Source organism: Mizuhopecten yessoensis, unplaced genomic scaffold, assembly GCF_002113885.1.
Source record: "Mizuhopecten yessoensis strain PY_sf001 unplaced genomic scaffold, ASM211388v2 scaffold11127, whole genome shotgun sequence".
Classification (NCBI taxonomy): Eukaryota; Metazoa; Mollusca; class Bivalvia; order Pectinida; family Pectinidae; genus Mizuhopecten; species Mizuhopecten yessoensis.
This window is the reverse complement of record NW_018408893.1, coordinates 21871-83818: the sequence shown is the minus strand read 5'-3', so window position 1 is coordinate 83818 and position 61948 is coordinate 21871. Positions and strand designations below refer to the sequence as shown.

The 61948-nt window shown below is 35.2% G+C and overlaps 4 protein-coding genes across 6 annotated transcripts; 2 read left to right on the top strand and 2 right to left on the bottom strand.

Moving 5' to 3' along the window:
* Positions 1 to 1727: 1727 nt before the first annotated feature.
* Positions 1728 to 24633, bottom strand: LOC110466270 (N-fatty-acyl-amino acid synthase/hydrolase PM20D1.1-like). 3 transcript variants are annotated; one of them, XM_021522670.1, is made up of 12 exons: positions 24351 to 24633; positions 17141 to 17373; positions 14520 to 14606; positions 14134 to 14270; positions 12975 to 13094; positions 11715 to 11790; positions 9724 to 9785; positions 9487 to 9565; positions 8534 to 8605; positions 8178 to 8343; positions 7048 to 7282; positions 2048 to 2133 (listed from the first exon to the last, which is right to left on the bottom strand). In XM_021522670.1, the coding sequence occupies exons 1-11, from the start codon at positions 24613 to 24615 to the stop codon at positions 7053 to 7055; spliced, it is 1527 nt and encodes a 508-aa protein (XP_021378345.1). In that variant the 5' UTR covers positions 24616 to 24633; the 3' UTR covers positions 2048 to 2133; positions 7048 to 7052. The 3 variants fall into 3 exon arrangements, with proteins under 3 accessions (XP_021378344.1, XP_021378346.1, XP_021378345.1); XM_021522669.1 differs by lacking the exon at positions 7048 to 7282 and having other exon boundaries at positions 1728 to 2133; XM_021522671.1 differs by lacking the exons at positions 7048 to 7282; positions 9487 to 9565; positions 9724 to 9785 and having other exon boundaries at positions 1728 to 2133.
* A 5345-nt stretch (positions 24634 to 29978) lies between these two features.
* Positions 29979 to 34043, bottom strand: LOC110466273 (mesencephalic astrocyte-derived neurotrophic factor homolog). The gene is made up of 4 exons (XM_021522673.1): positions 33744 to 34043; positions 32998 to 33125; positions 30965 to 31106; positions 29979 to 30337 (listed from the first exon to the last, which is right to left on the bottom strand). Exons 1-4 carry the CDS (start codon positions 33835 to 33837, stop codon positions 30138 to 30140), a joined length of 564 nt encoding a protein of 187 aa, XP_021378348.1. The 5' UTR covers positions 33838 to 34043; the 3' UTR covers positions 29979 to 30137.
* A 59-nt stretch (positions 34044 to 34102) lies between these two features.
* On the top strand, positions 34103 to 50207 carry LOC110466275 (heat shock 70 kDa protein 14-like). Its single transcript, XM_021522676.1, has 14 exons — positions 34103 to 34191; positions 34553 to 34633; positions 36333 to 36464; positions 37394 to 37499; positions 38068 to 38158; positions 38531 to 38635; positions 40482 to 40643; positions 40922 to 41077; positions 45647 to 45749; positions 46016 to 46144; positions 47204 to 47296; positions 47518 to 47688; positions 48282 to 48340; positions 48900 to 50207. Exons 1-14 carry the CDS (start codon positions 34135 to 34137, stop codon positions 48976 to 48978), a joined length of 1524 nt encoding a protein of 507 aa, XP_021378351.1. The 5' UTR covers positions 34103 to 34134; the 3' UTR covers positions 48979 to 50207.
* Positions 50208 to 56564: 6357 nt separating this feature from the next.
* LOC110466277 lies at positions 56565 to 59747 on the top strand. Its single transcript, XM_021522678.1, has 2 exons — positions 56565 to 56949; positions 58363 to 59747. Exon 2 carries the CDS (start codon positions 58389 to 58391, stop codon positions 59607 to 59609), a length of 1221 nt encoding a protein of 406 aa, XP_021378353.1. The 5' UTR covers positions 56565 to 56949; positions 58363 to 58388; the 3' UTR covers positions 59610 to 59747.
* Positions 59748 to 61948: the final 2201 nt, after the last annotated feature.

Genomic DNA, 61948 nt, shown 5'->3' with positions numbered 1-61948 from the left:
ATTTTTGTTGACCTTTGTCCATGGAAGGTCCCTGCAAAATTTCATTGAAATTGGTTCAGGGGTTTTGGAGAAGAAGTCGAAAATGTAAATTGTTTACGGACGCACGACGGACGACGGACAAAAGGCGATCGCAATAGGTCACTTGAGACTTTGTCTCAGGTGACCTAAAAATCTTTATGTAATGATGGTAGTATAGACAATTTAGGGACTAAGGTTATAATAAAAGGACTCGGAGACTAATTAGTTGGCATTATACAGTCCATTTAGGGCCTTTATATTAGTACGTACCCCACAAACTTATCTAACATTTTTTGGATGAAACTGACAGAAAAGCTCACTTTATGGACTAGCCTAATGATTGAGAAATGGGGACAGATCGACTCCTGGTGGTCTGATAAAGTTTTCCAGGGAACTTGATCAAGGCATGTCTGTCCTGTGGTTTTGTAATTCTGCTTCAATTTTCTTCTGGAATTTTGTGTTTACAGGAAATTTCACCATTACAACCACGTAAAATAAACTGCCCCAATAGTTCTATCCATTTAGAGACTGAGCATGAATAGCGCCATTCTTAATGTTTTGATAGAGTTCAGGACTTTATATTGGAGGATTCCATTGCGGAGGATACCATTGCGGAGGATTCAATCGTTAAATGTCCTTTAAGGAAAATGAAACGGACTACAACCATTTTGAGGATGTAATAGATACATTATTAGAATTAAATTACATTAGATATTTATAGTCATAAAGTTGGGAATTGATGGGACCTAGTTTATTGAATGAAAATGACTGGCATTTCACTTTCCTCTCACACAAATTATGTTGTTGTGACCTCGTTATTTCAAATGGCATGTATGAATTAATATACACATTAAATTACTTTTCGCTTCCAACCAATGCACTGATCATCACCTGCTTTGTCTTGTCGCTGAATTCCTTTACATGGTTGATAATTATACGATTCACATGTCTGTCGCTGAATTACTTTACATGGTTGATAATTATATGATTCTCATATCTGTCGCTGAATTCCTTTACATGGTTGATAATTATATGATTCACATGTCTGTCGCTGAATTCCTTTACATGATTGATAATTATATGATTCACATGTCTGTTGCTGAATTCCTTTACATTATTGATAATTATACGATTCACATGTCTGTCACTGAATTACTTTACATGGTTGATAATTATACGATTCTCATGTCTGTCGCTGAATTCCTTTACATGGTTGATAATTATATGATTCACATGTCTGTCGCTGAATTCCTTTACATGATTGATAATCATATGATTCACATGTCTGTCGCTGAATTTCTTTACATGGTTGATAATTATACGATTCACATGTCTGTCGCTGAATTCCTTTACATGATTGATAATCATATGATTCACAAGTCTGTCGCTGAATTACTTTACAATGGTTGATAATTATATGATTCACATGTCTGTCGCTGAGTTACTTTACATGGTTGGTAAATATACGATTCACATGTCTGTCGCTGAATTACTTTACATGGTTGATAATTACACGATTCACATGTCTGTCACTGAATTACTTTACAATGGTTGATAATTATACGATTCTCATGTCTTGTCGCTGAATTACTTTACATTATATGACATAACATGGTGTAACAAAATATTGCTGAAGTCAACCATGCATTAACTCATTTACCCCTGAAGACACATTTGAACTCTTCTAATTCAAATGTTGGAATAGTTCATTATGAAAATTCAGGGGTGAATGAGTAAACAAACAAATACCTAACAGAACTTTACAAACACATAAAGTACAGAATAGATCAAACTTAAAAAAATTATTCAACATGCTGTTTGTTAAATCATTTCATACTAAGTAAATTGTGCAGCATTATCAAACTGATTATAATAATCCTACTGTTCACAGTTCATCTCCATGTTTGTGGTGGGTCGGCAATACTTTAACATCAGCATTTTGTATCAAATGTTTGTAGAAGTTGATGGCTTGTTCGTAGTTACGGACAGAGAGGCGTTCGTTATTTCCGTGGAAGCGTGGAATGTCGTCGGGGAACATGAACGTAGGGCTGAACCTGTAGATGTTGTGGGTGAACGGTGTGTAGTGAATTGTGTCCGTGTTGCCAACCATTACTCCTGTTTATAAATAGAATGTTGGTTACAAATCGTTACTGCTGTTTATAAATAGAATGTTGGTTACAAATCGTTACTCCTGTTTATAAATAGAATGGTGGTTACCAATCGTTACTCCTGTTTATCAATAGAATGGTGGTTACCAATCGTTACTCCTGTTTATAAATAGAATGGTGGTTACCAATCGTTACTCCTGTTTATAAATAGAATGGTGGTTACCAATCGTTACTCCTGTTTATAAATAGAATGGTGGTTACCAATCGTTACTCCTGTTTATAAATAGAATGGTGGTTACCAATCGTTACTCCTGTTTATAAATAGAATGGTGGTTACCAATCGTTACTCCTGTTTATAAATAGAATGGTGGTTACCAATCGTTACTCCTGTTTATAAATAGAATGGTGGTTACCAATCGTTACTCCTGTTTATAAATAGAATGGTGGTTACCAATCGTTACTCCTGTTTATAAATAGAATGGTGGTTACCAATCGTTACTCCTGTTTATAAATAGAATGGTGGTTACCAATCGTTACTCCTGTTTATAAATAGAATGGTGGTTACCAATCATTACTCCTGTTTATAAATAGAATGGTGGTTACCAATCGTTACTCCTGTTTATAAATAGAATGGTGGTTACCAATCGTTACTCCTGTTTATAAATAGAATGGTGGTTACCAATCGTTACTCCTGTTTATAAATAGAATGGTGGTTACCAATCGTTACTCCTGTTTATAAATAGAATGGTGGTTACCAATCGTTACTCCTGTTTATAAATAGAATGGTGGTTACCAATCGTTACTCCTGTTTATAAATAGAATGGTGGTTACCAATCGTTACTCCTGTTTATAAATAGAATGGTGGTTACCAATCATTACTCCTGTTTATAAATAGAATGGTGGTTACCAATCGTTACTCCTGTTTATAAATAGAATGGTGGTTACCAATCGTTACTCCTGTTTATAAATAGAATGGTGGTTACCAATCGTTACTCCTGTTTATAAATAGAATGGTGGTTACCAATCGTTACTCCTGTTTATAAATAGAATGGTGGTTACCAATCGTTACTCCTGTTTATAAATAGAATGGTGGTTACCAATCGTTACTCCTGTTTATAAATAGAATGGTGGTTACCAATCATTACTCCTGTTTATAAATAGAATGGTGGTTACCAATCATTACTCCTGTTTATAAATAGAATGGTGGTTACCAATCATTACTCCTGTTTATAAATAGAATGGTGGTTACCAATCATTACTCCTGTTTATAAATAGAATGGTGGTTACCAATCGTTACTCCTGTTTATATATAGAATGTTCATTTACTGTAAAATAACAGGTAAAGCTCTCTACAGCGATACTTCACGAACGTTGTGATAAAAAACACTAATTTCTAAGAATTCCTCAAAACATCACTGTTAAAACGTTGTGATAACACTAATGACAGTGTAAGAATTCCTCAAAACATCACTGTTAAAACGTTGTAATAACACTAATTACAGTGTAAGAATTCCTTAAAACATCACTGTTAAAACGTTTCAAGTACAACTTCAACAAGGACTATACTAGCTTCTACCCCTTATATAAAAAAACATTTTTGCTGTATTTTCCAAAGTTTTCGATTGCTTATCTGGATTTCTGACCAGAGAAATTTCATTTGATAGCTTTTCAAAAAGTAATGGTCTACAAACTTATTAAATTGAAATATTTATACAACAACAAACTTTTTTTGCTAGGCGATGCTTCATACCAAGTTGGGTTGAAATCCTTTTAACTGAACAAATGGACTAAGTAAATGTTTCAAAGATTTATCCCTATGACCCCTATTGGGATGAAATTCACCAACCAGGCCCCACCCATGTGCCTCCATGAGGACTATACACCATTCATTTCCATCCTCTTGCTCCCTCCTGGATGCTCTTTACAGTATATTTTATCAAACCCCCTTCAACTGTTCTAGACTTGCAGTCTTATAAACTAACAACTGTAGCAGTTTTGGCAAAATCATTTATTTCATTTATTTGTTGTATAGCAAAAGATTTGTTTGAAATAACTCTAGCCTATCTACCTTGTGAAGTTGACCTTTAGTTTTCAATCTCTAAAGCCTTTATGGGTGTTTTTTTTACATTTTGAATATTAGTAGCAGATTTTGTGATGATAAGATCATTTATTACATACTTACTGATAAATACAGGTTTTTTGTATATGTGATACGATACAATTTCTCTAACCCATATCAGCCCTCACCGTATCACACCCCAAAACCCGTATCAGCCCCCGCCGTATCACACCCCAAAACCTGTATCAGCCCGCAAAACCATATCACACCACTTTTGGATTTTTTTTCGTTTTTCAATATTTCAAAAAGAAAATTAAATAATAAGATAGTAGTTTTTATTAGTAAATATGTAATAAACAGAATAAAACACACCTTTTTCCATATCACACCCAGTATCAACACTCGACCAAGATCAGCCCTCGTGCCTTCGGCCCTTGGGCTGATATTGCAGTCTCGGGGTGATACTGGGTGTGATATGGAAAAAGGCATGTATTATTCTCTATGTAAAGCAAACTTCGACTACTCTTTATCATATTTTGTTTCTGAAATACAAATATATAACAATTGATTTGAGACAGACAATCAATGTTTTTCTGCCCTGATATAACAAAATATCTCTTGGTATATTTTACTTGTTTAGAAGTCTTTTACTAGTTACCCCTTCCCCGTTCTTGACACTGAGAGTCAAACCTGTTACCTTCCACCACACTTGATTCAATACATCCTCGATATCCAGGGGTTACGTTCACTTTCGCTCTTTGCACCCTTGGAATATGTCATAGCAAAATTGAAGGCCCGAAGATAGCTGTTTGATTGGTCTAAGGGTAAAAAGACTGACCAATCGTTAAGCTGATACCTGTCCTTTGAAGATTACAGAGGAGCGACGCCGGACTTCAAAGCCACTATGACATATTCCAGGAGTGCAGAGAGCGAAAGTGAGCGTAACCCCTTAATATCGAGGATGGATTCAATAAAGCACTAACGAATGCTCTGAAGATCTCATAGCTGACCAGGGCTGATGTTTCCAAAATACTTAACCTTTCCCTTTTGTCCATTTTGAACTTTAGCAGGTATGGTGATATATTCCATTAATTATTTAGTGAGAATTTATATTTTATCATTGTTTTATGGTTTGACTTTGCTTTTGACGTTTGACTTTTACAGTGAGCTATATTTTACTTTTTCTTTGTCTAGACGCCGTTTTATGAATTATTATTTGAAAAGCCATTTAATTTCTGTACTGTTTGTTAATTAAACAAATCTACAACAAGTTTGATGAGCACTCATTTCCATGAGACACCCTGTATTAGTCATAGATGTTTTAACGGCTCAGTTTTTCTATATATTGTAAATCTTTAGGTTGAGAAAACAATGGGTAGGTTGTGTGTTAAGCAATAAGCGATATTTGTACCTAAGATTGATAATTCTAAAGAATATGTACATGTATCAATAAAGAAAAAATCAATTGTTCTAAATCAGTATATGATATTTATACATACTGAACCCGAAAATGCATCACTTTATAATATATAAATCAATACGTTCTCATGAAATTTGAAATTAAGTAACTGGTTAATTCAGTTATAATTTGATTCAAATTAATGGTGAACAAGCTATCAAAAATAAGATAATTTAAAATTTTAGCTCATTATATAAAAACTGTCAAGAGGCCAGCATATTCAGCACCAAAGAAATGCATGGTTAGTTCACTTGTATGATGGAGTCAAGTATAAGTCAATTTGTTAGTAAAGTAGCTATAAATTTCATATGTGCAGAAAGTGTAATGGTCAGTGCATTAGTAGCTCACAGATATACAAAGCACACAATACATTGATGCAATCAATGAATTCAACTACAGTCTTTGAAGTTACTGAGGACCCACAATATGCACTATACATAGACAATTGCTAGATGATTACGTGAATGTTTGGATTTGTAATAATGTTCATGAAACCTACAACTTGCAATTGATAAAACTGGCATTTATACAAGCTGTGTAGTTAAAAAATAGAAATACCTCCCTTCCCTAATTTTTTTATCATGAAACTTGAAACACAATTTTTTGGCCTTTAGCAAGTTATATTACTACATTGATAGAGTATATACATTGTATAAATTGTATTGCCATTCATCACTAGGTAAAACAAGAGTACCTCATGATCAAGGGCTAACGTCCAATGAAATATATGAAGATTCTGTTCAACTTGGAAATTATCCTGTCTTAGTATGATATCAATATTGACTAAGTTTTATCAGATTCCAATCATACTTGATAAAGTTATAGTGCAAATACCCGGCATGCCAATTATATAATCAAGCACTGATTTTGTTCAACTTCAAACTTAATGTCTTTGTGTAAATATTGAACGAGTTTCATCAGAATCAATTCATATCAGATAGACTGGCATGTTATACTGCAACAAGACAAGTGGACACTCAGTTGGTGAGGTGTGGAATGTGGATATAATAAGATGGTGAGCAAGGCTATCTTTTGTGACAAAAAATTAATATCTGTAAATGAAATTTATCTGCATGTGGGTATGGCCTATAATCAGTAAATACTGCACAGTAGTTATGGCACTTAGGATCGATATAAGTTTCCAGGTACAGTGCCATATCTTACAGGTAACTTCTAACCCAAGATATTTTTCTGGCACACGAAATGAGAGAATAAATTTGTTCAACAGGGTTGGCTGATGAGTTTGTTGAAACAGGGAAAGAGGTGAATGGTTTGATCAAGCAGGAAAATAAGGTGATGATGTGTTGTGGTAGGAGAGTAGCTGAAGAGTTTGGTCAATCAGGAAACATATTTTTGTGACAGAGTGGGTTTGTGTGAGAGATAATGTAATAACCAAGGCTGACCTAGGTTACAGCTCCTCAGTGTGTGTGTGGAGCTGACCGATGGCATCCTTCTCACTGTTTTGTATTAAGTGAACATAAAAGTTGATGGCTTGTTCAAAGTTTTTGATGGAGATGCGTTCGTTGTTGCCGTGGAATCGTTTCAGGTCGTCTGGATACATTACACTAGGGCTGAATCTGTATATGTTAGGTGTCTGTCGAGTGTAGTATTTTGTATCCGTGTTTCCTATCATTACTCCTGTAATATATCCCAACATACTAATTGTCATCCTGACAATCAAAACCAACATATTAACATATTCATAGAATAGCAAGTTGTTGTACTGAACTAGCATATCTGGTACAAAATATTTCGCCATTTAAATGTTGAATACATCCCTTCGTATTTCTCAAAGCTGGACCACAATGTTTAAACAGGTAGTTCTGTTACTGACGAGAAGTGTCTGGGGCTGATCATTATTGTTTATATTTAATTCATAAACCTGCAACTTTTGATAGCATATGTATTAAACAAAAAAATGCAAACTTATTATATACTTGCTAGCTAATATTCTATTCTCCTTTACAATTTTTTTCATGTCGGAACATGATGCAAGTATACAGGCTTTAGATTAAGTGTTATCCATCTAAGCTACAAATCCACGACACTTGAAAATTTCAAAATCTATACAATATTATGTAAAGTGTTTGTTCATTATGTCCATTTTTATTAAAAAGCTGGATCAGAATCCACAACTATAAGTTAAGAATGTCTATTGGTTAGTAGAAGTAGCAAAAGTTAGTTGGGTAAGAAATACAGACATAAACAACATGCACATGCTAATATTGTTAATTTGTTAAATAAAAGATTTAATAATAACCTCATTAAACCTTTGTTTTTACCTTAATGCTTGTATTCAACACAAGGTAACTAAAACGTATATTCTGTACAAGGCTATTACTTTGAAATTTTATCTTAATGTTTGAACACTTTTTTGACATGCAAAATATTTATAGCAAACTCATTTCACTTATCTGTAAAACTGCACCGAGTCATATTAAATGAAATTTAAATTTATTACAGGCAAAAAGCCTTAACATTTACAAACAGTAAGGTAATATTTTTTCCAAAGTTTACAATAAATTAGACCGACCTGGAGCTACAGCAGCCTCTGTCCAGACCTGCCTGATGCTGGATTTTACAGTTTGATAGCCGAAGTCATCGTCCCCATAGGGCGACATGGGGAGGGGCTCCATAGCCGACTCAATACTTATCTGGACGCGGTCATCTCCAATTAACTGACGATCAAATTCTACAACCTGTATAATTTTAAAATTTCCAGTCAAATTTAACATGAAAAGTTTTTCATCAAAAAAGAGTAGAAATTAAAAAATGTATTTAGAATTTATTTGTAAATACACAGCTGAAATCTTTCACAGTAAAAAGAAAAAGTTCAAGTTCATTCGTTAACAAAACGAAAGTGTTAAATGAAACTTTGTACAATCTTACCTCCTGTACAGACTGAGCAGGATGGAGCCGATGATTGACATAAGCTGTCACCTCCGGAGGTAATACATTCACCTGGAATAACATCAACAACCATCCTCTTAGGAAGCACAAGTATACATCTTAGAAAATCTAACATGTCCAGCTTCATATTCTGCAGGTCATAAGCATCTTAGATCATCAACCACAACCAGTTTCATATTTTACAAGTCCCTTTTGTATCAGGATTGCATGGTTTCACAATACATTATAATAATAATAAATAATATTAATATATAACATTTGATATACCACCCTATATAGCTACCTAGCTATAATAAGCCACTTTAAAGCGCTTTACAGTACACAGATATACATAACAATTTATACAATCAATACAATTAACATATAAACATGTATGTTAATCAATACGATTTTTGAGTAATTCGCAGGAGCTGCTTTTTCAGGCGCTAACTACTAGTCCTATGCCACCTGGCTAATATCTCCCTATGTGTGTATGCCTACGTGTGTTCTGGAGATGTATTGTTTACAAAGTTTACAACATAAATCAGTCTATTAACCAGGATTTTTACTATGTAAAGTAAAATGCCAATATATCTATTATTTGTTTGTTTGTTTGTTTGATTTTGTTTAACGTCTTATTAACAGCTAAGGTCATTTAAGGACGGCCTTCCCTGTGTGCAAGATGCATGCGTGTAGTGTAGGTGTGTGTATTTTGGGAGGCTGCTATAATATATCTATTAATGATACAATTTCTGTTTTGAAATACCATAGTATTATGTATAAATTCTTGTAAGTATTGTTTGCAAACCTTCCAAAACTTTGTTCCTATCAGGTAATAGAATGAACATCTTGTCTCAGCTAGATTAATTAACTACTACTGCTTGACAGCACACGTTTTGCTGTAGGACTACCTCAGGTAACACACTATGTCAGTCGTTGTTGTATGATATTACCTTCACACCCCCATTTATCATGGTGACGGATGTTACAGTACGGACAATGGCATTAGTAGACGGCTTCTTTGACAAAACCCTGAAATGGAAATGGTCACAGGAGTTCGAAAAAAGCAACACGGCAGCTAGAACAGGATAAGAATTGAGAATCCTCTCAAATCTCAAACGAAATGGAACCTCTTTTAGCATCATCTAGATGTGTATTAAATTTAATGCAATAAAGATTTTGCAACATACCAGGATATGATGGGTTTAAACAGCCACAGGTTAGACATCACAACTCTATATGGCCACTTCATCTGTAAATAATTAACTGGAATTAAATACAGAGATTTGAAATGACAAATGATAACTTGTTGATAATCATTATATTTGTATTTATATACATGTATATAACTTTATATATATTGAAAGACCAAGTGACAAAAACACTTTGTTATTACATCATTTCAAAGTAGATTTTAGTCCATAGAAAATTTATTGGAATGTATTATAACTAAGATACATGATATTATACTATATTGTTTGTTTTATACTGTATTTCACCCAATAGGTGTGTTAGTTCCCGAACTATTTTCAAAACTTTAAACAAGAAACCAACCTGACCTGTACTGCTCACCTAATACTGAATAGTGTTAGCACATTTGTGACTTTCAAAGTGAATCGAATTTCAGCCAACTTACACTACCAACATACCAAACATTCTTCTAGACTTTCTGGATCTTTTTTGAAAGATTTTAACTTATTTCTCTCATATGTGAACTTGAAAGGAGGTTATACTCATTTCCTTAAACAAATTTAGTAACATATTTTCCTAGCAAAATATATGTCAAAAACCAGGTAAGGAAAGTATCACTACTCTATACCTTAAGGACAATTTAGAAGATATTGCTTGAGTATTTTATTAAAACTCATCCCTGTGACCTTGAACTGGGTGCAGGTGAAGTATTTGAACCATAATAACTCTTCATTCAAGCAAGACATAGCACATACATAGAACTTAACCTAAACTTCATATGGTTCTATAAACAAGCCATTTGAAGGCATTATTCTTCAAAACGTACCTGACACCTGTGACCTTAACAATGGGTCAAGGTCATTTCATTCAACAAATCTAATAGCCTAGCTGTCTTCCTAGAAAACTATAGGTCAGATAACACCACACAAGACATTAGAGGGACCTTTAGAAAAAAGACCATGTTTGCAGATTGTTCAACATTTTTACTGTTATGACCTCAGTGGTTTCGGACCATTTCAATCTCAATTTTAACAAGTTTTATTCTAATATGTCAAAGAGATTGGACATCCGGCTTTGCCTATTTAAGTCCTCTCCAAACCTTTATTACTTAAAATGTGTTATAGTCAAAACATATACTGAAGCACCAATTCATTGTGTAATATGGGATAGGGGAGACAACCCCAATTCAAAATCTGGAATTCTGTTCAGGTTACGTTTTCTAGTCATAACCTGCAGATGTTTTGGATATTATTGTACTCACTTCAATCATGCATATTTATTGAAAATTTCTCTTTCATAAAATCTATGGGATCTGGTTACTAAGAACCAGAAATTTGTTTTAGCCCTTATAACCACACTTCAATCTGCCCACTACCTCTACATTGTACGTTTCAAATATTCTTTAATGTCCCAGCTAGTTTACAAATTAAAATTTTGACTAAGAGAAAGTAACGCATCAAACATATAAAATAAATTTTACATTCTGTTAGGTTATATGAAGTGTAACTATACTTCCAACTACATCTCATTTCCACATAAATTGAATCTATTTTATCTAATATCTGTCAATTCCTCAAAGAAACCTTTGGAACCTGTGATGTTTAGTGTTTTAGGTGTTACTGCATTTGCATGTAAACAGTGGTTGTAACTATTTATTGTATAAATTTGGTGATTTTAGTGTGTTTTATTCCATGACGATAAATAAGATTGTGTAGAAGGCAGTAAATTGATCCCTCTCCCTTTAAGTGTGTTGGAAACCGTTACATAGAAGTAATATCACATATGTAATAGGACGAGGAATAGTGATAAAGATAGGGCCGTCACTGGGGCTCGAACCCGCAACCCTTGGCTCTCCAGCCCCATGCTCTACCGCTGAGCTAAAGGGAAATTCCCTACAGCTGACGCTTGTAAGGCAACCTAATTAATCCACATCTTTTACACATATATTCAGTAAAAGGTTACCATTTCTTGTCAACATTAGGAGACTTACATGATTGGCGAGGTGTTGGAAGGTGTCAATCTCTGGTCCTAATCCAAACATGCTGGGGTGGCAGTCTCTTGTCAGTCTGTCAATATAATATTAAATAGACTTGCTTTAAATCGAGGAATTTTTACCAAGTCAAACTTTCAACCTGCCATATTCACCCAGTGTTACTTTTATCCTTCACACCTGGTTAATATATATTATGTTGTTTACTGATATAATTAGGTGTAAAAGTAAATTTGATGTACATAATAATTTTTTTATTTTCGCATAGATTTGCATTGCAGATTGTAAAAAAAGGCAGAAGTTTCTGAAATTTCCAAAATATCAACTATTCCATTGCTTTTTATCAATTTTTCAGAATTATAATGCCTTTTATCTTGTTTCTGTTTTTAGTTTTTCATAGGTTCTTTTTTTTAGAATCTACCAAAAAAGAGTAATCATTAGGTGATGTTCAGAACTGTTAAAACTGGAGGAGCATTAATGGTACATGTCCAATCTCATGTGTTAAAACTGGAGGAGCATTAATGGTACATGTCCAATCACATGTGTTAAAAATGGAGGAGCATTAATGGTACATGTCCAATCACATGTGTTAAAACTGGAGGAGCGTTAATGGTACATGTCCAATCACATGTGTTAAAACTGGAGGAGCGTTAATGGTACATGTCCAATCACATGTGTTAGAACTGGAGGAGCGTTAATGGCACATGTCCAATCACATGTGTTGCACCTTGTTACCCATATTCAGTTTCACTAGATCAACAAGAATGGGCTAGTCCTGGTCAAGTGGCCAGCAAAACCTTCTTAACTGACATACAACAAATCAAGCAAAACCTGTGTCTTATCTTCAATAATAATCATCAGTTTGGAAATATATGATATCAAAGTTTTTCTTTTTACACAAACAATGTACGTGTTAAATGTGTTGCAACGTTTCAAGATCAACTGGTCCCTTTGTCAAGCTATGACTGAGTGACTGATTTTTATTATTTACCTTTTATCTAGCAGGAGAGGGGGCTAGATCTACACTCTACCTGTTACCTATCTGATGCAGTGTTTATATGCTCCCTATATCGATAGGGGAAATGTCTCTGGTTGATTGACATGAAGAATATACGATTTTGTCACATCGTTGTACAGGTAAGTAATACAGATATCTCATTCAGTCATAGCTTGACAAAAGGACCAGTCGGTCTTGAAACGTGACACGTTTAACACGTACATTGTGTAAAAAGCAAAACTTTGACAAAGCCTATGTCTTACTTAGAAACAGCATTAGCCATAATTCCAATACTAGTCTCCTTTGTGGGCATGGAGGAATGGCCGGTGTCCCATTTCACATTCAACTTCAGGGTCAGGTACCCTTTCTCTGCGGTACCTATCCTAAGAGAGAGACACAAGTTATGAATAAATATGTCATATGATATAGTCTAGGACAGTGACTGGTGGATAGCTTTTGATTTCACCAATGGCTGCAAGCTGGACTTTGCCACACAAAATGACTTGAATAGTACTTTTTGAAACAATGTACACTACAGTAAAAGAGTCATTGATTTTAATATATTTACATTTCTGAACTTGGACTCAATATACCTACTTAACATTTTAAGGGTTATTTTTCAATGAACTTTTCAGTTGCCAGTGTATGAATACATCAGCATATTATCAACCTGATTACTCTGTTATTCAGCGGAGTGCGGAAAGTAGTTCCATTCATAGATTGTTTTCATTTTTTTTTTTTTTGTCAGAAGTATTCAATTGAATTCCAAAAATAATTTACATCTTAATTTGCTCATTCATCTTACCAGGATGACGTCTCACAGTGAGTGATGACATCATATAAGTGTTGTTACCTTTCGTGGTGTTAGACTTGCACAAGACCGATATTTTAGAAATTATCCGAACAAATATCAATATCGCTCTGAATGGAAATATAAGGATAGAATCCCATTTTGTTGAGGTTTGTATAAACCTCAATGGGTCTTGAGACAAATTCAAAATGAACTGCTTTGCAGTTCATAAATTTGGCTCAAGACATTAAATGCATTAAATCCTTAAATGACTGGGAAAGGTGATAATATTATATCGTATAACGTGTATTGTGACAACAAATGAACTCTGATGTACTGATAAGCCAGTTCAGTGTCGGACAGTTACAAAGGTCGTGAAAAGATCTTACATAATTACATTTGCTCATCTTTCAGTAGCACAGATAACAAATCTCAAACATATTTTAAATTCCTCATCTTGATATACTCCTTGATAGTAAAATGTACATTTGGAACACAAGAAACACCAAAATGAAACAAAATGTATGTAATCTATAACCATGGTGTCAACAACTGTCCCATCCATTTAAATCAAATGATTTATTACCACTGGCAAAAAGAAAGTTGGCAAAAAGTGTCACAGAATTACTTACAGTGCTACAGGTTTGTCTATCCCTGGTACAACATTGTTTACAATGGTCAATCCCTCGTCCACCAGGAACTCCAATTTACGAATCCCTCGGGACCACAATAGGTCACTGATAGATTTAGCTCCATCTAAACCAGTCACCTATCATAAACAAAAACGTTGTTCAGACTAAAACGCAAATTATAATTCTGTGACTGCTTTCTCCTTTCTGTAGTACATTCAGAGTCCAGGTAGAACATCCTTCACTTTTATCCTTTTTATTTACCTATTTTTCCATGCTCCAAGTCAAGGTGGAACATAGTCCTCCATTATTTGTTCCTTTAACTAAACCTCTTTTCCATGCCCAGAGTTAAGATATTATGTCCTTTCGTACTTCTACCACTTACTTACCTCTTCATCATGTCCAAAGCCGATGTAGAACGATCTCTGTGGTTTGAACCCTTGGGACAGTAGGTGTTCAAGAGCCTCCAAAACACCCTATAAATGAAAACAAATGGTTGATAATATATAAACTAGACACCATTTCAAACTATGTACTATTGTAACAGATATAGGAAAATGCAACACACGTACAGCTAGGCAGACTTTGAACCTGGGACCTGTAAGCTCTAGCTGGACGCTGTAAACAATGGAGCTAGCTACTTGGTCACTGGCAGTCTCCCTGCCAATTCCATATACAAACTGCCCACATTTTTCAAAGTATTTGCCGCCATAAGGCAACACTATAAACAACCCAGGTTCATGTATCCACATGCCCAGTGAATACACACAACTTGAAAGAAGTTCTTCACTGTAAAAGGATAAGACTCTAAATTTAGAATTTCCAGTTAACCGTGTTTTAAAAATGAAATTACTCCAATAAGCACCTGCAACTGTCATCTGCAGCATGCCCCGACCTTCCTCGGGTAACTTAAACAAGAGATCCCAGAGGGATCTTGGCGCCCACCTTTGTACCATCTTCATTAGTTCTTTGTCAGTTCGATCTTTTCTCTTCTTTCCTCTAATTTGTTTGATCGAGTCATGTTAACAGTAAATGCACCTTGAGGTAACTTTTGATCTAAACTTAATACTGATGTGTATGAAAGTCAACCTTCAAAGTGAGTTTGTCATTTCACATATTTACTAGTACAGTACTTAATGTGAAAGAAATAGAATCGATCATTGCAATATGAGAAAGATCTGTTTGTTTAGTTCTTTAATCCATTTTGTTTTTATGATCAGTCTCAAAATATAACATACACAACGAGGGATCAAGGGGAACCTACATTTAAAATTTGAGAAAGATCCCTCCCGTACTTCCCGAGAAATAGCGATAACAAACTTTCACTATCAAAATCCAAGATGGCTGCCTGTCGGCCATGTTGTTTATCCGATCAGTCTCTAAAATTGCCCTGCACAGCTAGGACCAAGGGGAACCTACATATAAAATTTAAGAAAGATCCCTCTAGTTCTTCCGGAGAAATAGCGGTAACAAACCCACACTATCAAAATCCAAGATGGCTACCTGTCGGCCATGTTGTTTATCCGATCAATCTCAAAAGTTGCCCTGCACAGCTAAGGACCAAGGGGAACCTACATATAAAATTTGAGAAAGATCCCTCTGGTACTTCTTGAGAAATAGCGATAACAAACTTTCAATATCAAAATCCAAGATGGCTGCCTGTCGGCCATGTTGTCTATCCCATCAGTCTCAAAAGTTGCACTGCACAGCTTAGGACCAAGGGGAACCTACATATAAAATTTGAGAAAGATCCCTCCCGTACTTCTTGAAAAATAGCGATAACAAACTTTCAATATCAAAATCCAAGATGGCTGCCTGTCGGCCATGTTGTTTATCCGATCAGTCTCAAAAGCTGCCCTGCACAGCTCAGGACCAAGGTGAACCTACATATAAAATTTGAGAAAGATCCCTCTGATACTTCCCGAGAAATAGCGATAACAAACTTTCAATATTAAAATCAAAGATGGCTGCCTGTCGGCCATGTTGTTTATCAGATCAGTCTCAAAAGTTGCCCTGCACAGCTAAGGACCAAGGGGAACCTACATATAAAATTTGAGAAAGATCCCTCCAGCACTTCCCGAGAAATATCGATAACAAACTTTTACTATCAAAATCCAAGATGGCTGCCTGTCGGCCATGTTGTTTATCCTATCAGTCTCAAAAAATGCCCTGCACAGCTTAGGACCAAGGGGAACCTACATATAAAATTTGAGAAAGATCCCTCTAAAACTTCTTGAGAAATAGCGATAACAAACTTTCAATATCAAAATCCAAGATGGCTGCCTGTCGGCCATGTTGTTTATTCGATCAGTCTCAAAAGTTGCCCTGCACAGCTTAGGACCAAGGGGAACCTGCATATAAAATTTGAGAAAGATCCCTCCGGTACTTCTTGAGAAATACCGATAACAAGAATTGTTTACGGACGGACGACGGACCACGGACGCAGGGTGATTTGAATCCCACCATCAGTTGATGGTGGGCTAAAAATAGTGTAATATGAACAGTTTCTATATAAGAGGATCATGTTGTGCTAATGCTTAATACTAGAATGTCAAGAAAATTGATTCTTTTATCATTTACAAAAAGACAATTTTTTGAGAAAATAACCTTGAACGTAATAAATAACAGTGTTTACGACTCTATGCTTCAAGTTATTCATTCATTTTAGTTAGCATGATGGCTTGAAAAGTGCTTAAAATGAATACAATTACAAATACTCATGATTTAAATAAAAAAAAAGCACTTATGGAGATAGAAACTTTACAAATCTTGGTAAAATCCTTCTCCATATACCTACAAGCTTTTTTATTTACAAAGAATAGCAAATTTGATTGATCACTACAACTACAAAATCATGCAATTAAAAATGGAAGAACAGTTACATATGTCATATTACCGGAATCATTTTTTACATATTTGGGTGAAATAGATATTTGACCTTCCTGAAGACTTATTATTATTAGGAAAACATGATGAAAACACAGATTCAAATTTTAATTAACATGCTTACCATGACAATATGTTTGTCATCAATAGTTCCTCTAGCATAGATAAAGCCATCATGAATCTCTGCCCCAAATGGAGGATAGTCCCACAGACTTGAGTCGGCAGGCACAACATCAAGATGTCCCGTTATCATATATGGGGTGAGACTGGAGTTCTCTCCCCACACAGTATACAACATACTGTAATTTGCCACATCTTCACAGGTGACAAATGGTGAGGAATTAATATGAGGATACGCTGCAAATCAAAATATTTAAAGAACATGAGAAAATTTACCTTGTATGTAGACAGAAGTAGAAATAAATGAAGGCAGTACCAACACATGTGTTAATTTGTTGTGTCAAAACCCACGAGTGCATTGCACGTAAGCTAGAGGATTGGATGCATTTCAGAAGGGCTTCAGCTTAACCCATAATGGAGCTCTGCAATATCAATGCATAGTAGAGTCTACTAAAGTTACCTAGGGGTGAAAGGGTTAATTGAAATATAGACATGATAAATGAGTGCAATCAGAGACATCAGGTGAACACATTTGATATATTACTTTTATCACACACTGATGTAGGTTATATTATTATACCTCTACTTATTTTACACTATACAAAAGTATCCACATAAACAAGCTATTTCCCCTCGAACTGCATGCCAGGGAAAGAGTTCGTCTGGAGGGGTGCGATAGTTTTGAAACCATTTCCCTCTGAAAATGCGGGAAATTGAGTGACGTCGTGGGCGGGGCCTGACTGAATATTGACCAATCAGGGCAATCAAATTACGTCGGCCATTTCCGGCAATTTCCGGCCAGCAGAGCCAGTACTTTCTGGACCAACCTTCATCTCGCATTGTTGTAGTTTTGATAATAAAGTGTCCCAACTGTTGAAAAATTTGTTGTCTAGCAATATTTAGAATATTTTAAGGTTTAATCATATGCCACTTTAGAACAATCTAGGTCGTCTTAAAGCTGTTCACAAATTATTATCCGTGGTTATAGGGCCTTTGCAACTAGCCAATATCTTTCTCAACTGACCCTGGGGAGCAAAATTACAGTCGGTGCTGCTATTTCAGCGTTCACAGCTATATATCATTGAACAATTCTAGCACTGCCCAACCACGTACTCATGTACAGCTGGAACAGTGCCTTGTATGTGTACACCAATTTTTTGTACTATATTTCAAGGGAGGGATCCAATGCTGTTTCTTGTTTAGGTTAGGTTGGTTCTGTTTATCCCTTACCTGGATACCACCAGGTATGCAGGGCGATTGAAGAATAGGAAAAAAAGAATTATATAAGTCAATTGCAACAAGTTCAGGATAAGTTGGGTTTTATGTATTTGGAAACATCTACCGGTTTCTCCAGAACAGTGAATTTTGACAAAATTTGTTCCCTTATTAGTACTAAAAATCAGGGGGAAACTTTGTATTTTTATCTGTGACATCATACAACCATTAATCATTTTACAGTTGGTGAATACATTGCTAGGTAACCAATGTATTCACCCACAGCAAAATGTTTAATTTTTAAACATGTAACATAAAGATAACCATGATGGAACAAAGGGAAGGTGATACAATTTATATTGGAGTGACCGTTTACGGATAATCATGTGATATCTAATGTATGATCATCATGACATCACAGATAACAATGCATGCTCTCGGACAGCACTCAAGTAGTGGCTTAAAGTTTAATTCGCTTGGTGATGGGTTCTAGATCTATGGACAGAAGGCTCATAAGCTCACGTGTAGAGCGCAGAAATGTTGGAATAAACTTTGGAGTATGTTCACTATGTTGGTAGCGAGGCCGCCACATCATGATTGGTAGACGCATCACAATAAGAGTATTCTTGTAATTAAAAATTTAAGTAGGGACAGTTAGGATTTATGTAAGGTAGTCAAAATCCACTTTGGCCACCATGTGTCTTGTTGTTTATGTTTTCTATTTCGTGTAATGAATATTTTGATATTTTTGTGTCTAATTTTCATTGTCACCAGTTGTCTATGTATACTTTATAATTTCAAATTTGTTACCACTGCAATCAGAAAGCGAAAGCCGCAATTTATGTTACCCTTCAGCTTGTAAACATGTAATTTGTGTTGGGTGACAATAGTGATGGTGCAACACACTGGTCACCTGGTGAAATTAATTACAATAGCCCCTAGACTTCACTCACTCTGCTTCAATTAAAAAAAAAATGAAATCTGACAACTTTGAAAAGCCTAAATTCAATACGACCAATAGTTGACACTACAACAATAAATTTATTTGAAGTCCTTGGTACTTTTTTTGGAAGATTTGTGGGGAGGGGGGCTTGGTAATATGATGATCAAGTGAAAATGAGCAGTGTTATTTTTTTTCTTCAAATAATCTGACAATGTTACTGGAAGTTGGAACTTATTGTAATTCACAGGCATTTATTATTATTATTATATTTTTTTTAATAAAAATAGTCCCTACACAAAAGATCACACCCTACTCTTACAAAAAATACATTGGTTCTTTTTTCAAGAGTAAGGGTGTGATTTTTTTTGTCAGGACTATTTTTATTGACAGAAACATTTGATTTAATGCCTGTGTTGTAATTCCACAAATTAAAATTTAAAGAGCAGGCAATAAGTTACAGGTTCAATATATTAAAATACAGAAAATAAAATCACAAACACATTTTTTATCTGATGGCTTGTTATTTGACTTTATTTGTAATGCAATATTTATGCTTGATCCATGAATAATAAATTGTAATTAAAGTATTTAAAATGAATCATTATATATATATGAACTCTGAATTTAAACCCAGGCAGTGCAATTGTACATTTGGGATTTTTTTTATCAAGCAGACTGTCAATTTGCTAATCTGAACTTTTCATATATACAAATGTTTCATATACAATACAAAATTTGGTAAATCAGTTTGTAGGAATAGTTACGTGAATTTATTTTATGAATTTGTAAAACGAATTGAACGTAGCAATTACGATCTGACGACCAACAACGAAAGCTGTGATCGAAAAATGCCCCTGTCTCCGTAAATTTGACTCTCATTGGGCTTTTATTTATCTGACATTGCTCTTACCATCACTAGGAAGGAGATAACGAATCCTCCGTTTGATGTAATGACCGGCAGACCTTCATCCACAGGGGTTCATTACAATTTAATACAAATGTCCAGAATACACATATGCTACACTGATATGGATCACAGCACACATAAACATACATATCAGTATAGCATATGTGTATTTCAAACATTTGCGATATGATGTGCAGATAACCGATCATGAGGTGACTTGAAGTTCGTGAACGCTGTCGGCTGTCAACACACAAATCCGATTTGTAAAAGAGCGCGAAAAGTTTGGTTGTCGTCAGGGTCAATAAGGCGTTTTGAAGGAAAGCCCTTTGATATGGTTAGAAACGTTTTAATGACCAAGATCCATAATATTTACTTCCGGTTGTAATCGGTGTTTTGAGAAGAGTTTGTGTGGGTTTTCAAGATACATTTGAGAAGACAATCGACACTCACCGGGATAAAAAGCCAGCGTACAGTGTATACAATTTTTAACAGCTGTACAATTCTTACCAAACGTTCCACGCCCTTCTTTCTGATAAGGTTTATATGATTGAAGAATCATGCCAGGACAAACCGCAAGGACTCACAATTAAAATTATATCATCATGATCATGATTGCACCATGGATGACAGTCTGGTAAGCGTTTTTGACTGACACAGCCCTTAAAAGAAAAAGGGTCAATCAGACATGATAATTTCAATTTCTCCTGGAACTCGACAAGGTTAACTAGATCGCGTTGGGTTACAAAACGAGCGAACGTCTTTATATTTTTAAACAAGAATTGTTTCCGTTCAGGAACAGAGGAACAATTTCCACATTGATTTTCGAATGACAATCTTTCTATATGTTACACTCCACAGATACCAAAATGGCTTGAATGCAAAATGTTTTCATTGATTTAATTAGGGGTGTGCAATAATATTGCAGCACTGATATATTAAAATATTTATCTAGCAGTACATATATCGCAATATCATTTTTAGATGGTAATAAGATTGTAACATCATTTTTAAATGTTTCAATTAATTGTTTGGGGGTTTTAGCAAAGTGATGTTATTGAATATTTTTATGTTAATTCCATAATTTGTCCTTTACATGCATCTCAAACTACATGTATCTCAAACCAGATGAACTACATATTTTTCAGAGAGAATGCAGTTATCCCAACAAAGTGGATGAAAGAACTTCTTGTATTCATGCATATGGACTTCAGTAAAGGCTGTAAAGATGTTTCAAGTTTTCCAAATGTAATCAAAAAGGATTGAGCATCTAATGCTGACTAATTAGGCCAGTATTGGTCTCGTACAACTGAAACATCACTTTTAGGTTGATATTATTCTGTATACTGTCACTTTCATGTCTATTGTCGTAATGTAATTATTAGGCTACTCTCTGAAAACAGAGTGACATGCAGATTTATCCCCAGGGTATAGGTTGTACTTAGTTACAATGCAGTTTAAATTTTAAAAAACATAGACCTTCTGACACCAGAATTAACATGATGTTGTGGTGTTTATTATGTAGTGTTTCCTTATTTTAGGAGGGATGGTGGAAGTCTAACCAATCTCACTGAACAAATGGTACATAGCTACATATACCATGATGTGTACAGTGTCAGATATTCTAGACTATTATAATTATACTGACCAAATTGGGCCTTTTAGGACTTTCACAACTAAATCATTTACTATATGTTATTACCAAACATTTTAGCTAATAACTTTAATATTTGAAGTTCAAAACAAGTGACAATTAACTGTCTAGATTCATAAAAACATACCTTGCAAAGGCTACAAAATGACTTTTTTGGTAGGTTTAGTGGCATATTGGAGTGTCACAGCGTCAGGAAGTTGACAACTGGATGTTTACAAGCAAACCCCGTGACCCAAAACAGAAACGCCCCCAGACATTTTGCCCTGTGCAAATCTGCATACAGACAGACATGGAAATATATCAAAAGTATATATTTTTCAAAAGTTAAATACCTGAACATTTCATTTATCTAAAAATCTGTCATCAGTTCCTTATTAAACTCCTTCAGTGGCCGAATGATTAGCCGGAACTTATTTTAGATTGGAACTACAAACATATGAAACACTTGCTGATTGGCTAATTTAGTTGTGCGAGTCCTTTTAACAAGTCAGTCAATGTCTTATACATTCACTATTGCAATTGTTAAGTTTATGTTTTTCCTCAATTATATTTTATTACCATGTGTTCTAATTTGTTTCATTCCACTGTTTGTACAGGCTTTACATTTCAGTTAACTGATTTTTGTTTGTTTTGCTCTTTTCATTTCTGTTCAATGAAACCACACTATGATTTAAATATGTAATAAACTTGTGGAACTTGAACTCTGGTGTTGTTTTGGGTCTTTCCTCACACTTTAATTAATCAGGAGAAGGTGGGTTGATCAGGAGTTGACTGCAGTTGGCCACTGGTTCTATATTCCAAAATTTGTACAGTTTGTAAAACATTCAAAATTACACAATGCAAAGTCATATTTGTGGCCAACTCTTGTCTCCTGACCCGCCTAAGACATAACATTTACTGCTGGAGGCTTAATTACATACAAATTCATGCCATGACATTATGATGTCATTTGATTGTCATGTCATCAGCACATGGTAATGTCTGTTTTTACATGTAGGCACTTTTTTGTCATGGTCGTGTGTGTGACGTGGTTTATCCAGCAACTGCGCTTCCATTGATTTTAAAATGTTCATACCTAGAACATGCTACATGTATAAGTATACATAATTACAATGTAAACAGCTAAATACAAATTGCTTCTAGTGCTTTTTATATACATTTGTCCCTGACAAATGAACCCAAATAATTCCAAATATTTGAATAAAACACATTGATTGATAAAAAAACCTCAGAATCCAATAAGGATTTGTATGCACCATATGCATGGTAACACCAAATAACTGGTAACTTTGTTATTTGAGTGAGTCCTTGCATTGAGTGTCAGGACCATGAGACACTGTTAAAATATATACTTTATTTATTTTAAAACAATTATGAAACAAGTTCTTTCAAGTTATAATCAATCTTGTTAACCCGGATATTTATTTGCATGAACTTTTTAATCATATGTTTTGAAGAAACTACTATTCATATGATTAAAATATCGTTGGCATACAGAAACCAGGGGAAAAAAATCCATTGAAAATCTCATATATTTTGAAAAATTTTCTAAGTCCAGAATGTTACACCTTGAAATTATTCTAAGTCCAAAATTGCATTTAAAAATGACTTAGTCAAATTTCCGCATATTTTACGCACATTTTCCACATCATGATTTCCGCATTTGCGTAAAATATGCATAAAAATAAAAAATCCACATATTTTCCGCATTTGAAAATGACTAAGTCAAAATTCCGCATATTTTACACACATTTTCCACACCACCGTTTCCGCAGTTGCGTAAAACATGCGTAAAAATAAAAAATCCACACATTTTCCGCATTTTTTCCACACTCGCGGAACAACTGCGTAATTTGTAGGTAACCCAAAAACGTCCACAAATAACGACTGAAAAAATTGTCGAAGACGTGATGATGACCTGATACACTAGCCTGAATGAAACTTTTTATTATGGTTTCTCATTTACTTTCGTTTCATTCTATTGCGTTCCGTTTCTTTCCAATATTATTCATTATTTGCTTTCGTTTTCTAATGGTTCTACCTAGGCTACATTCGCGTATCCCGGTTGAAACCGTACGTGTGGCGCAGAAATTTTCCACGATAAACGAACACACTTGGACCATTCTATTATAAAGCAGAGCTAAAAATCCACAGTTTCGGAGAATAAAAAACAGTGTTTCAAGAATATTATGACCTTCTTTCATCCGTCCACTGAATTACATAACGTAACTTAAAAACTACATGTGACTTGACATTGTTTTAGAAAGAAATAACGCAAATTGGCAATAGTCAGCATTTTAGTTTCGGTCAGGCACGTCTGGACCCCTCAATCTAAACGTGCCAAATTTTCCTGAGGCCAGCCTCGGTCCAGATCTGTACCTGTCGTTTTCTTTACAGGTTCAACCGGTTCAACCGTTTCAACCGGTAACGCGAATGTACCTACTGCAAATTTCTAAACAAACATTTTTTTTTAAATACTTGTCCTTATTTCAAGGTACCAGTTTTGATAAAAGATGTTAGCTTCATTAGTTCCTCTCTATCGTAGACGTGTGGAGATGTGGCTACAGTCCGCATCCTCAACGCCCGGCGAAATCTCCCCACCACAGCATCCGTCGCCTGCACAAAGTCCTCGTCACTTTTGGCACACGGTGTCACATCGTCTGTCCGCACGGAAAACGTCAAGGTCCGAATAACAATCACGGTTATGACTATGCCAGTAACATTAGATAGTAGTAATAAAACTCTTTTCAATACTTGTTGCATCGTGAGCTCAACGTCCGCAAGGTTGGAAGTGACAAGGCGACTATAATCTTCTCGAAATTAAGACCGGATGACGGAACCGGAATCATATAAGTGCATAAAGTATTAGGATTATGCATACTTGCCAAGTCTCCCTATTTAGAATTAAAAATAAACAAAAAATGAGTATTTCCAGCCAGTGAATTTGCTGCACTATTCCTGTATTCTGAGAACTAATGATTTCATCCGAGAGAACAACTCAAAATATGCCATTTTAAGAACACTACCAGTTAGGCCTAGTGTATCCATGAGCATCTGGGATTTTTAATTGCCATTTTCCCCTAGAAGTGTATACAAATTTTTATGGTATTAATTTTAATCATATATTTAACCTGGTATACAGAATATTCCAATAGAAATTTCAAAAGACGCCATATCACACGCTCGACTGACTACCATATTGTACAGGATCGACTGAGGCCTTAATTAGGTTGCGATAAGTAAAGGCGGTAGACTGCTATTACCTCACAGACTCGGTAGATATGTCCATGCCAGTTCCTACCAGCTCCTCACAAGCAGGATCGACACAAGGAAGTTGTCCTTCTTCCCCAGGACGGTGAGCTCGAGAGACTCACTCTGACTGGAACGCCCTCCCGCCAGACATCATAGTGCCCTCGCCGTCAGTCACTGGATGCCTTCATGGCCAGTGTGTCAAAACTCTGAGGACCTTTGTTTTTATCCAGTTTTTAACAACTTTTAACCTTTCGACGCAAGTCCTGCACCATGCACACCACCTACATACAATTAGCAGAATCTTCAACCTGCTGACATGTTCGGACTTTCTGTTCATTCCCTTCTGTCATGTTCCTTCTTTATTCTCATTCCCTGCTGTCATGTTCCTACTTTAGTTTAATCCCTGCTGTCTTGTTCCTAAATAGTGTTTTCCTTGCTGTCAACTGCTCCTCTTTATGTTGAATACCAGCCATCATGTTATTCCTTTATGATAATTCCCTGCTGTCATGTTCCTACTTTATGTTCATTCCCTGCTGTCATGTTCCTACTTTGTTCCCTGCTGTCATGTTCCTTGTTTATGTTCATTCCCTGCTGTCATGTTTCTAATTTGTTCATCCTGCTGCCATGTTCATTCCCTGTTGTCCTGTTCCTTATTTACGTTCATTCCCTGTTGTCATGTTTGATCTCTGCTTTCCCATAACTGATTTCCCTATTATCTACTCTAGCTTTGAAATGATTCCATTTGTTACCTGTAGTCATATATCTCCTTAACTGTGTTCACTGCCGTCATGTTCCTACATAAAGTGTGTTCCTTCCTGTCAAGTGACAGTTTAAAGACTATTAAGTTTATTCCTTCCTGTCAAGTGACAGTTTAATTTTGTTTCCTGTCATGTAACTTATTTAAGTTTGTTCCTCACAGTCATGTAACTTATTTAGGTTTGTTTCCTGTTGTCATTCTGGAATGTCTGTACGGTCTGTTCTTGGGATGTTATAGACTGATGACAGAAAAGTATCTAGTTTTTTTTACTAGTATCTTTACGTGATAAATAGCGAATGTAGGATATGATTTTTTGAATATGTAGTGAATGTAGGATATGATTTTAATCAGATTTTGTTTTTGTTTTATTTTTCTGTTTGAAAATATGGTGGATACACCTGCATTCCAGCATATAGGCAGCTACGTACATGCCTGCACATGGATGACAAGAAAACAATAAAAAAGCAAATATTTTATTAAATAACATTTTATTTAAACTCTGCAGATTCAATATTACAACCTTATTTGTAATATTAACATACAAGTTTAGAAGTCATCACATATGTTTTGGACAAACTGTTTATTCTGGATTGACATATTGTTGCTTCAGTTTCAAACAGTGCTTAATATATGAATTTATACCTTAAACTTGTTCACCCCTGAAATTTCACAATGAACTATTCCAACCTTTGAATTGAAAGAGTGCAAGTGTATCTTCAAGGGTGAATGAGTTAACTGCAATTTCATTTTACTGCATTTAGTAGTAAGTATAAGAGTTATAGGTCTATAGGTATCTTGGAATTCAATATTCAAATGTACAGATATAGGATATTGCCCATCCAGATAGAAGAAAAACTAAAATTGGCACTTGAAGCTTTTAACAGCATCCTCATTACTTGTTGTCACATTGTGTCTTTATCAATTTAGAGTGTAGCACAAGCATTAGGCCACAGAACTAGTCATTCTACTGTAAGATGTTTTCTGATTTGAAACCAAATTGTCTACACAACACTACAGATCTAAACATTCTCGACAAGGAGAAAAATCCCTAAATGCTATTTTGTCCGGCAGTGAAAAATAACATAACAGGCCCCGGGGTAGCACAAAATTTGATGATAATATGAAATTATATTTTACTTTAAGGAACAACTAAAATTAACAGGCCCTGGGGTAGCACAACATTTGATGATAATATGAAATTATATTTTACTTTAAGGAACTAAAATGAACAGGCCCCGGGGTAGCACAACATTTGATGATAGTATGCTATATTTTACTTTAAGGAACAACTAAAACTACGTGATGTGTTAATCAATATCTGCATTTAAGTGTTTAAACATGAAAATTACCATTTTTAAATTTCATTTGTAAATTTGATGATATTGTGAATATTTATCCCTATAGGTTCAAACCTGGTAGCTGTGCTAGATAGTACATGCAAGTCTGCACAATCTAACGCTTCAGATTTACCAAGGGTATTGATCACTGCTTTTAAAACAAAACCAAGTGTTGAAAAAATGTAGGCAATATATTGTACGAATTAACATAAACAAAGCTTAGCACTTTCATGAAAACTAATTACCAGGCATTCTCCTGGACAAAACATTATGACCTATTCCAGTAACAGACACTGGATCCCTTCACAGTACAAATGTCATAGTAACACATTGCAACTTGTTATACAATTTATAGTATCGCAATGTATGCAATGTAACTACATTAAAATTGTAATGACCAATCTACAAGTACTGCAAGTCAGTTATATTCATAAGATTGTTATTATACACAACTAGTTAGTGAATTTCTCTTTTTAAAAATGTTTAAACAGAAAAGAATAAACCTGAAGTGAAAATCTTTCTATCACAATTTCCATATAGTCTGCGAGTCGAGGATTCAAGCAAATTCTATAGCTTTAAAACTCTCCGTGGAATTCCAGATGTTTCAGTATTGAGTACCTCCAGCAAACTATATCTCTGATGATATCAGATGGCATTTGCTGGTCAACTATATCTGCAGCTTGCTTATAAACAGCAGACCTTACTACAGCCCAAGGTCGTAACAACTGTTTATAACATGGACAGATGAAAGCCCCCCCCGCCCCCTTCAATCCTTGATTATGGACTTCATACTATGTGCCGTCAACATCAGCCATTTGCCATTTTAGTATTTTCTAATAAATTCTTGATGTAAGATACAAGATTTAAAACCAAATTAATTACAGTTGCCACAATCTATAGTGCCACAGAAAGGATAACTTTGTAACAGACGGACATGTCTGATTTTGTGCAGCCATCTTGGGTTATTATATAGAATCTGGATTTGAGCATTTTTTTTTTTTTGGTTTTAGAAAGCTATTTTTTTGTCTAATTCATATATACAATACTAAAATATTAGTAAGAAGTTTGATATATATATGTTTTTTTACTTCAAAGGTTTTATTTCAAATATAATTCACCACATTCATATGAATTCTTTTTGGTACACATATATAAGCTTGACTTTGTGGAAACAACAAGCTATGCCATGAGGCCATCCAAATTTCTCTGATTTCAGCCTAAAAATTCTGTGAGAATTCAGTGATTTTACTAACAAACATAGCTGACATACAGTATGTATATATGTTTATGAAGGTATGAGGAAATTTTAACAAGATGAGAATAATACATCAAAAAGGATTTGTATTCACTATCAAACTCTCATTGTACTAGAAATCATCCATACATGCATTCATAAATATTGTCATTTTTTATTAGCGAACAACTTTCTAACTATTTAACTTCTTTCATTCCAAAAATTAATATTCTCTTAATCTCAAAATATTCCATACTTACATTATCTAACTTGAATGCCTTTCATTCCAAAAATAAATGTTCTCTAAATCTCAAAACATTCCATACTAACATCCATCGATGACATTTTAATATTGGCAGGTAACTTGAAATGATTGATATATTCACTGATAATGCTTGCCCATCTTTGCTAGCTAAGTGTTCGCTTCGTATACACTCCACGTAAGCGAACACTTGGCTAGCGAAGATGATGCTTACCTGATCAATATGAAATACAAATACAAGAAGTTGAACAGATTTTTCTCTGCATTACTGCACAGAAAATACGATCAAAGATTTTATTTATGAGTACCAGGGTATGTAACTTTTTACATTAGTAGCGAAAGTCTGATTTATTTCATTCTTGCAAGGAAGAATTTAATCTCCTGATAGATAGACAAATAATTTTAAAATGCTGGTCTAATTTTATTAGTGATCAAAATTTTTAAAGCCATATATAAAAAATGTATATATTTCAACCTTCAACACAAATCTAAATTTTGTCATCAGAAAACCCCAAAAGATCTGTTATTTTGTTATCATGATTGTCTATGTTTACAGCAGATACATTTTCTTTCACCTCAAACATATGATCACCATATTTTTGCACTCTGTCTAAATCATATTCTGTCCAGATTTTTATCTTACGGTAAATGGTCAAAGAATCGGTCCTCAACATGTACAAAAGGTTGATACTAGTATATTACTTGGAATCCAAAGTAGACATTTTCCAGCAAGATTGGTTTGGTTTGTTTGTGTTTTACGTCCTATTAACAGCTATGGTCATTTAAGGACGTGCCCGGTTTTGGTGGTTGAGGAAAGCCGGAGTTTCCGGAAAAAAACCACCGACCTATATGTACGGCCAGTACCTGGCGACTGCCCCACATAGGCCTCGAACCCACGACCCAGTGGTAGAGAGCTAGTTGTAGCAGAATGTCAGACACCTTAACCACTTGGCCACCACAGCCTGCCCCTTTTCCTTAAGAACAATAGGCAGACTTTTTAAAATATGAAGAAAAAGTACCTGTCATCAATGGAATTCTAAATATGAAAAGAAAATGTCAAAACTGTACCAATTTGGGTAGGGACACATTTGATATTAATTTATAGAATCACATTGTGGTTTAATCATCAATTGCATTGACTCTAGAAAGAAATATAATTGGAGTTTCCTCTAATTTTACAAATTAACTTTCCTATAAAAGAAAACTTCATGCTAATCTTCACATTAAGCCATTCAGAGACCAAGTTTTCCACCAACATGTACATGTATCAATATCAAATTTTCATTTGTTCTGACCAACACTGTCTATAGCACACAAAAATATACATACACAGCAACTTAACATACCAAATATGTTTTAACAACATACACAATCTCTCTCTCCCTCTCTCTTAAAAAAAACATACTTCATAAATAAAATTTGAACAAAATAATCTAAACCAAACTATAACTCTAGCTTTTGTTGTCGTAGTTTGTATGCGGCTTGGTCGTACTTGGGCATAAGTTCCTCTACTATGCTTATGAAGTCTGATTTCTCGGCACATCCTTTACAAGCATCACTGCGATTCCAGTCACTGAGAATTTCCTTCAGCTGCTTAACACGCAATTTCTTCAGGTCAACCTCAGCAAGGTTAATCTTCTTCTCTGTAATTCAATTACCAAAGATATTGCAAGAAAATGAATGACAAAGGAGATTGGGTGGTGAAGTCTATGGTGCTATATAGTGCTCTCATCTCTCACCAGGACACCCTGACCCAGGGTTTGGAACCATAAATTGTATGGTACATGTATTATAGAATTGTTTCATAATTCTTTTAGAACAGATAAAGTTCATTCATTTAATAATGAAGGTTAAATGATCAAAAGAATTATTAATTTTAATCAGTTATAACTGTAAAAGTTTCAACATGAAGGATTTTTTTCTCACTTTGAATATTCTCCATTCTATAAATAGAAACTAAAGTAACCAAAAGGAGTTTTTTTCAGGCTTAATAGAGAACTTACCAATTATGTATCTTTCAGTGTTCATTTATTTTTTCACAGGCTTTGTAGCCCAAAAATTAGACACTAGTTATAGTGCTGTGAATTGATAAGCTCTAGATAACAACAATGGTAAAGTGTACGTTTTACAATTAAAAGTTCGGAGTTTGACCCCTGCAACTTTTCTGTTTTATTTCTTGGTATACCTGAATTTTACCAAATATTTTTTTTTCATGTACATAGAATATCAATCATGTTTTGTTATAGAAGAGCAAACAATCTAAAACTTACTTATTTTTACTTCACAAATCTGGGAATCTTTTTTGTCAAGTACTTCACAAATCTTCTCGGCCGGCTTATTAAAGGTCAGCGGTCGTGTGATCTCATTGAGTATTGCTGTAGCGGAAGTCTTCAGTCCTCCAATGTAGTAACACTACAATATAAATATAATGCATTATACATGTACAAGCTAAAATATGTATAACACAAAACAGCACTATACTTCTTATTTGCATATCAATTATGCCCCCAGCTCAAATCCCTTATTCTAAAAAAAAAAAGTCACTAATTTTAGTCAGTAATTGACCCCATTCCAAGTGTAATTTACCTATTTTCCCTATATTAAGTTTAAAATTCTGAAAATTGTTACCAATTTCATGAAACCAAAAATCAGCATGTTGTATAAATTAATTCTGAAAATTGTTGCCTATGTTCATTTTACTTTAAACCATCTTCGCAGGGTTGTTGTTGCGCTTTAAAAACATACTGATAATTGTCAACGTGTCAATATTTTTTGTATGAAGATTTTTTTCTGTGGTAAATAATGGTGAAGCTAGTGAAACAGACAGTTCTGGTGATGGCAATGTCAATGAAATTCAAGAAGACGAACAGTGTCACTGTCAATTACAGAATGACGTGACACTAGTCTCAATAGTTCTAACGCAAAGATTAAAACCGGTAAGTGGTATTGAAAGTGTTAACAAGGTTACCGCGAGCGGTATATAATACGCCCGTCACACATTGAATGAGCAGTTGTTTGTATGATTGAAATATATGAAGTATTTGTGAGTAATTGATATTGAAAGAGAAATCATTCAACATAACTGGTAGATCAATGAGTGCAATTCAACATCATGGAACACATGCATCGCATTAATGAAACCAAGGGGAATAACTCCAATAATTACGGTCGGATAATGGCGGTTATCGAACTTGTCCGAGGTTTCATGGTAATTAACCTTGTTGTGAAGTTTGAAGTTAATCCGTTAATAATTACTTGAGATATCGAGCGAACACTGTTTCGACAAGTCCATAAAGGAGCATAAGTCAACACAGCACTCGTAGTAGGCAAGATATTGATGAGAGCAATCCTTCTTAAGGCCAAACAAAAAAAAATTGGTGTTTCTGGTAACCGTACCTACCATTATTTTTTGTGTCTACCATAAACTTTCTAAGGGAATTTTCAAAGAAGCACAGTTAAAGTCAAGATCACTTCAATATAAACCATATAAAACTAGAACTGTAAGCCAAAGGCTAACTAATACCCCCGCTACTATATAAAACAGAACTGTAAGATTAAGGCTTACTAATGCAAAGCAATATAGTTTCTCACCAGTAATGAGTTAATCACTATTTTATATAAAAACAAAAAAATAAAATAACAGAAAAATAAACAAGTATTTCGCACAAAGGGGCATAACTCCATGAAAAATGGTTGAAATCCTAAATTAAAATGCTGGTGCACAACTCCATAAGATATGGATCATTTAGCAAAGTTTTAATGAAATCCACCTGTCCATTAAGGAGGAGTTGCGCGTACAAGTATTTTGCACAAAGGGGCATAACTCCATCAAAAAGGGTTGAAGTCCCAAATTAAAATGCATGCCATTGCACAACTACATAAGATACTGATAATTCATGCAAAGTTTCAATGAAATCCACCTGTTAATTAAGGAGGAGTTTTCCGGACAAGTTACTGCGGACGACAGACAGACATCCAGACAGGGTGATTCCAGTATACCCCCCCCCCCAAACTTCGTTGTGGGGGTATAATTAGTTTTTGAAATACAATTTGTTACCTACCTACCTTAAATTTTACAGGTTACAGGAAACACATATATATATTTTTTGTCTGGCCTTACCAGGTGCATGAGTAAGTATTAGTGTATAATATTATTTACATGTTTATTTTGTATGAATTATAAAGAAGTTTTTACCACTAGAGTAAACGTGCTCTGTTAAAACTATTGTATACATTATTCCAGCTACAGTTAGAAATGTTACTAACCCACATTTAAGATGTGTTTTTTAATATTTATACTTACAATTCTTTCATATTCTTTTACTTTGGTGTTTTCACAAAAGTCTATTAATTCTGTCTTGATGGAATCCATACTTTTGCGTGCATCAGCTGATAAAGTTTCATCAAATGTCTTTATGAAGTTCACACATGCTGCAAAGATAAAATTGATACAAATTCTGAAGGTTTTATTATTTATTTTGTACAAGTGCTAATTTGGAGATTTCCTGGAGTCACAAATAACATGTTTAATAGCTACAGGCATCAACGTTTGATGACAAGATGTACATATACCTAAAAGAAATATTTTCTTTATAATAGCACATGAAAACATGGATTAGTTGTTTATTTTTTTTAGGAACGGGGCGCTATATTGTTTTGGGGCGAACTATTTGGGGTGTAATGTTTTTTTTGGGACGAACTGGTTTGGGCGATATGAATCAAATTTGGGGCGTAACGGTTTTAGGGCGAAACGTCTGACACCCCTGTCAGATAGAGAATTCTAGACGTTTCGGTCCCATACAAACGTACACCAAACAAAGTTGGTACGGGTTTACTTAAGAGAAAGTAATATTTATAAAGTACGGAAACTAAGGAAATCACAAGCTAATTCATATATTCCTCCGAAACGTCTTGGACAGATACTGAAGCGACTGGCAACTTACCACCGAGTGGACAAAACTGACACCATTGTTCCCTAATGATAATGCCTTCTTATTGTCCATTAAATAATGGGTCTACCCAGACATGGTCTCGCCACACTCAAATTACCTTCACATTCTTCTGGTCTGTACTTCCCATTGACATTGACAACGCACCACGCGATAACTGTCAGACACAGCAACAATTTCTGAATCCCCATCATTTCTTCAGCAATTATAGGCCTATTCGTTTCTTAATTATTTCGTCGTATGATATGTCCTTTAAACTGCTCCGTTTGTCACGACAACAGTTCTCACTAATCAATGATTTCTTAATTCTATGGAGTCTGTTATTTTTCATACAAACTGAACGTGTACGTAGATGCCGGTAAAAATTACGTGTCCTGTAGGAAGCACATGTACATTTGTCGCTCTGTGATTGGTGGAAACACTACTTCCGGGTTGTGACAGTTCATTGGGTCATCAGGGGGTTAATCTCGAAAAGAGACGAGATTTAAAACATGGCAGCCTTCGGTGTACACTTTGGAAGCTCGTCAGCTTGTTTGGCTGTTTTTAAGGTTAATTATCGTTAACGCTGAATATATGTCGTTTTAATCAAATACTCATATACCCATTTGAATAAGTTTGCTAATTATTTGAACTAAAAGATATCTAGAATACGACTGGGATCCCCACAACATGTGCACGTGCAAATACAATGATTTGGGATGGGAATGATAGGGTGCATTCGAATGGTGTTGAAGAATGTTATGCCATTTCACAAAGTAATGTAGAACAATAACTGAATATTTATTTTCAAATTTTAAAACTTAAAGATTTCACTCATTTAAAATATTTGATTCCTTTTACTGTCATTTACTAGTAATTGTTGCTCAGTTATATTGCGTGTTTTGTTAAAGAGTAAGAAACTTTTTGTAGGATGGGAAGACTGATGTTGTTGCAAATGACCTGGGAGACAGAACGACACCGTCTATGGTGGCCTATACTGATTTAGAACAGGTAAGTACCTGTACTCATTATGCCACTTTTAACAGGTTGGGCAGGGTGTCAGATGATTCGCCCAAAAGCTGTATGCCACAAGTTTGTTTCACATCACCCCATTCCAACCAATTTCCCCTTAAAAACCTTAACGCCTCGTTTATATATCCCAAAAGATATGTTCGCTTCAAAAGCTATATCGCCCAAGACAAAGTAGCTTGTAATCTTTTATGTGATCTAGTGCATTTCCACCTCTCAATCCATCATACAATTTCCCTGTCAGCTTAAGTTTTAAATGGTATATGCATGGGTAAATATATCAAATAAGTTGCTGTGAATAAGATTTATTGCACGTTATAACTTTTTTAGGAAACATTTAAAATAAGGAACGAAAAGATGTTATGCTTTAATTTTAGCTTAATCCGATTGAAGAAAAACATTTGTCTGTTGGTGTTTTCCTCAATCATAATAATAATGTTTATTCAGGTAAAAGGCATTACAATTACACAAGTGGTACAAAAATACAAACAAACATAAGACATAGACTGTACTAGTAGTCACAGTAAGTTAAATAAACAGTTGCCCTTGGATAACACATAAAAAAATCCAATGGGGTCCATAAACGAGCACGTCAAGGTTAAGGCAATTTTATAAACAATATTGGCAAATACATATTTAGGATATCACAGTTAATCAAAACAACAATGGACAATCTAATACAAATTACATTTGTTCTTTTAGAATAAAAAGTCATTTTTGTGATTGTCCTTTGCAGTTTCCATAAAATACAAGTTTCTTCTCATGAGTTTTTAAAGTCCTTTCTTTGAAATTTGCTTTATATTGCCAGGAAGCATATTTCAGTCCTTCACACTATTATATAATAAAAAGTTGAAGCTAATACCCCTTTGATAGCAGGAATACAAAAACCAAATTGCTTAGATCTAGTAAAATGGGTTGAAGCTTGAGGTGTAAAACCATGGTTCATATATATATAGTCTGGACACTTTCCTTGAAAAATATTAAAAACATGATTCAGTCTTAATTGTCTAACTTGGTCACAAATTTTTAAAGAAACTAGTTCTAAAATTCTAAAAATGTCACACTTTTTCTGATGAAGATTTGAAATGAATCTAATTACTTCAGTTTGAGCTACTTGTAACTTATATTTGAGCTTCATTGAAAGACCTTCATACCATGAAGAACATGCATAATCAAAGTGACACTATTAATGCAGAACATATAGTTTCCTGGTTTGTGGAGAAAGACAACAACTTATTCTGTTCAAAAATTTTAACCTTTGATTTACTTAAGTAATGATAGTATTAATTAGCGATGGATTAGCCAGATAAAAACCTATCTAGAGTAATTCCCAGCTATTTTACACATGATCTGGCTTCAGTTTTACAACTTTTACATCAGACGATAAAGTCATTAATATTATGACAACTTTCCATCTAATATAGGTTGTTATGCTGTATGAAAGAAATGTTGTGGATTATGCCTAAAATCTGCTTGGACTTGTCTTCACATGTTAATCTGCTAGTGAATTTTCAGTCCGAGCTCTAATCCCTATTCCACTTTGACTACATACTTGTTATAACATGCAATGTATTTTCCATATTCACTGCACTGTTGATACTGGCAATATAGGCAGTTGCCATGCTGAATTCTTATTGCAATATACTTTTTCAATATTGAGTATAACAACATTTGTTTTTAGGCAGTTGGCATGGCTGCCAAACAGGCCTATATCAGGAATACCCAGAATACAATCCCTTGTGTGAAGAAGGTTCTTGGTCGTTCCATGGAGGATCCAGAATTGCAGTCTTACAAAGATGCTTATGCAGTTAAGGTAAAGGGATGGACAATTGTGTAACTGTTGACTTTTCATGCTACATTAATTAAGGGAAAATATATCATTCTTTCCATGTACACCAACAATTTTAACAGATATATGGTAACGGGAAGTACAAAAAAAGCAATCTATAGGCATGAGCAGCAGACTGTGACAGAGTTGTGGTATTTATTGACGCTGTGACAAAGTCATGGTATTCATTGACACTGTGACAAAGTCATGGTATTCATTGAAGCATGACAGAGTCGTGGTATTCATTGAAGACTGACAAAGTCATGGTATTCATTGAAGACTGACAAAGTCATGGTATTCATTGAAGACTGTGACAAAGTCGTGGTATTCATTGACACTGTGACAAAGTCATGGTATTCATTGAAGACTGTGACAAAGTCATGGTATTCATTGACACTGTGACAAAGTCATAGTATTCATTGACACTGTGACAAAGTCATGGTATTCATTCAAGACTGTGACAAAGTCATGGTATTCATTGAAGACTGTGACAAAGTCACGGTATTCATACGTCATTTCCGAGACACAAGTTTCTGGAATAGAAGTCATGTGATTTGGCGGTCACATGGTACATTAAGGGGGGCATGTATACTTCTTGTATGAAAGTGAATCAGTAGTATATATATGCCAACTTTATCCCAGTGTAAGTTTGGTAAATTTTGGTGGAAACAGCTGAAATTTCGCATCTGTCATAAAAGGGATATCAACTACCTAGTACCCTCTAGTCTGAACAGCACACCAGTGTTTTTGCGTATTGTTTGTTGTATAAACTGCTATTAGATTATAACCAAGATAACTTTTTACAGGTGTTTCTGATAGCGAGGAGTCAACCCAGGGACTTGATTACTTGTCCATTGCTCTATTTACATACCCAGACAAAATCATGTCTCCTTTTCATTTGTCATTCAATGTAGGTAGTGCCTAATAAAGGTGAGCCCCACTTTCAAGTGGAATTCAAAGGAAAGACAACTCTTGTCAGTCCAGGAACTGTGGCCGAGGCAGTGTTCAAAACAATGATGGGTAAGAGATTAAGAATTATGACTGTATATCCTTTGAATCATGTAGTAAGCCCAGAGGGCCATATTGTTTGCTGAATCAAAGAAATGGAGATGGGCTTATGATGCCTCTATCCATAGTGAGAAGTGTGTGTACAGGACACTTGATCAGTCAAACCCTTCAAATGCTTTAACACATCTGGCATAAGTGTAGTTGTCTGCATTTATAGTGTAGCTGTCTAAGATGTGAAAGTGTTGCAGAGTTATTTTAAACCATGCTACTGCCACAAGTAAACACATCAACCCTTTCCTGAGGAGATATATCTGTGAGCCCTAACTCACCAATTTTGTTTCTTATTTTAAAATGTGTCTTTAAGTTCTTTACTAGATTTCAGCATCAAAAGATTTTTCAGACAAATAAAATTGGTTGGTGCTTTCAGATCTATCATTTATATCAGTTTACTGATAATGACGTACAGTATACATTGTACCTATAAATGCAGAGAAATAATTAAGACATTAAGGATAATTAATGTTATAAGGAAGTAATGAAGATCTGTCATTCATTCTCTGAATCTTTGTTTCTCTTTTAGGTATTGCCAAAAGTCACGGGGATGGAGACATTCATGATTCTGTTTTGACAGTGCCTACAGACTTCACAGAGGAACAGATAGCCGCCACCAGGTGATCATGTCAACACATTGAAACCACATAATACAACCCACTCTGTTACTTTTCAGTACAACCCACTCTGTTACTTTTCAGTACAACCCACTCTGTTACTTTTCAGATATCATTTTTTAAGAATTTTCTAAAAAAAAACATTTGCATCATTTGTGAATTCAGCAAAATCTGCATCTAATGCTGTTCCATTATGATGGTTAATTATAATGTAACTTTTCAAATATAAAATGAAATCACAGAAATATTTGTTGCTTAAATCTCAATATTGTTTCTGTGAATTTAAAGATATGCACTAAAACATTTTAAATCAAGCCTATTTCTATAATGTTGTCTGAGTCAGCGATGGCTAATTGGTTGTGTATTTTATACTAGTGATGCTGCAGCCTCGGGTGGTTTTAACATTCTTCGGATAATCAAGGAGCCTCTTGCAGCTCTCATGGCATACGATGTCGGACAGTTGGACAACAAAACGGAAAGGTAAAAATGCTATCTTCACCCACATATACTTCAACATTAGGATAAAATGTCACAATTGTTACTTACAAGCATTTGAAAATCAGCTTTTGAAGTTTAAATTTACCTGAACTTAAGGTACAAATGAGATATTTTCATCCATATTTGCTCGTCATGTTTAAACTTTTCACATTTCTGACTTCTGTGAAACCACTTAACAGATTTCAACCAGATTTTATATGAAACATCATTGGGATAAGGGATCTCACTACATGCCCTTCCCTTCATGAGATAAAAGCGGTGGGCTTGACAGATGTAATGATAGACAATTTAGAAAAACCTCCGCTGAGTACCATAAATACCAGGGTAAGGCTATTTCAGTGGTAGGAAGGAACCTTCTGCTGAGTACCATAAATACCAGGGTAAGGCTATTTCAGTGGTAGGAAGGAACTTCCTTTTTAAGTAAGTGTAATGGCAGAGTGTAAGGTACTTAAATATATTCATATTAAGTCCCCAGCCCCATATGGAGCTGCATCAAGGGGTCAACATATACATAGGGATATATAGAGGAAAACCATAAAGTGTATCATCTCAAAATTGTTTGACTGGCCAAAATGGGTAATAAGTCAAATCTTAAAACCTTTTCACAAGAAGCTTTCCTTGTTTCCTCGTGTTGTACTACAAAAGTGGTAATTTTTCACAACTTTTCAAAGTATTCACTAGAATTTGTAAAAGGCAGGGAATGAAAAACCCTCATATCAAACTAGATCCTTTAACTCGAAATGTGACCCTGCCAAGGAGGCAAACTTTACCTTCGATATATAGGTAAAATTCATGAATTGTGTACCAGACAAATTTTAATAAATATTTTCCTACAAGCATCCTTGTGACAAGGGGTTTCAGGTTGAAGCCATCTTGAAAATTTATTTCCAACTGAAACCTTTCTGATATTATACCGAGGCAGTTTCAATAATTTCGGCAATAAGCTAAGGTCCATCAGTTGTTGTCTGGACACAAATATTTGAGTCCTGTACGCATGCTTTTCCTTGGGACTCGCCAACATTTTGAAAACCCACATTATTTCCTATCAATGTAAATTCATTTTTCAAAAGAATGACATGGACTCATCTGATAAAAATCTTACTAAAGTCACTGGTCCATGGGCCACTTGCTTATAAACTTTCATACAGTCATACTTTATCTATGAACAGATTGTTGTTGATAAATAAATATTTACCAGTTATAAAGCTGAAAGAATGTCGCACATAGAGCTGCTTTCTCCTTGATAATGAAAACTGTCATTATAAGTATAATTAAATGTTATCAATATGCAGTAGTTCTGCTATTTATTGCCATAGACCTAAATGTCCTATAATGATAAAAGGTTCATACTTTAACCTGATATTCTACCAAGGTTTCTCTTCAGGTGAAAATTGTCTTCAGATTTTCAAGGTCAGGAAAATGGCTACAGATGTAATGATGAGTATTATTGATTTATGTGCTACACATTGGAGGCACGGTAGTCTTGTGGTAGGACGCCGGGCTCGTGACCGAAGGGTTGAGTGTTCGAGTCACGGCACGGCACAGCACTGTGTTGTATCCTTGAGCAAGATACTTTACTCCACTTGTTCCAGTTTACTCAGCTGTAAATGAGTACATGGTTGGGCAGTACTAGAATTGTTGAATGCTAGCTGTTAGTGCCGAAATGGCAGCTCCGGCTGTATGCTCCCAAAGGAAGCTGAAAAAGGTATTGGCTGGTTGCAAAGGCCCTATAACCACGGATAATAATTTGTGCACCGCTTTGAGACGACCTACGAACTAGGTTGTGATAAAGCGGTATATAAGAACCTCAAATTATTATTAATTTCAGTTGTACGTTGGTATTCCGCTTGGGCGGAGAGTCGAGCAGCGTGTCGGTAGTAAAGGAGCACAATGGTCTGTATCGCATCATGGGCTCCGTCAACAGTACCCAGCTATCGGGTACAAAGTTTACCAAGGCCCTAACAGACTACTTAGCAACAGAATTCTTCAGGTAATTAACCCATTCTCATAAATTTTGATCTTCAGAAAAAGATATTCATACTTTTACAAAATGTTTTACTAAGATTTTATTTAAATGAATTATGTAAATTACAAAATTAACAATTAAGTCTTCTATTAAGAAAATTATAAAAAAACAGTCAATTTATAAGTAATCAAATTTTGAATTTTAACTTTACAGCACTACTGCTTCACTAAAATGGACTGGAGAGAATACGTGACCCAGTGTTTTGTTGCCTGTATCTGTCATTGTATTTGTTGGTGTTTCAGACAGTACAAACTCGATGTTACAGAGAGTCGACGGTCTCTCAGTAAACTCAACATGGCAGCAGAGCGGTGTAAACACACACTATCAACCCTTGATAATGCGTCCTGTGCTGTAGACTCCCTGTTCGAGGGTGTAGACTTTCACAACAATGTATCCAGGTAAACCTACAACAGCCTTATTTCCTTATTTAGCTCAAAGGAAGAAAACAAACTTTAGGAGTTACTGTTATTATTATTTGCTGTGAATACTTACTGATCATCATTGAAATCAGATTTTAGTTGTTTCTAATAAAGATTATTGTTATATAATGTGGGTATATTGCAACCATGAAATTCTTGTTGAGTATTCATGAAGAGAAAATGCATATTAATCAACGCAAGTTATTTTCTAGACAGATTTCACTGTGTTTGATAATGGAACTTGATTAGAGTTCCCTTTCATAACTAGTTCACACGGTATGTTTCATCTTCATAATAATGAATAACAGTCCATTTAACCAGAGATGAAGTATGTCACAGAATCTGTTTAAATCCTACCTTTATTAATACATATTTGATAGTACATGTTAGCTGTGTGACTTGACATGATCATACGAACCTCATACATTTCTCTGCTACTCCAAATTACATGTTTGTTGTCAAGTAAAAGCAAAATACTCTCTTGGTTAGCATTGGAATTTCCAAAATTCGACATGTGATGGTCAATTTTGAAATATTCCCATCTGATCTGAAATATTGCTGAAAACTTTGTTAAAACAATGACCAGGTCAGATTAAAATTTTCATCTGGTACTAAACTGAAATGAATTGTTGTAGCTAGATGATGAAAGTTTGTCATGTAAAAGGCATATCAAATTTAGCTGTTATTCTGATGTCATGATTCCGTTCTCCAGTTGGAAACTGAAGCGGTGTGCAAATATGTTTTTCGTAATGTTTAGAAAGAAAGGGTCTGACGTATACCCTGTGATAATTGGTTGTCATGTTTTTCACTTTACTCTTGTTGATTTAAAATCTGTATTTTTTTTGTCATTTTGAAGTTTTTAATACAAACTGTACTTTAAACTTATTCAATTTTAAACAGTTATTCTTATAAGATAGTCAGAATAACTAGCTATCATTCTGTGAGTAACCCTAGTATCATCCTGAAATCTTTCATCAACCGAGTCTTGCTATATATCTTATACTGGTTAATTAGTCATCAACATCTTACTACTTTCATATTGTTATTTTTGCATTGCATTTAAAAACATGAATTCATGCAAGTTTATTATTTTATGATAAATGCATACAGTAATTTCTGTATTGTTAATACTTGAGGAAACTCATGCATGCTTTAGACACAACAGACCCTGATGACCAGACCAAGGAGTGGTCACTGACTGTCCATTTGTGGTCAGCTGATCTGGACAAAAGCATGCTACATTAAATTGGTGTTTTAAGGTCTTCCTGGCCAAGTTTTGCCAGAGGAGAAGTATGACCACCAAACAAACATTCAAGTACAGAAACTGTCACATATTGAACTGCTTCTGTATGACACTCGTGAGAATTGAGTACCCCTGTGATCACATCAAGTGTACAAGCTGTGATGTTATTTAACAAAATCATCCTTGATGTCAAAATAAGTTTGAAAATTTTAGATTAATATGCACAATCACCATTCGCAACAATTAATTCAGTCAGCCATTTAAAATGAAAAATTCTATTTAGTAATTTAACATATATATTTGGCACTTTAAAGCCAACTATTCAGTGATGTTAGCACTCGCTCTACATGGTTGTGATGAGAAAGACATATTAATGGCTTAAAATGACCTGTTTGATCTAGAAATTTATCAATTTACCTGATGTGCTCTGAAACAAGTTTTGTCATTCTGTTTTATATAAGAAATTTCTTACCTTCTGAGGCATACTTGCCAACCTGTCGATTTGTTTTTTACAGGAAAAACTACATAGCGAAATCTATAAACATGTAAAAAGTTCTTACAACAACCCTTTTTGGGGGATATATCAGTGCCATAAAGTGCTGTAGTGTAAGGTTTTTACTATTTAATGAAACGATTATACAATAACATAATGCAAGTTGTAGGCAATTCTGTTGGTTTGAAAATTTAAAAGTGACGATAAAACATTGGGAGTTTCTTTCCGAAATAGTAAGACTTGACAAATAGATGCTGAAAAATCAGCTACATGCCAAAAAAAATAGCAAGTTAGTTATCAGGTAGACTGTTGGGTATCGATAGCTCCATTGTAATGTTTAAGGCCTGCACAGTGTGTTTATCATGTAGGTAGGCTACAATGTATGGATTTAGGTAAAATTAAATAAATTTTATTTCTTAACATTTTGTGCAAAATGCCAGTCATGTAGTACTAGATAAGACTTACAAGAGTTAGATAAAATACATTTTATTTGATAACTTAAATGTGAAATTTCAGTCACAAAGTAACAGACAGACTTGCGCATGCTTGGAAAACACCAGACCCATGTTGCCAGACCAAGGAGTGGTCACTGACTGTCCATTTGTGGTCAGCTGATCTGGACACAAGCATGCTACATTAAATTGGTGTTTTAAGGTCTTCCTGGCCAAGTTTTGCCAGAGGAGAAGTATGACCACCAAACAAACATTCAAGTACAGAAACTGTCACATATTAAACTGCTTCTGTATGACACTCGTGAGAATCGAGTACCCCTGTGATCACATCAAGTGTACAAGCTAATTTATAGAACCTTTCACTACAGCTGTGGGACTGTAATGTATAACAAAATCTTTGATTTTGAAATAAATTTGAAGATATCAAATTAATATGCACAATCCCCATTCGCAACAATTAATACAGTCAGCCATTTAAAATGGAAAATTCTATTTAATATTTTAACATATGTATTTGGCACTTTAAAGCCAACTATTCAGTGATGTTAGCACTCACTCTATATGGTTGTGATGTGAAAGACATATTAATGGCTTAAAATGACCTGTTTGATCTAGAAATTTATCAATTTACCTGATGTGCTCTGAAACAAGTTTTGTCAATCTGTTTTATATAAGAAATTTCTTACCTTCTGAGGCATACTTGCCAACCTGTCAATTTGTTTTTTACAGGAAAAATCTGTAAACATGTAAAAAGTTCTTACAACAACCCTTTTTGGGGGATATATCAGTGCCATAAAGTGCTGTAGTGTAAGTTTTTTTCTATTTAATGAAACGATTATACAATAACATAATGCAAGTTGTAGGCAATTCTGTTGGTTTGAAAATTTAAAAGTGGCAGATGATTAAACATGGGGAGTTTCTTTCCGAAATAGTAAGACTTGACAAATAGATGCTGAAAAATCAGCTACATGCCAAAAAAAATAGCAAGTTAGTTTATCAGATAGACTGTTGGGTATCGATAGCTCCATTGTAATGTTTAAGGCCTGCACAATGTGTTTATCATGTAGGTAAGCTACAGTGTATGGATTTAGGTAAAATTAAATAAATTTCATTTCTTAACATTTTGTGCAAAATGCCAGTCATGTAGTACCAAACAGATTTACAAGAGTTAGATAAAATACATTTTATTTAATAACTTTTAAAAATGCAAAATTTCAGTCATAAAATAACAGACAGACTTACGCATGCTTGGAAAACACCAGACCCTGATGACCAGACAAAGGAGGGGTCACTGACTGTCCATTTGTGGTCAGCTGATCTGGACACAAGCATGCTACATTAAATTGGTGTTTTAAGGTCTTCCTGGCCAAGTTTTGTCAGAGGAGAAGTATGACCACCAAACACTGTCAAGTACAGAAACTGTGACATATTAAACTGCTTCTGTATGACACTCGTGAGAAGTTTTGTCAGAGGAGAAGTATGACCACCAAACACTGTCAAGTACAGAAACTGTCACATATTAAACTGCTTCTGTATGACACTCGTGAGAAGTTTTGTCAGAGGAGAAGTATGACCACCAAACAAACTGTCAAGTACAGCAAATGTTCTTTAAACTCCTCTTACTTGATAAACACTGTTAATATGAATTTATATTTGACTGCAGCCAATTTCCATGTATTGTCATGGAGTTTTGGGGTTTTTTTTGCCTAAGTTTACATACATGCAACTTATCCTAGCAAAAAAAGTGCCATTTTAATAAAAAAAAAAAAAAAAAAAAAAAAAGTACTATATTTTCCTAATTCACGTAGTAAAATGCAGACTGTTGTATTTAGGTAGGAAAAAACACTGCAGTGTGTAGTCTGCTTTTCCCGAATCCAATTAAAGCAAATCCTTTTAATTTCAGAACTGCTGGCACAATGTTCCCCTAATTGAAATATGAAATTGTATACATTATACTTAGCATTGTTGAGTATCACTGTTAAGAAGTAGTGTTATTAAATACAGCAAATCTTGTTTTGACATTCATGAGTTATGCATGCGTCTGACATCGGAGGATGATCAGATGGTGGAGTGACCAGTGACCAATTATGTGGTCAGCTGATCTAGACAAACATGCTAAAGGAACAAGGTGCTCTAAGGTCTCCCTTGGCCAAACATGGTCATTGGAGAGGTAATTACACCTGACATGATTGGTGTCCAACTTAACAAAGTGAAACTACAAACAGGAGTGTGTGAGGGACACATGCTACCATGATTTATACAAAGTGATTTTAGTTTAATACAGATGTGTCTATACAGAAAACATCTTATTTTGTACCTCAATTAAATGTGTCATTTTGAAGTATCACCTGTGTATTTAGGGCGAGGTTAGAGAACCAGGTAGGATTCCTGATGCAGCAGTGTACCAGCCTTATAGATGCAGCCTGTAGTGATGCCGGTATATCCACTGACCAAGTAGACAAGGCAAGCTCCTTTAAACATATTGAAATAATACATGTTACATATAAATTAATCAGATTTGTCTGAGAATATGTTTTCAATATTTTATCTATATAACTTGTTTTGTTAATTCAATTTCAATTCAAACATATCCATATTGTCAATGTATTCTTCAAGGAAAGAAATCATATTAACTTTTTTTTTAAACATGAGAAGAGTTATTTCCCTTCCATCAATTATTTCTCAATGTTATGATGAAAAATAAATAAGACATTTATCTCTTTCAATAGGTGATAGTTTGTGGCGGTGGGGCAAAAATGCCTCTGGTTCAGAAAACCATTAAAGGCTATATCAAATCTGCTGAAGTTCTAAGCTCCATTCCCCCAGACGAAATTATAGCGATCGGCGCAGCAAAACAGGTAGGGCAATCGAGTCACTTAAGATTACAGACATTTAATGTACCCACAGGACAGAAAATAAATCATGGTGTTGAAACAGGGGATGATCAGTCTGTCTCATCCTGTTGTGGTTTATCTATATTGTTTTTTAGCTAAAGGCCTGATACTATATATGGGAGAGGATTGCATATGAAGTTTGGGCTAGTTTTCTCATTTTGCAATGACATCTACCATAGTTGATAAAATCTTTTATTAAGTCATCATTAAATATTTACATTTATACAAACTATTTTACCAAGTGAAGAAGACAACCATTTTTGCTGGCACAAGAAAGTGTTTTTTCAGGCTACTGTTTCCTTCAGATGTGAAACATTAATCATTAATAGGGAACTTATATAAAGTTTGAATTTCATTTCACAATACGATAGAGTCAAACATCAACCTGGGTAATTAGAAATCATTCACCCGTAATATGCTTTTGTTTATGCATGTAGTTGTATTTTGTATAATTGGTATGCATGTTTGGGGGCTGTACAACTGATTATGATATGATAATTATTGACTTTGTTTTATATCATAATTTGTTTTGAAAGTATTTTTTAGTAAATTTTATAAATTTTTAATAACTGCATATCTGAATATACAAAAATGTATATATTCTCTAGGCATTGATACTGCTCTTTAAATTGAAATGATTACTGTGTATGCTAAACTCTTTACTAACATTTGCTGTCATGACAAAGTCGGTGGCCAAGTGGTTAAGGCGTCTGACATTCTGCTTCCACTAGCCATCCACCACTGGGTCGCGGATTCGAGGCCTACTTCGGGCAGTCACCAAGTACTGTCTCCAGGTCGGTGGTTTTTCTCTGGGAACTCCGGCTTTCTTCCACCACCAAAACCTCCTTAAATAAACATAGCTATTAATAGGACATAAAACACAAACAAACCAAAGACAAAGTCGCCCTCGTTACAAAGGTGTGAAAAGGGTAAAAGTTTAAGTATTGACAAAGGTGTGAAAAGGACGAAAATTAATGTGTGGAACATTTTCCGATATAGAGTATTTTCCTGTATTGTTTGTAGGCTGGTATACTAACAGGCTGTGATGCCACAGAGGTAAAAGAGAACACAGAAAACAATGAAATAGAATGCTTGTCTAAAGCAGTGTGTTTACGGGTAAGTTTCTATATCTTTTCTTGCCATGTAGTTTTTTTCATTTAAATTGTGTACAAAACATAAGTAGACTTGAACATATTGGATATTTTAAACAAAAAGAGACAAAAATGTTTTAGTTTTAAAGATCAAATGGTATTAGATGTTACAGAAGTGTATTAATAATATTTACTTACACAACTCTATTTCAACCAAATTGATATGGAATTTGTGCATTTATTTAGTCATGTAGCAATGGGGCGACAAACCTGCAGCCTGTGTTCCCATCCCTGACACCACTGCCATCCCGTAAACATGAGACTGTGATTTTGGGGGAACATCAGACCTCCCTCCAGATGGATCTGTGTGAGTGTGGTGACCTTCAACAGCCGGACACTGCAGATGACCTTGCTAAGGTCAGTAAGGACAGATGAAGTCCACGGTTTAGTTTGTTCTAGGCTCCTGTTTAGAAAGTTTTATGTGTGAACAGTTACATATATCCAAAATCTGGATTTACACAAATTTACACATGATTTGTTAAGCAGGCAATCACTGAAGTGAAACTGTCAAATATTGCATATTATTTAAAGATTTTAGCATATCATGCTAACTTTTGGATTTTTGTAAAGCAAAACCTTAATAAGATCGCCCATATTTCATTGGAGATATTGCATACTGCCAACATATTTCAAGGTCTCTGTTTCCTTATTTAGCCATATTATCAGATAGTGGGTTGTTCGAAAAGCTTTTCGTCTGTGGTCAGGCTTCCATCCATCTGTCAGTCAGTTTGGAAATAATTGTTGTCATCGCTATTTCTCAAACTACAAATTGTAACATGCACAACTTCTAACAATGGGGATTATGCATGGCAAGAAACACAGTATACCTTATCTCCTTAATGCCTAGTTGTGCCAGCTTCAAGTTCAAATCCTGGCAAATCTGGATAAAAAGGCCACCATACCATCATAGATGCTATATGAATAAATATATGTGTTCCTTTTCTCTACAGCTTGTGATGAGAGACTTACCAGAAGCAGCTAAAGTATTAGTAACCTTCCATCTAAGAAGGTGAGTCAATTTTTGTTATCAGGAAAAACGACTATATTTTTCTTGTTGAAGCATTAAAACAAAGTCTGTAAAAATTGTTTCTACATTTGTATTGTAGATAAGGATTATTGGTTTTACTTAGATGAAGTTAACTCCTGTCATGTACAGTAAAAATTGGGATTTCTTTTTATGTGTTGATCATGAGTAACGTGACTCTAATTGTATTTTTTTCGTAAACTATTTAACGTGCATAGTAAGAAGAGAGTCATTGTGAAGATTATGAGTTAAATGTTTGATACATTGTATTAGTCAAAAACTTGCATGGATGAATCTTGATTTGGCAAGGAACAGTGGGCTGTGGTGGCCGAGTGGTTAACCCATCGGATCATCTACAATCACTAGCACTCCTTAAATGACTTCGCTGTTGGTAGGACATCAGACTGAATAAAACCAGACCTGCAGGGCCAGTGGGTCATTGGTGCAAGGCCGAAGTGGCAAAACCTAGGAATGTTATATAACAGTGTAGTGACAAAATGTACAAGGAGGTGAATTTCTATGGTTTAACTTCTGTGTATTTTAGGGAGGGTTCCCTCCATGTGACCTGTCGGGAGGAGACGTCAAACAAGACAGAGTCTGTCATGGTGGAAGTGTGCAGCTGATGACTAGAGGCAGTAGGACTTAGTGACTTGGTACCAGTATAAAGGTCTTCGCAGGTGTGTCCAGTACAACAGGCCGATGTGTTGTTTGTGTATAAAACAGACCATTGATGCTGTGTTTAACACAAGTCTGATGTGTTGTTTGTATATACAAAAAATCTTGGCTGCTATGATCAATACAGACAGGTCTACTGGCAGATGAGGTGAACTTGAGATTATCAAATATTGCACTTATCATATAACTTTATGTGTGAAGTTCACAAAAAAGGCAATAATCAAGTCAATAAACTATGGGGTATTTTACATGAAGAGTTCGTAGTAAATTGGTGTAAGTGATTGTGTTGAGGAAAGAATGAAACTGATGTTTTAAATGTATGAACTCGGCACAATTTTTTTATGACAATAATGGTTCTGTAACTAAACCATTGCTCTATATATATAGTCAAGGATAGACATTTTTCATATAAGAAACATTAAAATTTTCAATTGCATACAGAGTTGGAAGCCTCAGAATATGACTGGTCTCCTCCTGCGTTTCATATCACTTTTTACTTCCTACTTTGTGAACAGAGAGAGAAAACGGAAACATGTTTAAGGCATAACAACTGACTGTTTTCTATTTGTTATGTAGGCTTTGTCCCTGTTATGAAAATTGTGAAAACTATTAAGCAAATGCTCTTGACTTTGCATGGTATTATTATAATAATGATTGATTGAATAACCCTTCTAAACTGTCATCGTTATACTAATGACTAGCATACGGTCTAGGTTACATACGTTGTTGTATTAGGGTTTACATTATATATTTGCACACAATTATATAATCATGCAGTAGTAATGCATTCACCCCTGAAAACACATTTGAACTCTTCCAATTCAAAGGTTGGATTAATTCATAATGACATTTTAGAGGTGAATGAGTTAATGTGGAATACTCTGTAGTGAGAATTACCATTTTGTCATTGAACTATGACCCCCACCAAACACACAAAATGATCTGAATTACTTATACTTAATAAGGTTATAATATCAAAGGCTGTTGTATCTACTGGTCATGCACAAGTGTTCTCTCAAATACTGAAGATTTAAATGAGGAAAATTTAAAAACAAAATGGAAAGTGCTGGCAAGAACTAGGCCTATACCAGGTAGCCCTGGAATTCACTTCTTGTATGCATGATAACCATTATGCAGTATTTAATGAAAACAAATTACAAATAAAATGTTACAATGTGACATGTCTTCGATTTCTGTTTTAATAATGATAATTTTCTTACCCGACAGTTTGAAAAACGGATATTGTCCTTATCAGGATAGGTTCTTTTTCATACTATAAGGAAAAGCACATATTGACATTATGAAACGACTTGCTGTGATGCTGTACGTCATCTGTACATCTTGATACTAGTAGTCCAGAACCACAGAAAGGATTGTGACTGAATGTTGTATTAAACATCAACAAGCCCATGTGACTTGATTATTTTGTATAAATGACTGCTATGTCCATTCTGGGGGCAAAGCAAAAGCATAGGTATTTAACCAGAAGCAGATTTTGGCTATTTTTTGTGCAAAGTATCCCTAGGTCAAAAATGAATTTGAAAGTATGCGACTCAAGTAGATGGGATCTAACTAATTTCCTGGGGCGAATAAATCACTTTAAACCAGCTTCCGTGGTATGAAAGGAAATGGGCAAAAGCCTTTCAGTTTTAGCTGTTCAATGATCTTTTTTTTGGCTATTTTTGCAAAATATTGATATGAAAAAGACCAGTTTCATATATCGGAGAGGAAAATTTGAAGCCTTTTTATCGATATAGTGATGAGTATATGACTAAATATGCAACTTAGGGATGGAATTTTAACAAATTGAAAATGGAGTTGAAAACTTATAGTAGAGTGCACCTACATCTAGCACCTACAGCCCTCATATAACCACTAAACCAGGTACTCGCATTACCAACAGTATTATCACCAGTCATAAATGAAGTTGTATTGCAATTCAAGTAACACTATATAAAAAATGTAGGATAAATGTATGTTGCTGAATACGTTTTTGATTAAAATAGATATGCGTATCAAGAAAAATAATTTGTTTTCCATTGTTACATTGACCGCGCAGTGAACAACATATTTCTTTGGTCCATTGATTTCTCATAGTTTAACATATACAGATATCGATAAGCATTTTTAGGTCACCTGAGCTTTGCTCAAGTGACCTGTTCTAATCGCTTTCCGTCCTTCATCGTCCGTCGTGCGTAAACTTTTTACATATTCAACTTCTTCTCATGAACCAGTGGATGGATTTTTTTCAAACTTGGTCAGAATCATCCTTGGTAGACGAGGCTACAAAATTGTAAAATTGGGATTCCTACCCCAACCCCTTGGGCCAGGGCGGGGCCCCAAAGGGAAAATTAACCAATATTTCAAAAATCTTCTTCTTCAGACTCAGGGGTACTACAGTCATTTTCTCTGCATGGAAAGAAAGATCATCAGAGGCTTTACTTAAATTGTAAATTTCAGGACCTCCCAGCTATTCGTTCCTCCCTTGGGGAGGGGGTAAAGTTTACTATAGTTTATATAGGGAAATAACACTTTTGGGTATATTTTGACAACTTTCTGTAGGAAATTATTTTTACTTAGTGAGAATTATCCTTGGAGGAAGATGGTTTCAAATTGTAAAATTGAGATTCCTCCCCCAACCCTTGGGGCCAGGGTGGGGCCCCAATGGGAAAATTAACCAATATTTCCAAATTTTTCTCCTCCAGACTCAGAGGTACTACATTCATTTTCTCTGCATGGAAAGAAAATCATCAGGGGCTTTATTTAAATCGTCAATTTCAGGACCCCCTAGCTATCCGTTTTCCCTTGGGGAGGGGGTAAAGTTTACTACAGTTTATATAGGGAAATAACACTTTTGGGTATATATTTCATCCATTTTCAGCAGAAAATTACTCAAACTTAGTCAGAATCATATTTGGTGAATGAGAGTATTACTTTTGTAAATTAGGATTCCTGACCCATCCCCAAGGGGTAGGGCGGGGCCCCAAAGGGAACATTTACCAATATTTTCAAATTCTTATCCTTTGATGACATGACAAGTATTGTATTTCACTTAGTTTACATGCTGATTTCCACATCACATCTAAACAATAAAATAAAGCTACCAGTACCTATGATATAACTCAGGTGACCGCTAAGGCCCTTGGGCCTCTTGTTATGTTTATTGCACATGCTTGTGACATTATTTAGGCATCATCAAATGGCTTTATATTATGCCTTCATCCACTAGTTCACATTGCAGAGTGTTTTGGTGTGTTCAGTTTGGCAAGACCTGGATTTGTCCAAACAATGCACTTGTCTCCGAAGTATTGTCAGCTTTCTTCTTGTGTATTTGGCATCTCTCCTAGTATTGTCCCTTTCTCTTCTGGTGAAGAGAGCATCTCTCCAAGTATTGTCGTAGCCAGTGTATTATCTTTCCAAGCATTGTCAACTTTCTACTGGTGAAGTCATTGAATTATCTCACTAAGCATTGGTACTATCTCTCAAAGTATTGTCAGCTTTCTTCTGGTGTAGCCAGTGCATTATCTCTCCAAGCATTGCCAACTTTCTACTGGTGTAGCCAGTGAATTGTCTCGAAATATTGTCAGCTTACCTCTGGTGTCGCCAGTGTATTATTTCTCCAAGTATTGTCAGCTTACCTCTGGTGTCGCCAGTGTATTATTTCTCAAAGTATTGTCAGCTTTCCTCTGGTGTAACAAACGTCTCTCCACAACATCTTTGAAACAACAATGTCATAACTATTTTCTATATGGTTTTTCCTTATCTTTGACTATTTTAAGTATGACCTAACCACATTTGCCTCTCTGGTGTAGACATGTGGCATGATGTAATATGCATTTATCTGGATGATATCTACCCCTATATCAAAAATCAGAGTTTCGCCTATTTCAGTTTATTGGAAAATCGTTGATAATGCCGTCCTGTCTGTAAACCTCCTTTGAGCCAGCAGTTCTGATGTCTCCCGATGAAAATCACATTTATTGGTGATGATGCAGTTATCAAAGTTCCAATATTTTTTTCGGACACTGCGATCTCCTTTTCGTTGTCGGGTTCCTCCAGATTTCTTCATACCTGCTTATGAACATGTCTTATGTTACCCAAATATTTACAGTTAGTAACGCATAAACAACGTTTCTGTGATGCCGCTAACTTAATAATTGAAACTCAGAGATGACCAACCTTCAGAAAATGAGAGATATATGTTTGAAGAAATGGACACCTACACGAGAAAGAGACCAAACCACAAGGACTATGTCGGAAACGGGTGAGCAAGGATATTAAGTATGAAATAAATTGAGGGAAAAAAATCCTCTAAACACACGGTTATTTCGGGAGATCAAAATCTGTAAACACGGTTATTTCGAGAGAGAAACAAATCTCAAAACAAAGGCAAAGAAAGGCAACCGTCGAAGCAAAGAACATTGCAGCTGATCACAACTGTTGACCTCGATCCTCTTACCCCATATCCAGAGAGACTACGGAGCAAGTTGTTGAATGAACAAGTGTCATTATGACGGTCATTTGTAGTAACGAATTGTTTATTAATCAAGGGTTTTGCATAGGTCATACCAGGGCTTTCAGTTGTCTCTTGGCAGTTAGCAATATCAGAAGTCAAAAGCTATTCTCTCCTTAAATTTGGAGTAAAACCAGGTAAGATATGTACTTTCAATTCCAAGAGTCAAAGCGAACATTGGATAGTCAAAAAGATACTTTAACGAAAGCCCTGGTGATCATGTGAACACTTATCCACAGATGAAAGGGCCTGTCAAGGGCTACTTCATAGTACAATCTCGCTGAAATGCCCTAACCTGGGTACGGTGGAAAAACACTCCAACCATTCACACTAATATTGACAACAGGCTCACTGTTTTATAGGTAGGAAGGAAAACAACGAGAAAATGAAAATCTCCAATGTAAATTTTAAATACATTTTGCACAATACACAGTTGTTTGAAAGTTGGTTAAATAAAAGCGAATGATAAAAATATATTTGGTAGAATGATGGTTTACTAGTTTTACGTACATAACTTAACATACACAATACACTCTTTTTAAATGTCATTTACATGTCAACTGTACCTTGGCGTCATTTGACTCCTCTATACCAGTGTTATCTGAATATTGTTTACGTATAGGAAGACACTTTTTCTGGCACATTTTTTATTTCTATTTATTTAAAACAACTTTGTTCAGATTCGAAGTGGCCCCCAATGAAACTATCCGCATTAAAATTTGGCATTGAGTTCGCCCACTTACAGTAATGTAATCCTTCCGTGTCCCTTTGTCATAATGTTGTTTTCTATGTTAGACTTAATGTTTCCAGCTGTATCTGTCACAATGTTCCTGACTCTACCTGTCGAAATGATAACGACTGCATTTAGCCACACTGGTCCCGTCTACTGGCATGGTATCTATGTTGCGATGTTTTTTCTCCTTCTGTCTTGTCACCTTGTAAGTTGATCAAGTTACCGTCTCCCTTTTGCTAATATATATATAATAACAAGATTGTATATTTGATCTGTAAGGTCATAAAACAGTAATTATTTAAGCGATTTTATTACCTCGGCAAAAACCTCATTTCGTTTTACAAATACATTCAATGATCACGATGTAAATTCTACTCTCTATGATACCAGAAGTATAAAGCCTTATACATATACTGTAGTATGTATACGTCTCTTATATTACCCCGTGTTCGTTATGAGTTAACTGTTACTTTGATAATGTAACATAAGTATCTATGTATTCCTTAACATTTTCTTCAGGTTGGTAAGCATGGATTCTGAGAAGTTCTTTTTATACAACCAATACAATTTTCTATGTGACGTTTCGATGACAAGTACGATATGTACACTGTCACATTCATCAGACAAATGACAAATGAAGCGTATGCACACAAAGGTGTAAAATGTGTACGAGTGGTCCATACGCTTCATTTGTCATTTGTCTGATGAAGGTGACAGTGTACATATCGTACTAGTCATCGAAACGTCACATAGAAAATGTTATTGGTTGTGTACAAAGAACTTCCCATCAAGTATCTATGTAGTTCTGAAGACACGAGACAGACGATATGTATGTTATTTGATTAATATCAAGGTTCATTCTGTGCTGCTTTTGATTTTAAAAAAATTAGTCGCAGGGCGACGAATAGCTGATTACATGTTTCATGAATTAAAACATGCATATTGTTTGATTTTTTGTAAAGATATATTTCACATTGTGTTATAACCAGTTTTGAAAATGCTTACTAATGGGAGTTATCCAGCGTCTGTTTATAATAAGTATCACGTTTGAATTTACATTTATCACTCACGAACAAGTCCCCTCTACGAATGGAGTTATTACATAATGTAGACATATAATTGTATTAAATACGAAAGAAATATGGATCGGGAATTTCTTTTGTTCTACTTGTGTATCATAATATCTGTCTCTCTATTTTAGCTATGTACTTGATATTATAACTAGATGACATTTGAGATAGTGTTTAATTAAATGAATCAGTTTTAACACGTCTTCAATGATTAATGTTCCGAACGACCCAAGTTGTACTTTCATTTTCACATCCTCCATAATCATGTTACTTGTAATTGTTCAGTACCCCCGAATTGTCCAATCAGAAGCTGATAAAAAAACAAGGGCGTTTTAGTGTGCTTTGATATGTATAGCTGTTAATTAATGCCGTTGTTAATTTAAATTGAAACCAATTATTAAAATTCACCTTTTAGCTTAATCCTCATTGTGATACCATGATCTGTAACTAGATTTTAATTGCTGTGTGAGATTTTGTGGATTAAGTTTTATTGTTGAATCCTTATTTTTATCCGTATTTTCATATAATCTTGTAGAAGATTTGTCTTTGTAAAAGCGATGTGTATAATCATTACCTGTATGTAGATTATCATTGCCTTATATCATATTGTAGATTAAGCTTATAAAAGGTGTTTTAGATCATTATTGTTATCTACTGTATGACATATTTTAGATTTAGCTTTTTTTAAAGGGTGTCAAATCACCATCTACATCATTGCTATCTAATATATTGCAGATTTCATTATACAAGAACGGTAAATGTCGAGTCATCACCTATATCTTGCAGATTTTATTATATGAGAACGTTGTGTCGTGTCATTACTTATATCTAGATTATAATTGCTATTTAACATATAGCTATATACAACCAATGTGTTGAATCACTTTCTATATCAATATTATCATTGCTATCTAACATATTGCAGATTTTATTATATGAGAAGATTATGTGTCGAGTCATTACTTATATCTAGATTATAATTGCTATTTAACATATCGCTATATACAACCAATGTGTTGAATCACTTTCTACATCAATATTATCAATGTTATCTAATATATTACAGATGTCATTATATAAGAACGTTATATGTTGAGTCATCGTCTATATCTAGATTATCATTGCTATCTTACATACTGTATATATAAAAACAATGTGTTTTGTGTGGTATTGATGATATTTACCGTACATACATTTCCCTGTGTAGATGGCTTGTGACAGAGAAACACGGCGGGGGCTGATTAGAAACTTCGTCTCATCAATCAGACGACTTATTTGTTTCGTTGAATGAGGAGTCGCTATTGGGGGGAAAACTTTCTCTCCAAACATTACAAAATTGAACATCACGAAAACAACAAAAACAATAACGTTATTTATTTGTTTTATTCAATTACCATTCAGCTGGTTGAGCGTTCAACGATTGTTTTAGTCCGTCTTTTCAAGTCTCCCTCAGTGTTACCCCTTGTACTTTATCAAAGGTTGTGTTGAATTGAGACAAAAATCAACAAAAGGATGTGCGTCTTCCGAATCGGTGGTGGCCTGTAATCACCTGTAAGCCAGCTCAGTGTTGTCGCCTATTTACACCATTCGACACCACCCTCACGTAAGTTGTGTTTTTATGATTATTTTGTTTTTCACTTTCTCAAAAATTGTTAGCCTTTGATTTGTCAAAAATGCATTTCCTTGTCATGAGTCACATCGAACTGCATTTGCGGACTGATTGTTGAGTAATGCCAGTTATTTGTCCTCCGATCGTACGTTAGGTACCATATGTTTGTACACCACAGAGATAAGTTACCGGTCGATTATCTATCATCTCTGGGGTTTTTTTTACTTGGGATCTATCTTTAGTCTCATGCACAACCCTAGCATAAGTTATCACCGATAATTTGTGGTATATCATTAGGTTTTATACCCCTAGTCCAAGATAATCACTGATTATTTGTGATCTATCATTAAGTGTTACACCCCTAGTCCAATGTAATCCCTTGTATTATTATTCATACAACACTACCAGGATGTCAATTGTCATCATAATTTATACATATAATATGTAACAACCCTACCACCCTAATATATATTTTGGGTGTTTGGGTGGCGCAGTGGATAACGCACTCGTCTTTCACCAAGGCGGCCGGGGTTCGATTCTCCGATCGGACATGTACAAATAGTTGGTCACCCGCCCGAGCAAGTTGGTTTTCTCCGGATACTCCCCCACTCGCTAACATATTGGCTAACAAGAGTGATTTATAAAATTAAATAACTTTATTCATATTTTGTGTAAAATAGAGTTTATATTTTGACATTGTCTATATCGAGTCAAAAGCTCTTATTTTTTTTCTGAATTTCCGTTGGACAAAGGGTGCTGATATTAGGCCATTTTAGGAATCAAAGATGGATAAGAACTACAGAGTTTCCTTGTATAAATTACTCTTTTCCACTTAAAAGGTAACAGGGGTCTTTTTGTTCTAACTTATAATGGTGAAGGTTTGCATCAAAAACCATGTGTGTTAACTATGAAGAAACAATTGCAAACAATCTTTCTTACAGTATGAGTCATAGCGAGACTGGTTCCACTCCTTGGATCACATGGTCATAACATTGAAAATATTTATATATCCCAATCCTATCACCATATACATATTAATATCTGTAAAGTTTGTTTCTTTATCATTGGAATTAAATGTTACATGAGGATATCTTTTTTCTTGTAGGATGCCGAGTCCAAAAATGGTGAACATTTTCAATAATACTTTTAAGGAGAATAGTTTCCCGTTTTCGCTCATTTAATTAATTGAGCGGTACATCCTATGTAGGTCTGAAGTATATGCCATCCTACCACAAAGTTATCTCTGATTATTTGTTATTTATTATTGCTTTTATCAAGCACCCATCGCAGAGTAATTACTTATATTGTTATTTATCATTAATTACATATACTACCCCATCACAGAGTTTTCATCAATCATGTTATCTAGCAGTGGTTCTCTATACATTGCCCCTTTTTTATTCTTAGGTCTTGGCGCCACTGAAATAGTCGAGATGCTCGTGGCGGTCTATTTTCTGTGTGTTATCGGATCTTCCTGGGCTCAAGATGGAATCAACAACCTACAAGTTCGTACGCCCGACGTTCCAACGTCTCCGATACAACCTCAAAGATCTGCACAACAATTTAGAATCCCCAATTCATTACCGAATAACTTTCGTTCATCTGACAGGCCCTCGATTCAAACAAGCCAATTTACAAATAATCTAGGAGGATTTAGAACGGGGTTTTCCCCATCTAGAATAGGAGCAAACGGTTGGATGAACTCAAATGGTCTGCTGATGATGTTTCCGACCCAGTCTGGTCGGATGACTCCAGGATTTGCCTTCAATCGTCCAGCTCCAATAGACTCTGTAATTCGCCGATCAACCCTTCCATTTATCCCACAAAATCGTCTTCAGTTTAGCAGGGGGCACAATCCTGTCGGTTTCAACTTTGGGCGGCGCTTTACAGGGTCAAGTCTAAATCATCCGTCATTGTTGGGGACAAATCGTCCTAATCCCATAATATCCAGAAGGAATAATGTCGTACCTCAGGTAAACCCATCGACAACACATGCAAGAAGGCCTGTAGTATCAAACAGCGCAACCCAAAGGCTCGTCGACTTTATTTTAGGGAGAAGGGCTCAAAACACTAACCAGAGGCCTATCCAGCAGAGTTCACAAACGAACAGTATAGTGGAGACATCTAACCCATCCCAAAGCCAACCGGATGTTCCAAAACAGACAGGACACACTTCAAATTCCGAGAGTTCTGCTAACATAAACGTTAATCAGGCGTCATCCAATTTCCGGTTTAGATCCAGATCTGACGAGGAAATTAGACGAGAAGCACAAGAGAAGTTGAGACAAATAAATGAGTTTCTCGCAAGGTCTCCTTCAACCGTAGGACCTCGATTTGCAAATACGGGCAACAACCAGGTTTTACCTCCTGCAGCCAGACGCCATTTTAGCAATGCCAATCGCCGTTTAGAACGCCTCGATCAAAACTCTTTAAGCAAAAGGATCCTGGAGGCATTTAAAAATCGTGACAAAAGTGGTAAAACTCCAGTTGTGGTTGATGGAGGTTTCTCACAGGACGTTCTGCCACCTGTTTATGTCGACGGAGGAGTTTCATGGAGAAACCAGGGCATTTTGATTAATCCAAAACAGCAAGTAAGCTCCTTTAACCTGGAAACGAACAAAGATCTCGCAAAACTCTTCCCAGTTCCCTCGTAGACCCTGGCGCCGTCAAGCGAATGATTATGACTGATAATATTTTGGACCACAATCTAGCTCTTCTAGCACGTCATATTAACTTAAGTTGCAGATGTTTTATCTGCCCTGATTTAAAAATAAAAGCCTGACAATGACCAATTATAGAGTTGTTACCATATTGCGACAGATATATATACGAGATGCAAATTTAATTGTGTCCGGATAACTGTTCCATCAAACAAAATTCTTATTGCTCTGACAACCTACCTCATTTATGATCTTGCCTTATCCTATATAACCATATACCATTAAAATAGGTATTTTACTAAATAGTCGAAAGCTGTAAGACTCATTGCATTTTTATATATTTTTCAATTTTATATCAATTAATTCAAAGTTTCATTAATTACTTTTTGTGACCGAGATCGAACTGACTATAGACGTCTACCTACGGAAGCGAAGTTAAACGTTTTGTATATCGATTACCCCTTAAGTATCGAGGATGATCGACCAAGCACAACATATGTTATGATCTATCCTGATGTGTAGGGGGCAATATAAGACGGTTTAGAAATTTCGATCAAAACTAAAACATCCCTCTAAAGGATGCTATGTTAAGAAATAGAGGGGAAAGCTCTTGGCGTCTAAAATAGATCCCACTTTCATTTCTCGCATCACAAAATTACGTTTCTGATTGGTATGCCAAAATTTTGGGATCATACTGATTACACGTGAAACCTTTTTGCGTGATAAGACCTCTGCTTTTTCTAAATCTGTAATCAAGTTCCATTACGTATGAAGGAGTGTGTGCTTTCTCTAGTAGTCATTTACCACCTCCTCAATGCCCATCGACCATCGCCATTCCGCAGTTTTCTAAAACATTTCCCGTGATCAAGTAAAATAAATAAATAAATTATGTATACCCTCAATAGCAACATCGCACCGAACATACTAAATATAATTGTTTTACTACATGGCTTATGTGTTATTCACCTTGCTTTATCGTATCATATTACCTAATGTAGTTGGCAGATAAACATTTAATTCATAGAATCACTTCATTTTCATAAACGAGTATAAATAAATAAATAATCCGCCGGAGTGACTCCCTTTTTGTAAATGTAATGTCATACGGATTAGGATCACCCCTTGTGAAATCACAATAACGAGAATATTAACCCGCCGGAGTGACTCCCTTTTTGTAAATGTAATGTCATACGGATTAGGGTCACCCCTTGTGAAATCACAGTAGCGAGCACACTAATCTTAACTGGTTAAGTTTTTCTTACATGACTGGATATGGTAAAAAAAAAGGTACATCACGAAAAGCAATGATCTTAATATTCCTCTATATACAAGAAAATGTATTAACATGACATATTGGTTAAAACACTAATAGCCAACACCAAATTTTTCAAATTATTCAATTAATAGTAAAATTTAATATTGTCACAAAAGCAAAGGATTTTAAGAAATACGAGGCCAATGGAATTCGGGTTAAAAAAAGTTTATCATTGATATATGGTGTTATCTTTTCATAACACTTTTAAATTCTGATTGGCCGAATTTACCTCCAACAAACTGTGATTGTAATTTTTACACCTCCATTTCTTATTGATTTGGAGGTGTTGACGTCAGACTTAGTCACATGATACTGGTGGGACGCACGTTGAGGAGGCTATTTCCCTGACGTCCGGTATGGTTGACTGGCCGTCAGTGATGGATGCCTTTGTTGTATAGCGTCCGTCATCACCTCCCGTCCCGCCAGCGATCGTACATTACAATGCTCTGGTGGTTAGACGCAATGACCGATAGTTCGTTACCTTTGTAGGTATGATATATGTTATTCTGATTGAAAAAAAAAACATGTCTGTCCAATTTACGAACCGAAGCATTTGTTATATAATTAAGTCATATTACAATGTTTTACGTAACTGTATGTGATTTCACCTCTGTCCTGATAACATCAAACGGACTTAAAGCAATCGCCATGCATCACTATCTAATCGTGTTGGCTAGTAATTCTTTTTATGGTATTTCTATGAGTGCAATAAAAAATGTATACCTACATCATAGGTATGTTGGTAGTAATTAAGTTTGGATCAGGCGCTGCTCACCTTACAACAGTTTTAGGTTATTAATAGGAATGATGGCGTTACATCACATCATAATCTCCTAACGCCATATCATATATAAAATGTGGTTATCATATCGTGAGCACATGATTTCTGGTCGCCATGATGATCTCGCTGGTAAATGTTATGTTTCTTTGTTAGATATATAAGTTGATTTCGTCCATTTGTGTTCCTTGTGGTTTTGTCACAAGCCCGACTTTCACTTTGGGGATATGACAGTGCTTG

Coding starts and splice junctions, on each gene's coding strand:
- LOC110466277 (XM_021522678.1), top strand. CDS start 58,389: ATGCTCGTGGCGGTCTATTTTCTGTGTGTTATCGGATCTTCCTGGGCT.
- LOC110466275 (XM_021522676.1), top strand. CDS start 34,135: ATGGCAGCCTTCGGTGTACACTTTGGAAGCTCGTCAGCTTGTTTGGCT. Junction 38,636..40,481: donor TTGGACAACAAAACGGAAAG/GTAAAAATGCTA, acceptor TATTAATTTCAG/TTGTACGTTGGTATTCCGCT. Junction 46,145..47,203: donor CGATCGGCGCAGCAAAACAG/GTAGGGCAATCG, acceptor TATTGTTTGTAG/GCTGGTATACTAACAGGCTG.
- LOC110466270 (XM_021522669.1), bottom strand. CDS start 24,615: ATGCAACAAGTATTGAAAAGAGTTTTATTACTACTATCTAATGTTACT. Junction 14,607..17,140: donor ATGACAAACATATTGTCATG/GTAAGCATGTTA, acceptor TTTCATTTATAG/GGTGTTTTGGAGGCTCTTGA. Junction 14,271..14,519: donor GCTTTGGACATGATGAAGAG/GTAAGTAAGTGG, acceptor TGTTTATGATAG/GTGACTGGTTTAGATGGAGC.
- LOC110466273 (XM_021522673.1), bottom strand. CDS start 33,837: ATGATGGGGATTCAGAAATTGTTGCTGTGTCTGACAGTTATCGCGTGG. Junction 33,126..33,743: donor CAGACCAGAAGAATGTGAAG/GTAATTTGAGTG, acceptor TTATCTTTGCAG/CATGTGTGAACTTCATAAAG. Junction 31,107..32,997: donor TAAAAGAATATGAAAGAATT/GTAAGTATAAAT, acceptor TTTATATTGTAG/TGTTACTACATTGGAGGACT.